The sequence below is a fragment of the Azolla caroliniana genome, unplaced genomic scaffold (assembly GCF_043228905.1).
Source record: "Azolla caroliniana isolate FFs.n. ecotype wild unplaced genomic scaffold, voAzoCaro1.0.p SCAF_1, whole genome shotgun sequence".
Classification (NCBI taxonomy): Eukaryota; Viridiplantae; Streptophyta; class Polypodiopsida; order Salviniales; family Salviniaceae; genus Azolla; species Azolla caroliniana.
This window is the reverse complement of record NW_028230436.1, coordinates 23611277-23683365: the sequence shown is the minus strand read 5'-3', so window position 1 is coordinate 23683365 and position 72089 is coordinate 23611277. Positions and strand designations below refer to the sequence as shown.

At 42.4% G+C, this 72089-nt stretch overlaps 1 protein-coding gene across 2 annotated transcripts; it reads left to right on the top strand.

The window, feature by feature from the left end:
* The first annotated feature begins 12380 nt into the window (after positions 1-12380).
* LOC147869194 (uncharacterized) lies at positions 12381-39391 on the top strand. 2 transcript variants are annotated; one of them, XM_087327235.1, is made up of 10 exons: positions 12381-13480; positions 16612-17211; positions 17290-17377; positions 17744-17806; positions 17899-18059; positions 24493-24568; positions 26346-26405; positions 27226-27336; positions 38097-38306; positions 38419-39391. In XM_087327235.1, exons 1-10 carry the CDS (start codon positions 12957-12959, stop codon positions 38653-38655), a joined length of 2130 nt encoding a protein of 709 aa, XP_087183361.1. In that variant the 5' UTR covers positions 12381-12956; the 3' UTR covers positions 38656-39391. The 2 variants fall into 2 exon arrangements, with proteins under 2 accessions (XP_087183361.1, XP_087183352.1); XM_087327226.1 differs by having other exon boundaries at positions 16531-17211.
* Positions 39392-72089: the final 32698 nt, after the last annotated feature.

Genomic DNA, 72089 nt, shown 5'->3' with positions numbered 1-72089 from the left:
GCCTGCCCTCTATTGGGGCTATAAAAGTTGGGAAAAACTATATAACCCTTCTTTCTTTTTACTTTCTTTTTCTAGTTGAAAAGGAATCTAACCTGGCTAGACCGAATAGTTGAATTGTTGGTTAAGAACATAGAGGTGGGACAAAAGCCCAATTAAACGTAAAGTGTTTTTTTCTTCTCCAAAATCAACAAAACTCCTTAACAAAGCATGGTTGGGCAAGCTAACTTCATATGCTCACCTCACAAAGTGTGGTTGTGAGGCTTTTGTGCACATTTGAAAAGAACACAATCAACTTGAGCCAAAGTCCTGTAAATGTATTTTCCTAGTATATGGTGATTGATAGAGTGATGATAGAAAGAAAAGATAAAGAAGATATATAAATCTAAAACTATAATGAATAATCACGATGGAAGGAAGAGAGAAAGAAGATACATAAATCCAAGTCTACAAAGATATATGGATAACAACACAACCACACTACATGAATAGGCAAGAAAAACACCACAAGAAGTAAACTCTACCCTCACCTCCTTATTCTTCTTCCTTTATATAAAAGTCTTCTCAACTAGATAACTTTCCCTTGCTTTCTTTTTTACACTTTTTTTAGAAGTTTTTCATCTCCTATTTTTAGCTATGACACAATGATCTTCTAATCATCATATCTCCCTCATCCCAGCTCCAAATTTAGAGCTTGAAAACGCTACGGATAGCTCTATTCATAAGCTTTCTAACCCATATTTGAACATGATATTTGGCGTCCAAACGAATGAGTTATGGTCGTTCGTTTCAGACAGTGTTTTGGTGGCCCATATTTTTCTTCTTTTCCTTTTCTCCATCTTTCTTGCTTTTAGTTTGACTTATCCTCCAAACCTTAGCTCGTGTTCTTGACCTCCGGATGTGAATGCTCCATACCTTATATTTTTATAGTGTCCAATACCTTGAATTCTAAAATCACTTTCACATTTAGCCCTCCCCCTTGCTTCTTGGTGAACCATTTATGGTGAACCCTAAGTTACCAATAAAACAAAAGATTCTCCTTCGCCTTATTCATGGCTATAGACAAAGAAGGAGAGAAAAAAAGAAACAAATTATGTGAGTAAAACCCCTGTTAATCAATAGGAAAAACCTCACACTCCTACACGCACACACACATTGACAATTGTCATCACCATCTTTCTCCTTGTCAACACAAAGAAAGAGGTTACAACAATTAGTATATCTTCATCAACTTTCCAAACACAAGTAGGTCCATGCGATACATAACTCTTGATAGAAGTAAGCATGTCAACATATGAATAAATCTTTTGAGCGAGCAAACCTTTTGCACAAACACCTTCAAAGCTTTGAGACTTGTCGGAGTTGTCACCTTTTGAATTACTTTGATCTTTGATTCCACGTGAATTCCTTCTTGGCACATGACATTCTCCACACTACCTTGTTTTGTATGTTTGAACATTTCATCTATAATCTCATCTTGAAAAGGAAGCAAAAATAGATCTCGTTTGGTTGAATCATTCAAGGGTTGGAAGTTGATGTCTTTCTCCTTTGGAACCACAACAATAGGTGAGACAAACTTCAAATCCTCCAACTTGATGTGGTGCTTGATGCCTTCTACTCTTATCTGTGAATAGTAATTTATGAATAACTTTGGAAACTTAAAAAGAAGAGAATTAAACCTTAGATGTTCTTCTTCTTGGACATCGTTTGAAATCATCTTCTTTTTCCCCTTTAGGGTGATAATACTTTTCTCTTCAATGACTTCTTCTTCCTCCTTCAACACCATGTGGAATGATTTGTTTTCCCTATCCCCTGAAGATTCATCAATTGTTATGCTTTTCTCTTCTTGCTTGCCATTGTCAATAGATGATCCCTTCTCCTTTATACATTTGATTAGTTTTGGTGGATCCTTTGATGATAATAAATTCATGATACTCCAATCATGCATTACAAGTAATTCTCTTGGCTCTGATCAAATTGTTGTTGAAGAGTTGATGCCCACATAACTTTGTTGCTACTCAATGCAAATCCAAAACACAAATCTTGCACGAACACCTTCATACACTGCAACTTGGCACTTACCAATGCTTCCTTACACGCATTGATCTCCAAAAGCCAATCTCCAGCTATCACTTCCAGGTTACCTTCTTCATCTTGCAACTCCCTTGTGGGTACTTCACCATCAACAACTTTTTCTGTCATATCTTCCATTTCATCTTGCACATATTCATCATCAACCACCATATCGCTTGTTGTATCAATAATGTCCTCAACATGATGTACATTGGCATCACCATCCATAGCATCGCTTCTCTCAACAATATCCTTGGATTCGTCTTTCACATCATCATTCTTTATATCACGGTTGTCCTCATGAACTATATGGGGGAACTCCACATTCATCACCTCTTCTTCTTTGTCTCTGGAATCACCTTCATAGACATCATTATAACTCCAAAAATTAGAATAATGATATGAGGGAACATGTTGAATCAGACATTGCAAGTATACTGGTTGTTGGCTCATGACCGATCCACAATTATTATAGCTTGGATTTATGGTATATGACGTCGATACTCCATATGCTTCACCAAATAACAACTTCTTCAATTGTCGATCATAACTTTGACATACTCGAAGCAAATCATGGAAAGACCTTGGGTACTTCATATGCACTTCATATTGAAAATATGGATCTAGCCCTGCTTTGAATCTTTGCATCTTGAAGTATACATCTTCAACGCCTCCAACAAGTCGAATCTAAGTGGACCATATATCCAAAAACATCTTCTCATACTCGAGGTAGCACATTGATGAAACCATACGCAATTGGAAAAGTTCTCTTCGTAGATCTGTCGCATCGCGAACTCCATATCTTGCCATTAGTTTGACGATGAATCGATAGATCCAACCATCAATGAGTGGACAACCGTTCTTCCCATTATACAAAAAGGATCGGCCCTCCCTGGAGCGCCAAAAATGATAGAGTGATGATAGAAAGAAAAGATAAAGAAGATATATAAATCTAAAACTACAAAGATCTATTGATAATGAATAATCATGATGGAAGGAAGAGAGAAAGAAAATACATAAATCCAAGTCTACAAAGATATATGGATAACAACACAACCACACTACATGAATAGGCAAGAAAAACACCACAAGAAGTAAACTCCGCCCTCACCACCTTATTCTTCTTCCTTTATATAAAGGTCTTCTCGACTACATAACTTTCCCTTGCTTTCTTTTTTACGTTTTTTTTAGAAGTTTTTCATCTCCTATTTTTAGCTATGACACAACGATCTTCTAATCATCATATCTCCCTCATCCAAGCTCCACATTTAGAGCTTTAAAAAGGTACAGATAGCTCTATTCATAAGCTTTCTAACCCATATTTGAACATGATATTTGGCGTACAAACGAATGAGTTATGATCGTTCGTTTCAGACTGTGTTTTGGTGGCCCACTTTTTTCTTCTTTCCTTTTCTCCATCTTTCTTGCTTTTAGTTTGACTTATCCTCCAAACCTTAGCTCGTGTTCTTGACCTCCGGATGTGAATGCTCCATACCCTATATTTTTGTAGTGTCCAATACCTTGAATTCTAAAATCACTTTCACAGTGATGATTGTGAAAAGAAAAAATTGTACATAACAATGACATTAACTTTTGAAAAAATCACATGCATAAACAATCTATAAAGACCAAGGAGGTTCATAGGATTGTATTCCGAGAATAAATACCTTTTGGTCATCAAAATGAGCCCACTATACAATAACAAATACATGTTATAAATGTATTTGCAAATGTAGAAAGTGATGTTGGAAATGATCAGCCAACCAAATGTGCAAGTAAAGTTAGAAAAACTAACTATTATTATTGATTTGGAAGGTTCAAAATAATCATTTGTAGGCTCAACAATCAACAAAAATGATCATTGGTTAGGAGATCGTCTAGAGTTGCTAGAAAGCATGGGAAATGACGTGGTTGGTTATGTCATGGTGACAAATTGTGGTGAACCGTCTTGCTTCAAAAAAGCAATGGTTAGTAGGTACATGGAAAACCCTTAAAGCAGTGGGAAGCGATGTCATGTAAATGCACGTGTATGTGTTACTTGAGTAGGACCGCAAAGGGATCTTGGATCAAGGAGGAGGAGAATGTAGAGGGGGGCTCGAACACTCGTGATGACTTGATCCAAGTGGTGACTCGAACGCAAGAGGCAACTTGAATACAAGAGGGGCGAAGATTCTGTGTGTGTGACTTCCTTTCTCTTGTCTCCTAGCTCTCTCTTCGACAAGGTACTTAGGAGTGATTAACACATGGGGTTGGGCTTAATACACTTTATCAATGCACAAGATTAAGACCAAAATGGCCTCATATTATGACGTAGACGCTAATTTATACAATAAATCCCCTTTATCAAGTAGGGGTTACAAAATAATTATAGTGATTAAATAAAATAGTGAGAAGTGATACAATGAATGATTACAAGAGAAATAACTACAATATAGGTTAGTTGCAAGGATTCAAGCTACATGGGCTTCAATGTGGCCTTGCCTACCATCACCGACTATGTCGCCTTAGTTGTTGAGGTAGTGTCCTTGTGCCACTTTAAGCCTCCTTCCTTGCTCGACGACCTATCTCTACCTTCCTTTCTCTTTCACATCACCTCTTCGAGTGAGATGAACCCAAACACTCTCAACCCCAAACCCTAAACCCTCAAGTAGGAAAAAAGAAGAAGAAGAAAAGGAAATAAACCTAAAGTCTCATGAAAATGATAAAGAAGACATAGATGATTTTTTTACATCCACTTTGGAAAGCCAAAGACATTTGTCATTACCTTTATGAGTGTAGACTATGTTGGTCATGCATATTTCAAAAAGTCTACTTCTGGGTATTCATTTACCTCACACGAGGAGCAACCTATTGGATCTCCACGATATAGAAGTGTGGTACATTCTCCACCATAGAGGTGGAGTGTAAAGAATCGGATATGATTATTGTGAAGCGGAAGAGATGTGAGTTATGTGTGTGTATGAGAGAGAGAGTGAGAGATTGTGAGAGAGACAAGGAGTAAGACACAGAGAATACGCAAGGTAAAAGTATATTAACAAAGGAGAAAGACTTGACACAATACATGGTGGGAGGAGGGTGCTTTATATAGTCACCCTCTCTCTTCATTAACTACAAGGCTCATGGAGCATGGGGAATGTGAAAGCTCATAAGTTATGTGTCATAGAATATGATTCTATGACTCATACTAAATGCTAGAATACAAAGAGGTGACTTAATGGTGACTCTTGACCGTTGGAGTGTCTATTCACTCTCAAGGTGAGTTCACACACTAGACCAAGTTGAGCTTGATTCTCAACACGTCCCCTCAAGCTCAAGTCGGGTCAGTTTCAGATGGTATCCGAAATCCGCTTCGACTCGTGTTCCGAAGTCCACGTTGACTCGTGTCGACTTGCTTTATGCGGAGTTGTGGAATCTGTGCTCCAGCTTGCGTTGTGCGTAGTTGCGAAGTCTATGCTTCGGTTTGCGTCTTTCTTCGCGGCTTTGCGCGGTAGATCGGCTCTTCGAAGCTTCGTTGCGTGGTTGCGTAATCCATGCGTTCTTGCGTAGTGTGCGCGGCTTGCGGAATCCACGCGTTATTGCGTAATGTGCGTGATTTGCGGTATCCACGCGTTATTGCGTAATGTCTTCAGTACTCCCCCTCAAGCTTGGCAGGTCAGGGATCGTCAATCCGAGATCGGTCATGAATTGCCACAGCTTGTCGGCTCCTAAGGCTTTAGTGAAGATGTCGGTCGTTTGAAGATTTGTGCTAATGTGTTGTAGGTCGACATCGCCAACTAGAATGCGCTCTCGGATGAAGTGATAGTGCACTTCGATGTGCTTTGTCCGTGCGTGGAACACCGGATTCCGAGCCAGATAGATATTGCTCATGTTCTCGCAGTAAAGGGAAGTCAGATCCTTGATGGGTATGCCCAGATCCTTCAAAATCCTCTTGAGCCATACAGCTTCACACGCAGCTACAGCTGTGCCCCTGTATTCCACCTCCGTACTCGAAAGAGCGACGGTAGGCTGCTTCTTACTACTCCAGGATATTGCTCCACTGCCGAGGGAGAAAACAAATCCGGAGGTTGATCTTCTATCGGCTTTGTAGCCGGCCCAATCGGCGTCAGTGTACCCCTCGAGTCGTATTGGCATCGCGGTCTTGTAGAGGATGTCGCAATCCATTGTGCCGCTCACTTATCGTAGAACTAGCTTAGCACAATCCAAGTGAGTATCATGCGGTGTTTGCATGAATTGTCTAAGGAGACCGACCGGATAACTAAGATCGGGTCGTGTGATCGTGAGGTAGATGAGACTCCCGATGAGTTGCTGATACTGAGTCGGCTCACACGCTTTGGTGCCGGAGTTCGCATCGAGGTTGAGATTGCAATCGAGTGGGGTTGCCGCGGATTGCACTCAACCATACCGAACTTGTATAACAAGTTGAGGATGTAGTGCCATTGAGAAATCATGATTCTGGCCGGAGTCCGAATTACCTCGATGTCGAGGAAGTAGTGGAGCTCCTTCATGTCCGTCATCTCGAACTTGTCGGAAAGGAGGGATTTGACTTTATTGATTTCGATGAGATGCTCACCTCCAATGACTAGGTCATCCACATATAAGATGATGACGATAGGACTTGCGGAATCGCTTCGTATGTAGAGGGAGTTGTCTGATTTTGACATACGGAAGCCGATTTGATGAAGATATTGCGTTATCTTCGAACGCCAAACACGCGGTGCTTGCTTGAGGCCGTAGAGTGGCTTCATGAGTCAGCATACAGCTTTCGGATGGGTGCTCGAGTTGAAGCCGGGTGCTTGTATCATGTACACCTCCTCTTCTAATTCGCCTTGTAGAAAGGCGTTCTTGACGTCCATTTGATGGAGGTGCCACCCTTTCGCCATGGCAAGCGCAATTACGGTCCGCACCGTCGTCATCTTTGCCACCGGGGCAAAGGTCTCCTCGTAGTCAACTTCGTGAGTTTGGGCGTAACCTTTCACTATGAGTCGCGCTTTGTAGTGGTTGACAGAACCGTCGGCGTTGTACTTCACTTTGTAAATCCATCTGCATCCGATCGCCTTCTTATGTGGTGAGGTGGGAACGAGATCCCACGTCTCGTTCTTGCGTAGTGCCTGCATCACCTCGTTCATGGCTTCGATCCATCGCGAATCCTTGGTTGCTTCGAAAAATGTTTCCGGTTCGCGTATTGTCGCCACCTTCATCATAAAGGCATAGTGATATGCCATGTAGTCATTGTAGCCGAATCGGCTGACCGGATTCTTTTCACGGGTGGAGTGGCAGAGTTTTTCATTTGCAGAGATGAGGGTTTTCTTAGCTCCGATTGGTACCTCGAAACCGCCGAACTCATTGTCAAGTGAGTGAGTCGACTCATCGTCGTCAACGCGATCGTCTGCGTATTCCGCCATTTTCGCCTTGCCTTTGTCCATCTTCGGGCTAGGCCGTGATGTGCTTTGATCGCTCAAAGGCTCTTGTGGTCCGCTCAGTCGGGTCGTGATCGGACTTTCTTCGATCATGCACGTAGGGTGATCTTCATCCTCGATCTCTTGTTCGGCGGATTCCAGGTCGAGTGGAGTCGGAGGCGAAGTTGTCTTTGGTGCATACCAAGATGCGGACTCGTCAAAAACGACGTCTCGACTTACTCAAGATTTTCTAGTTGCGGGGTTGTAGCACTTGCACCCCTTTTGCTCCATTGAGTATCCTACGAGGATACATTTCTCCGACTTCGGGTCAAGCTTTTGACACTTCTCGTCGGGGATGTGCACGTACGCTATCACGCCGAATATCCGGGTGTGCGATAAGTCCGGCTTCTTTCCGAAGTATTTTTCATGCGGAGTGACCTCGTGCACGCCGGATGTTGTGCACCGGTTCATTCGGTAGACGACCGTATTGGCAGCTTCGGCCCAATATGACTTGGGCATATGCTTCTCGTTCATCATGACCCGCGCTACTTCGAGGATGTGCCGATTTTTGTGCTCGGCTACTTCGTTTTGTTGCGGAGTGTGTCGGCAAGTGAATTCTCGCCGAATTCCTTCCTTCCGGAGATACGCCATGAAATCGTCCGAGAAGTACTCATTGCCTCCATCCGATCGAAGTCATCGTACATGTCGGCATGTGGCTTTCTCGACTTCATTCTTGAAATTTTGGAAGTGTTTGAACACTTCGCTCTTTTCCCGCATCGAGTAGATCCAACTGTGCCTAGAGAAGTCGTCGATGAAGAGCACGTAATATCAACATCCGCCGAATATAGCCGTCTGCGCCTGTCCCCATACGTTGAAATGGACTATGTCGAGTAGACCTTTGCTCACGTTCCGCTCTTTCGGGAATGGGTGTTGGTGTTGCTTGCCGAATTGGCACGCTTCACATACACCGTCAATCTCCTTCTCTTTGAATGTTGGGAGTCCGATGACAACTCCTTTCGATTTCATTGCTTTGAGTTTGTTGAGATTGATGTGGCCGATTCGCTTGTGCCATAGCTCTATGTCAGAGTCGACTTTCATGCCCTTTGCGAACATGGCCGATTTCATCTCGTGTGAGTCGAGAATGAACATTTGGCCCTCTCTTCGTCCGCATGCAATGAGTTGGCCCTCTTTTTCGATGAAGCAACCGCCTTGATTAAATCGAACTTGCATCCCTTGCTCTACAATTTGGCCGACGGAGACCAAATTCTTCGTAATGGTCGGTACATGCAAGACATTTTTAATGTAATTTTTCTTACCTTCTTTTTCGAACGGAACATTGCCGATGTGCCGAATCGGGTGCGTAGTGTCGTCTCCGGTTTCGACATAGTCGGGTCGGTCCGGCTTTCGAAGTTCTAGGAACCATTCTTGATGTGATGTCATATGGTTCGAGGCACCGGAATCGACGAACCATACGTCTTCCGGATCGGAGGCATTAGTTGAGGTAGAGGCCGACATAGAGTTTGCTTTATGTTTCATCATGAACATTCCGCCACGGTCGGAGTTGTGTGCGTACATTCCGCCACGATCTTCGTAGTCAGAGTTGTGCCCGTACATTCCGCTATACTCTTCGTAGTTGGAATTGTGCGCGTAATTCGTGAGTTGTCGGCTTGTGGAAGCCGATTCACACATCTTCTTTTAGCACTCTTCTTCGTGGTGGTCGAGCTTTCCGCAATATCCACATTCGGTTGTGTTTTGACGGCTCGGGCCGGAGTGGAAGCTCCCCCTTCTTGTGAAGGTTCCTCGTTGGCTTCCGTTTTGCGGCCGAAATTGGGAGTTGTCGTAGGTCGGCCCTCGTCCGCCTTGTCCTTGGCCGAATCGACCTCTCGCTCGTCCGCGTCCTCTTCCTCCGTTCGAGTGCGTGTAGAGCATGTGGCCTTCCGACTCATTGCTCCTTGTACGCACGTGGTTTTCTTCGACCAATAGCATTGATTGGAGCTCGAAGAAGGAGGGAGATTTCTCCCATGCTAGAACGGCGGTTCGCATCGCGCCGAACCGTGGTGCGAGGCCGCCGAGGCATATTTGCACCATCTCATCATCATCATCGATATTTACGCTTATTGAGCCAAGCGAGTCGCAAAGCTCCTTGATCTTCAAGGTGTATGTCGTGATAGACATGTCCCGTTGTTGGATGTTGTTCAACTCTTGACGAAGTGGAAGCTTCCTTGCGGTCGTGTTGGCAGCAAAAATCTTTCATAGATTTTCCCACGCTTCCTTCAGCGTCTCGACTTCTCGAATGTAACCGAGCATGTGGTCGTGAACACATGTCGCCAAGCAATACATTACTCGGCTTGCGGCTTGCTCCCATGTCGCGTATTCGGGAGCCGCTTCGACGGGTCGGTCTTCGTGCGCTCCTTTGATGTAGCTCCAGTAGCCTTATCTGACAAGGTATTGGTGCATCTTGTACTCCCAAGATGCGAAGTTGTTTTGATCCAACTTCTCAGTAGGGAGAGTGCTCCCCGTTTGAGTATTCATTATGTCGATTCTTCTTCTTCTTCTTCTTCTTCTTCTTCTTCTTCTCTCTTCAAATGCGAGCTATGTAGCAAAGCTATGATAACGATGAGCCGGTTCTTGGTCGTCGGCGTGGAGCACAATACACAATCACGATGAGGCGAATGGGCTAGATCGACCTGCCAAATCGCTCTGATACCATGTAAAGAATTGGACATAATTCTTGTGAAGCAGAAGAGATGTGAGTTGTGTGTGTGTATGAGAGAGAGAGAGTGTGTGTGAGAGAGACAAGGAGTAAGACACAGAGAATACGCAAGGTAAAAGTATATTAACAAAGGAGAAAGACTTGACACAATACACGGTGGGAGGAGGGTGCTTTATATAGTCACCCTCTCTCTTCATTAACTACAAGGCTCATGGAGCATGGGGAATGTGAAAGCTCATAAGTTATGTGTCATAGAATATGATTCTATGACTCATACTAAATGCTAGAATACAAAGAGGTGACTTAATGGTGACTCTTGACCGTTGGAGTGTCTATTCACTCTTAAGGTGAGTTCACACACTAGACCAAGTTGAGCTTGATTCTCAACATGGAGTATGTGGTTGCTACTGAGCATGAAAGGAGGCATTATGGATTTAATTTCTCATGGTAGATCTTGCCATTTAGACGTTTTCATTGTTATAGTTAGAGTGTTATGATGCTAACATAGAATCCTATCTTTCATGCAAAGATGAAGCCATACAATTGAAGTATCACTTGATTAACGATGTACTTGACAAAAATAACATCGACCTTGTCAAAGTGCATATACATGATGATGTTGCAGATATTCTGACAAAGGGTCTTTCAAAATTGTGCTTTCCTCATTGCTGACAAATGATTGGAGTTGGATAGATATATGTGTTTCAACTTTGTAGATACTTAGACATACTTAGTTGATCATTTCTCCTCTCACGACATAAGGCCTTTTTGGTAGGAGATTATTGAGGATAAAGGGTCATCGTGCCTTTTATTTCTACACAAGTGTGAATGCACCCTTAACACGCTTTAACTTACACACACACACACCTAAGTTTACATTGAAAGAGTATGAAAATTCCACATGCGTTTTCCTATGATGTTTCTTCAAATCAAGACACAAATGCCATATATGCTCCTACTTCTTGAGAATGTATCACTTCCCATCAAGATCATGCCATGGGAAGGGCTATTGAGTACATGGTTAAGGTTATAATAGGAAAACCCTCACCCCACATTTCTAGAAATGCATGGGAAGGAAACAAAAAAGATTCAAAAGACAGAGAAAGTAGAGTTTTTGGGTTTTTTATTGCTTCATGATGCATCGGTATATTCTTTTGTGAATGGGGTGTTTTTTTTTAAATGACAATCTGTCACAACTTATGAAAATTATGGAGGTTCACATTTGCACCAAACTACAATTATTAAATTTGCCAACTTGTGCATATCTTGTTGTGAACAAGTGGAGAGATTTATAGAGTGTCACACTTTGATATAATGAGTTGCATTTGCCCACATTCGAGTTTCTTTCCCATGTGTTGTTTCCTACAATCACAATGTGCACTTTCATTTTGCAACATTTATTTGTAAAATGATTGAACATAAAGAGTCACTACACAATTCCATACCTGTTGCGTAAAAATGCTTTAGTTTTGGTCGTTTTGGTCATAGATTAATTAACCTCTAAGGACGATAAATAATTGTATGATTCATGTATGTAGTATACATCTATTTTTCTCTCCTCCTCACATGTGTAACACATAACATGCACATATCTACATCTCTATCTATTTACGATGCACAAGATCTAATTATCTAAATATTTTCATTAAGGCTATACTTGATTTTGGTTATAATTGACGACGACAATAGTGAGGAGGAACCAAAAAGTTCACAAGCCATGGATTTTTATTTTATTATGGAGGTATAAAATGAATAGCTTGATTTGAGCATTGGGTGTGTTCAATCAGCGAAGTAATGTAGGTGGGTGGCCTTCGATCAAATCGATGAATCCTCCAGGGGTCAAGCGTGGTGATCGGGGTCAGTGAGATGGATTCGATGGTGCGGTGTGGCCATATGTGTGAGGCATGTATCATGAGATGCTAGATGAAATTTGGGTGGTGTTCAACTTGAATCTTGTCAAACGGAGCTCAAACCAATTTATGAAGCTCAAGCCTGAACCAAGCCGAGCCTCCAAACCGTTTAGGCTTGAACCGAGCCGTTGCCGACTCCTAGGAGTCATATGCATAATGAGAAGATGATGAAATCTCTCTCTCTCTCTCAATAAATAAATAAATAAATAAATAAATATCTTTTATACACTAAGAAATTTTGTATGTGCTGGACTCTCTTACCTATCGTCAGTGAGTCATGGGCTTTCTCCGCAGTCACATATGTACATACATTATCCCAGTTCCTATCGCTAAATCCAGGAACCTGCGTCATCAATGATCATCTACATCCAGACAGTACAGACAGAGAGACCCCTCTTTTGTGCCTTTATTTGCAGATATGGAGTTACTGAATTCCGTTTCTGCCCAAAAGAATTAGGGTTTCTGATCGCTTTCACAGAGGGCGAATACCGCAAAAGGCATCAAATCAAACCCTCCACTTCTTGTATTAAGAAGATAAACGTTTGGGAAAAGTTATTTTTAATTTCATACGGACAGGAAAAGCAATGAAATCAAGCTACCTATTTCTTTTACAGAGAAGGTAAATGCAGCAAATCATTTTTTTTTACTAGTTTACTGAGGGAAAAGAATAAAATCTAGCCACCACTTCTCGTATAAAGAAGAGAAAGATATGCCATAAAGCATTTTGCTAGTATACTTAGAGAAATGCCATCAATTCAATTCTTTTCTTTTGCTAATATGCATAGAGGAAAGACATCAAATCAAATCTAACCCATTTCTTGTATAGAGAAGAGAAAGGCATAACAATCAAAGCTATCAATCATATCAATGTCTAAATTCTTCAAAGGCCTGAAAATCAGGAAAGATGAAGAAACGTCTCTACATAGCCAAGATACACCCTCAGGTGGAAGCAATAGGTCAACAAGAGAACATGGAACTAATACCTTTACAAGGAGCCCGCCACAGCTGACTAGATCTCCGATAATCCGAAGAAATTATCTGCAAAATGATATGTCAACAATAACCCTCGGTGGAGGAAGAGATGATGGTCAACCTAGACATGAAGATAGCGGAGATAGTTCTATTACTGGAAGAGGAAGAGAGGAGGGTCAGCGTAGATATATAGAACAAGAGAATCAGCTTATTGGTGGAAGTGAGAGATCTTATGCTCTTCCGACTTCTTTACAAGCTTGCCCTCTTCCATCCCCTGTTTCAGTTCGAAGACATAATCCTCCTTACGATGAGAAGGATGGATTCAGAAAATCTTTGACCCAGAGTGTTGGAAGTGGCCATGGATTCTTGTTGCCTTCTTTGCCTACAAGTCTACAACAATCGAGTGGTGTCCAGACAGAGTAAGTACATCATTTCACTCTTAAGAGTGTCGGTTGAGTAAATAATGATTTTAATCTTAACCCTAAGCAAGACTATTTATTAAATGTATATGTTAAGCGATCGATCTGTGCGCAATCTTTCCAAGAAGGCTGTCTAATATAAGTAGCTAACATAATTTAACTTGATTAATGTCATATGAAACCAATGGAGAGGTTAGAAACATAATTCTCTCTTCAAATTCAAGTAATTGCCATAATATGGAACATAATTAAGCCTCAAAATTCAATCATATGTTCAACCTATATGTTAGGCAACCAACACCGCTTGTTCAATCTACATAAAGCAACCGATCTACTCCAAATAATTAACATAATTTTAACATACACCTGGAGAGTGCTTTCCTGCCATATAGGAATATGAATGCTTATTTAATAGAAGAAGTATACTTGGAGCAGCCCCCTGGGTTTGAGGTTTTAGGTCAGCAAGGTGTGATTTATAGGCTGAAGAAATCCTAATCTGTCTTGAAAGAAGCTCCCATGGCTTGATATGAGAAGATTGTCTCTTTATTTCTTTTTCTTTCTTGGATTTTAGTGATGTTCAGCTGACAGAAATCCATGCTTTTCATGACTAATGTTCTTCCATTTTCGAAGATAGTACAAAGTAAAGTAGGCTGATTGGGCCCCTCATTTATCTTACCCACGAAACCTGATCTGCCTTACAATGTGAGTGTTCTCAGTTAATTTATAAATGCTCCATCCCAAGTTCATTGATAGTCAGCCATTCGTGTTCTCCAGTACTTAACAAGCACAAATGACTATGGTCTTTTATTCAGAGGATTCATTGAGTTAATTGGTTGCTTGGATGTTGATTGGGCAGGAGATGTTGACCCAAGACTGTCTACATCTGGCTGTTACTTTCTACTTGGCTCAAGTTTGATTCTGTTGACGTCCAAGAAACAAATTTCAGTTTCCACTTCATTCATAGAAGCTGAATAGTGTGCCTATTTGATACATGTGGTGAAAACTTATCCAACCTAGAATTCCACAGGCCACTTCTATTTGAGTTATCATTGATAGCCAAAGTGCTCGTGCAGTAGCACCCAATTCCTCCTTTCGAGGTAGAACTAAACACATTGAAGTTCAGTACCATTTTGCTCTTGACCTTGTCACTACTGAGAACATCGGATTGGATTATTATTCTACTCGAGAAAACATGTCTGAACACTTTACCAAACCACGTCCTAGGGACATATTAATCAACTCCTTACTCATCTCAATGTAGGAGCTTTGTGCTGGGTTGACCGGAGGTGTTGGACAGTGACAACCCCATAAGTAATCTCTCCCGTTGACACTTGTCAAGCATGGTTGACAAGATCAGAATCAAAATTCTTCTTGGAAGAGGAAAAGGTGCATACACACAATCCTACATGTACCTAGGAATAACATTCATAGGGCCTCGGTTCTCCTTATGGGAGGATACTTGTGCTCAACTTTCTTGTGGATATGCAACCCTTGATGTTCTTGGAACACAATGTGCACATTCTCAGTTCCAAGAGCATTGCTATTTGATACACTTTTCGTCTATGGTATCTTCTTGGGGTTTTCCATGGATCTGGACCCTCTTTGTGCATGTTAAGATCCATATTTTCATTTTCCATCCATTTAAACTCCATGATGTCTTAGGACAGCAGGTACAGGGTATGAAATGCAGAGGGCAGAGGGGACAATATAGATTCCAGGAATTCCTACTTGGCAGAAAACGCAGAGGATCAGACATTGCAGAAAATGCAGAGGACAGACATTGCAGAAAATGCAGACAAACATTGCCATTGTTCAACTCAGAGGATCAGACATTGCAGAAAACGCAGACAGATATGGCCATTGTTCAACGCAGAGGCGAGAGAGAGAGAGCAGAGGATCAGGAGAGAGAGAGAGAGCCAACATCTTCAGGAGAGTGGGTGATCGTGGGATTCATTGTTTCACTCTCATTGTGCTAGCCACTGCCTCTGACAAACCATTGGGAGACTGCACTTTTCCTGGTGCAGATTCATACAGTGCATAGATTTCCCATTGCATATCTGTAGGGACATCGAGGGCTTCTAGTCGTTGCATAATCTGAGCACACAGCACAGTTTCAAAGGCTTTTTGAAAATTCACAAAGCAGCAATAAATCTGCATATGTGTTTCCAGTTCCAGAAAGTAGGGAACTGGAAACACATGCGTTGCTGGATTCTGGAATCACCAAAGGACATATCTGCATTGGGATTGTCCACTAGCATACACTGTCCAATAATTTATATGTCAGTACAATCTCATCCTACTTTACAGAATTTTTCACTGAAGTTCTTTTGGCATGGTTGTGGATTTTCAGCCATTGGCTATCTTTTTATGTTCTTTTTGATTGGCCAGATATTTGACTGTATGCTATATGGCAACTATATTCAGCTAGTAAGATATCGAAGAGCCTCTGTGTGTTTTTGATCATAAACTTCTTTTAGTTAAGGTTACCTTGTCCCTAGAATGTAATTATTTTCGTGAACTTTGCCTGATTTCAGTCTCCTACGTATTACTAATAAAAAGTGTGCTATATATGTTATCAGTGATCATGCATAAATACATTTTCACATTTAAACAAAGTTTGACATCTGAGATATCCTCTTGGGCATTTGCCCTTGATGTAATTGGAGTGACACAATGAAGATATGAAGTTGGTCATTTAGTGATAATGTTCAGATGCCAAGCAACCATATGGTGAACATTATAAAAAATACAGGCAGATGTGTGACTGGCTGTGTTTGCATTTGTAAAGAAATTGATCATTTCCATAAATGAACATTTAGTGATAATGTTCAGATGCCAAGCAACCATATGGTGAACATTATAAAAAATACAGGCAGATGTGTGACTGGCTGTGTTTGCATTTGTAAAGAAATTGATCATTTCCATAAATGCACATCTAAGTTGTTTTAAGGTTGTGTTAATTTGTAGTGCATTTTTCATTTGTGTGGATCATACATTGTATATTGTTTGCGCTGATATGGTCTGCTTTTTTTTTCAATGGATAAACATAGTCAATCTGATGGAAGTGTTGATGAAATGAGGCATGGGAGAAGCCTTGATATTCCTGCTAAAGTGCCATTTGTAAATGGCAGAGACGATGATGGAGACATTCGAAGTCGTAGGCATAGTCATGATAATAGGCCTGCCTATGAGTATCGAAGTGCATCCAATAGCAGATTACAAAGTCCAGAGCCAAGTCCAAGGCATAACACATCGAGAAACGAACATTTCTATTCAGAATTCAGATCTGATTTTCAGATCTCATCTGAATCACCTCATAGTGGGGGTTCTACATCATCTATGATACCTGCAGCATATCCTTTGCCCCAACCTCCTCTTTCACCTCGTATTTCTCTTTCAAACACTATTTCAGCCCCTGCAATCTCAGCATGGAGTCCTCTTCCTGCAATCAATGTATCGTTAAGCCCTTCTCTCTCACCACGTATTTCTGTTTCAAATACTGTTACAGCACCCCCTGCACCATCACCACGGAGTCCTCTAACAAGCAATGTATCATTAACCCCTCTCTCACCTCGTAAAATTAATTTATCTGCAACACCTCCTCTCTCACCACGAGGAACTATACCTCAAAGTCCAAGGAAGGTAGATTTGGACGTGACATATGGGAAATGGGTGAAAGGAAGCTTAATTGGAAGTGGGGCGTTTGGTAGAGTTTACAAAGGAATACACAGGTACTATTGTGGTTATGATATTTACTATATAAGTAATATGTGTAAATATTGAATGCTTTTTACTTTGTTTTCCTATAGCAAAACAGGAGAATTTTGTGCCATAAAAGAGGTGGAATTTGTCCGAGATGATCCCAAATCAAAAGACTCTGCCAAGCAACTCGCCCAGGTGTATTTCTTTTATTTATTATACCAGGCTGCAGCATTCTATTTTCCGACTGTTCGCACTAACTTTTAGTAATCATGGATTAGCTTCTCTATGAAATGGGCGCCCCTTTTTGCTATTTTTTTTTCATTCTTTCATCTACTCTTTGTATTAGATATCATGAATTCCAGTTGATTGCATATTTCTCTATAAATTGACAAGCACACGGTGATGTGTAGTATATGAACTTGGAAACTATTCCAATGTGGTGAAAATTTAATTGCCCATTTTTCTTATGTATTATTTGATATATGGCTTAGCATGCCAAAATCACATTTGTAATGTAAATGTAATATAAATGCTTAAAAATGTGGCATCTTTGTTCTGCAGGAAATAGCATTTTTGAGCTCATTTTCTCATCCAAACATAGTGCAATATAAAGGAAGTGAGCTGGTAATTTAGTTCTGTGTTTACTTTCAAGGAGTTCGATAGAAATTGTTTAATCATCCTAAGATGAGCACAAACCTAGTTTAACTGGGATGCAGGTGGGTGATAGCTTATACATTTACTTGGAGCTCATTTCGGGAGGATCACTATACAAATTATTAAGTGAGTTTAAGAAGCTTGAGGAGCCAGTAATTAAGCGCTACACAAGACAAATTCTTCTAGGTCTACAATTTTTGCATAGCAGGAAAACTGTACATAGGTATTCTTCCTTCTGATTAATGCTTATAATTACATTCTTATAGGGTAGACATAGTTATGGAATGGTTGGATCTTTGCAGTATAAGATTATGATGTGCTGCCATATATGGGCAATCCCGGCTCACATATTGTAGCACATCATTATCTTACGAGGTAGTGACATGCTATAGTCTCCTGCTCTTATAAGGTAGCGATGAGTTCCATCCTCCAGCAGTATAACATAAGGCACCCTAATATTACTGAGGTTGGCTGCAATCTGCCGGTACCCACATCTCTTACTAGCCCCCAACCACGCTTTTGTTATATTTCACGCTCTTACGAGTTAGTGATGGGTGCCACGCTGCAGCAGCATAACATTAGGTGCCCCAATAGTACTGAGATTGGCCGCAATCTGCTGGTACCCCAGGCTGTGTTACAGCCACTTGAAAAGAAACTGTAGTAATGTCGTATAAGAAACCTACAGCAATGAATGGGATCCCTGGAAGGCTGGGAGAAGGAATGCCTCTAGTAGCTTTCCTCCCACTCAAGGTCGCTCCTTCTTTGGGGTTTAGTGATGCCATCGTGGGATACATCTTGCCTTCAGTTATCCAACCATTCATCGGGACCCTATCCTGGTACAACCTATTTGTTTTCCAATGACATTGTGTGCAATTGCAGGAGCAATATATGCAGAATTAGCCCTGGTTATTATATTTCCTTTGCCGTCCCTGCACGTTTCTTAAAGCTGCCCCATGAGAAACAAGTCTCTCCTATTGGGTTGGCTGAAGTCATGATAATTACTTTGAACTCTTAATGATGCACACGAATCTCAGAATTCTCTTTCAATTACAGAAGTGCTTTGACAAGAAAGTTGTGGCCATTGAGAAATGGAATTAAATAGAGTTTCTTTATATTTTGACTAGGTAATTAGGGGAGGGAGATAATTATACTGAGTTTCTCCAAAAAATTGTACATAATGTGCCCTCACAATGCGGTCTATGCTAAGTGAGTGACATGTTTTTCTCACCATATATGTAGCTATTTTGGGTCAGTGGTTCAAATTCACTTTCACTGAATTATCAGGTTCAAGTCTAGATAATGGGTTAGATGCAACAAAAACACGAAACCTCGTTGAGCTAGAGCCAGAAATCTCTCTATCAGTGTGATCTTATCGCCAACCCTGACCAAATGGTGTGGACGAGCTGCTCTGGATGAATGGCTTGGGAATAGCGCCAAACCAAATTATCTATGGAAATTTGCTTCAGTTGAAGTATCATGAAAGGTCCCTCAGGCGGAAGCAGCTTAATGGGAATGAAAATGATCCTCTTAATGGGAATGAATGGGTAAGAGATAAAGCTAGAAGTTTGGCTGTCTAGTTCCTTAGCCTTCACTGAGACCATTATGCTCAGATGGATACAAAGGCTTATGGTTCCTGGCAAACTTTACACCCAAGGCCAAACCTCTCCTCAGATGTAGGAGCTCCTAGAAGTCACTTTAGGGATCACAAGGTTCCCACTACAAGAAATGGCAATTAAGCAATAGTACTGCATGAATACACAAGGACATGCACACATGCACATATGAACTTGTATCTAGATGTTTTCTGGGTCATGTTTCACCATTTCTTCTGGAATTCCATCCTGGCCATTGACTGCACACATGCACACACATGCAAGTAGTAATGAAATTTGTATATTTGGGGTCATGTCTTCCTCGTTTCTTCTGAGTGTTAAAATTTCATTTCAGCCACTATCCAGCAGGTTCTGTTTCAAAGTTTCAGCATTTTCTTCTTGCATCTATCCATTATATTATCTTCTTTAACATCATACATCAAACTGTAGAGGTCTCTATGATATATGGCTGCTCTTAGAATGTGAGCAAAATATGATTTGGTAGATTTTTGATATATGAATGTGGATACTGATGAAGAAAGAAAGAAAGAAAGAAAGAAAGAAATATTAATGTCTTTTAAGAGGCCAAAATGGCCTATAAGACCAAACAAGAGATTACATCTAAAGTGTTGTCTTGTCTTTGAGAACAACAAATAAAAATAAAAAAGCAAGTAATACTCCGTAAATATAAAAGTATATAAGATAAAAAGAGAGATGCGGGAATCTGGTTCTCGGCACATGTTAGATTCTCAAGTTAGATATATTGTATCTTTTGTCTTCGAATGATCTCTAGCATAGGTCGATCCAGAATGGAAACGTCTACGAAGCGAGGGAAGCACTTGTGATGGTGGGAGATAATTGTGGAAGAGAGATAAAGAAAAGATAGAGAGGAGAAAAGAAAGAAAGAAAGATATATTAACGTCTATTAAGAGGCCAAAATGGCCTATAAGACCAAACAAGAGATTACATCTTAAGTGTTGTCTTGTCTTTGAGAACAACAAATCAACAAATCAAAATATTATAACATTATGGGACATTACAAGCTTCTTAGACTCCAACTAAAAACTCAACTATATAGAACATTTTTTCTTTCTATGACTTTACACCAAAAAAGACTTCCCTTCTTCCCTCCTTCTACCAAGACTCTTCTCACTTCTTGTAGACTTTCTATTCTTCCTCCTTCCCCCCAATTACTAAGAATACCCTCCTATTTACCTCCTATTTATAGGTTTTTGGTTACATTATTCTTGTTTTTTTCTTTTCTTTTCTTTTAAATATCCTTGAGCCATGTGTGAAGGTTTAATACTAGATGGACCTAGCATACCATTGTGCCAATCCTCAAGAATGGAGACCCCATGATGCCAAGCAACTATAGGACAATCATGATTGGCCATTACTTGGCTAAACTATATGGCTCCATTCTAGAATCAGAAACGAGTACATGGGCAGAGTGGAATGGCTGCTGTTCAGTTGGACATGCAGGCTTTCGGAAGGGGTTCACAACTTTGGATCACATATTGACCCTCCGGGCCCTTATTGAGGAGGGTAGAGCCCATAATAAGAGGATTTATTGCTGCTTTGTGGATTTCCGAAAAGCGTTTGACACTGTGTCATGTGCATGGCTTATGCAGCGGCTAGAAGCCCTTGGCGTTCCTACAAATATGCAATGGGGAATCTATGCACTCTATGAATCCGTGTCAGGAAAAGTTCGGTCTTCCAAGGGTTTGTCAAAGGCAGTGGCTAGCACAATCTGAGTAAGGCAAGGATACCCATTTTCACCCACTCTCTTCGGTCTCTATATAGATGAGGTATCACATTACATAGCGAGATTTGGGGGTTCGGAAGCACGTCTCCCAGGTACAACTATACAAATATTACTATATGTTGATGATATTGTCCTGATTTCTGACTCTCCGGAGGGACTACAAAGACATCTAAATGCTTTAAAAACTTTTTTGTACGGACAAAGGTTTGTCAATCAACATGGATAAAACTAAAGTGATGGTGTTTAACACCACTCAAGCATGGGTAACAAGATCAGAACCGGAATTCTTCTTGGGAGAGGAAAAGTCGGAATACACATGCTCCTACACATACCTAGGAGTAACATTTACAGGGCCTAGGTTCTCCTTATAGGAGGCTGCTTGTGCTTGACTTTCTCGTGGGTATACAGCCCTTGGGGCTCTCGAGAGACAATGTGCACATTTACAGTTCCAAGAGCCACGAACTAAGCTGTGGTTATTTGATACACTTATCACACCAACTCTTCTCTATGGAGTAGAATCATGGGGATCGAGTCTTTACAAGGCAAATTAATGGAAAGATTTAGAGAAACCTTTAGTGTCAATGATTGCCGCATGATAAGGAGCAAAGCTTCGGTGCCCCACGATATAATCCGGGCAGAGATAAGAGCAGCACCTATAATCACCGAGGCATTGTTCCAATCGGTGACATTTATCCAACGTCTCTGGGAGCTCCCTAAACGAAGGTACCCAAGGTTGGCACTTATGTCATCAAGACAACTGGCTGAAAATGGATACATTCATTGTTGGTATGCTGAAATGCAGCAATGGTTCGAGTCACATGGCATGAGTATAAATGCACTACCCCCGTTCCAATATAGCTTGGACTGTCCCCATCTAAATATGATCAAAGTGGAAAAGAATAGAGTGATTCGAACTGATATTATTAACTTGGAAAACAAGATAACATGGATCAGCCCCAAAATACCACTTGGTACAAAGATGGCCCACTATAAGACACACTTCTTACACACGTTGGATGATGGATTCATCATCATGCCACCTTATATGGACATAAATCTATCCTATCGTTCCGTAGTGTGATGGGGTAGCTACAAACTTCATCACATCAGTTACAGATTGAGGTAGGCAAATAACACAACTACTTCTAGACGAGAGAATTTGACAATTGTGTCATCATGTCATGGATGAACAATTGGGGGTAAAGAGATGGGGAAGTTGATGATATAGGGAGATCGAGAAGTTGATGACAATGAGTAAAAATATCTATTCCATGACTGGTGTTGATCTCCTTGATGTTAACAAGGGAGATCAACCCTTTTTATACATGTAGTGATGCATGATAAGCATGCTCATGCCAAGTCTTACATACTAGAATATCAAGCATACTAATTCTTGCATGCCAAGTCTTACATACTCAGTCTTACATATTGGGTCTTACATACTGAGTCTTACATACTAGGTCTTACATACCGCTCTTTATACAAAGGTTTGAAGTCTAAAGTTTGTCTAGGAGAAATATATATACAAGGGCCTCAGGTTCACATTCAAGTCGATGTTCATGACACATCAAGGAGTGGAATTCGAAGAACACTATGTTTGTCATTGTAGTGTCTTTTATGAAATCAGAGGGAGATACCATTACCTCTTTAAACAAGGCTTTGGAACACTATGCAAGGTAATGGAATATGAGGACCAACGGTCCCTAGGACTTTTCTTGCTAGAGCTGAAGAGACATCTGGAAAAGTTGTTGTAGAATACAGGCACACAAGCTCATCCACAAAGAACAATCACAACTTTCTTTAGCCCCATCACTCCTACTAATGCTACAAGTCCATCAAGGGATACACAAATGGGCTCTCTACTAGGACATAACAAAGGGGTTACAATTGATCGGGCAATAGCAATTTGCCGTGCACGTAGGCCCGGCTCCATGGATCACGACCTCGACACCCTTGTCATCGACAGATAAATGCCATTATTTCCCGCCATCGCAGGTGCCTCCCTTGGTTTGGAGATATCTCCATTCTGAATCGACCTATGCTAGAGATCTTTGGAAGACAAAAGCTACAATATATCTAACTTGGAAATCTCACATGTGCTGAAAACTAGTTTCCCTCGTCTCTTTTTATCTTATATACTTTTATATTTACGGAGTATGATTTACTTATTTTTTTGATATGTTGTTCTCAAAGACGAGACAACACTTAAGATGTAATCTCTTGTTTGGTCTTATAGGCCATTTTGGCCCTTAAAAGACGTTAATATATCTTTCTTGAGTTCATGTGGGGCGTTTTTTTTTATATCACTATTTCTCCTCTGTCATCCCAAATTTGTCATACAAGACTTTTTTGGAAAGCTCTTGTTGTCAGCTTTTTTATGAATCTTTTTTTTTCAAATTTGGATATAGATGAAAAAGTTATGAAGTTTTTTCTCTACCTAAATCTTCATATCCACGCCGTGCTTTTTTCTTTTTTCTTTGCTTTTTCTACTTTTGAAAAATGCCTCTAACTTTATATCCCTTCAAGTTCCTTCCTCCGTTAATACTTGATCCTTTCATATTGCTCTTTTTTGTTAGACATCTTAGCAACTAACATATTTGCAACAGTCTTTCCTTATGAACAAAAACTGACTTCACAGATACCAATGGGTGGATTATACACGTCTTCTTGGAGCTCCTTGATGCACTGTCCTCAAATTTTTTTTACACATTTTTTGCATTGCTTTTGGAGCTTTGGTCATCTCAACCCAGGCTCACATTTTCGCTCGCCATGGTGATAGATTCTTCTTCTTTTCGTCAAAATTAGACTTGCACCTACTGTTGCAGCCTTACTTCCGTGTGGCTTTTCTTCACTAGACACACACCTACTATTGCAACCTTATTTGGCCTCATTTAGGTCGTGCTGCTGCCCACTCTGAATGGGTTGAAAGTTATACATCGAATAGCACATAAAACTACTGAAAATAAACTCTAAAGTGGTTATCATGCTGTGGTAGGCATATCAAAGAATGCATCAACCATTATGGATGGGAAAGTAGGTTATATTAGTCCGAGGTGGGAAAGTAGGATAGAAAATTCTCAAGATGGCACATAGCCAGACACAATGAATGGGATCTGATCCGGATTATCATCATTGTGATGAGATATTCACCATGCTTGTTATGCTTCTCTCTTCTGCATGCGTTGGTGTCCAGAAAATGATTGAAAATCTTTAAATTAGCATTGTAAGTAGGTTTGCTTGGTTATTCCTTGTTTAAACTTATTGCAAAGGTTTGTTTCTTTTGAAATGTCAATTTCCAGGGACATCAAGTGTGCTAACATCCTTGTGGATCAGGATGGAACAGTGAAGTTGACAGATTTTGGGTTGGCTAAATACGTGAGTTCAAATTATATGTTCCAAAACACCCAAACTGTGTAGATGATATAGAGACTTTATGCTATTATTATTTGTTTGTTTTTTTAATTACTAATCAAATTGTTTAGAGCTATTGTTTATAGCATTTTTGATGCATTTACTTACAGTCACAAGGCCTTTGAATGCAGCATGTATAATCTTTGGTAGCAAGGGGGATATAGTTGTATTGATTGTTTTTGCTTAGTGTTAAGCAATGTGATAGAAATCCACTGATTGTTTACACCCTTTAGTAATAAAGTCTCATGTGACACTCATAAACCTTTATATAGATGAGGTATGTAAGTAGGGAGTTCAGGGACATGCTTGTGAGGATAGCGATACTGACATGCTAATGACATGTGGACGCTTTAAAGTAATTTTTTGTACACAAAGATTTGTTGGTGAACATTGATAACTTAAAGTGGTGGTGTTTGACACTACTCAAGTATCATCAACAAGATTAGAATCAGACTTCTAGGGCGAGGAGGTGGCATAAACACATTGTCATCACCAGGCCCTCTTATATGGACATACATCTATCCTATATGTTGCATAGTGTGATAAAGCAGCTGCAAACTTCTTCACATTAGTTAGAGATTGAGGTAGGAAGATATGCATAAATACGTCTAGAAGAAAGATTTGCCAATTGTGTCATAAATGAAGTGGAACCTGAAGAAAACTATGTTATTGTTCTGTTTTTCATGAAATAAGAGGGAAATGCCATTACCTCTTTTAAGCAAGGCTTTGGCCCACTATGCAAGGCAATGGAATATGAATACCAACAGTGCTTGTGGCTTTTCTTGCTAGAACTTAAGACACAAGGAGAGTTTTGTTCAAGCACAAAAATCCAATCACTCATGTTAATAAACAAAGAACCATCACAACTTTCTTTAGCCCATCACTCCTACTCATGCTACACAAATGGGGCTCCGACCAGGACCTTGCAAAGGGGTTACAATAGATCGGGCAATAACAATTTGCCATGCACGTAGGCCTCACCCTAGTGGACCACGATATCATCACTTTTGTCATCAATAGATAAAGGCCATTATCTCCTGCCATAGTAGGTGCTTCCCTTGCTTTGGACATCTCTCCATTCTGGATTGATCTATCCTAGAGATCTTTTGAAGACAAAAAAAATCACCATATATCTGATTTGAGCATCTTACATGTGTAGATGAGGAGATTCTTTAGTTCTTATTCTATTTCTATTTTGGTTTGCTGTTCTCAAAGATGAGACAACATTTTAAGGTGTAATATCTTATTTAACCTTTTAAAAGACATTAATATATCGTTCGTTCTTCTTTCTTTCTGTATTAGACTAGCAGTTTCAATTGGAGGTTGGAATAAAGGTTCAGTGCAACTACATAAGCTTTTGCATGATTTCAGAGTTTGGAAGGAAAGGGAACATGTGTTTTAAACTATTTTTCTGGAAAGCCAGGGAGGAGTTCATTGCTAGAAGATCGTGGATTCATGTCATTCCATGCATTAGTGTAGGAACACATAAGTCATATAGTAAACACATTGGGAGGAAATTCCCACTTTTGATCAAGCTCCAAGTTCCATCAATTACAATATCCACAGGGAGGGTTCCATTTATGGTTTCCTCGAGTTTTACAATAAATGTTCAGTGCATGTTCTTAACTGAATAGGAAGATACACGCATGCAAAAAAATTGAGACTGAGTAGAAATATATACTCATGATGTATGACAATAGGTTTCTCATTATTAATGACTATATTTTCATTTTATCGGCAGATTAAAGAACAAGGAATTCCATTCTCTATGAAAGGAAGCCCATTATGGATGGCTCCAGAGGTAATTGTTCTGCTAAAGTACTCTCTTTGATATTTCTATATGCTTGGTTATGATGAAGGGATTGGTTTGGTTATTCTTTCACCATGAGAACTTAATACTTCTACGCCATTTTCGATATTTCGTTCAGTCTTAAAGATGCTTACTCTGACTTTGATAAAAAGATTATGAAGCCGTTTGAGTCTTTCTATATTTCAGGTTCAACATAATGTGAATTCAGAAAAAGGATGTTTTCAATTTGAGGACATGTATTAAAAGCATCCGCAGTGCATATTGAAGTTTGAACTTTGGATAGAAATCAAAATGCAGATGAAAATCAATCCCATTAGGAGAAAAGAGAACTGATTCTCACCAATGTTTGGCTGGGAAATTAGGAAACGGTATGCTAAACTATTAATATAAGAATTTTAGAAATCCTTCAACTTCCAAGTTATAATCAGAGAAATCATGCTGAGAATGAATGGATAGAAGAAGAAAAACATGGCTCTTAATAGGAAGGATAGAAGTGTCAAAAGTATTTTGCTACCATGCAATTTAATAGGGTTCTGAATTGCTCGATGCGGCTGTTTCATTAGCTGATTTTGAAATACAGTTTTTAACCTCCACTATTGGATGAATTGTTTTCTATAAAATTGGCCATTAAAAAGAATTGTGATTTGTGGAGCTAGTTCTAGCCATTTTAAAATAAAATGTTTGGTCTTTCAATCTAATTCATTGGTCTTTGTGTGCATTAGTACTTGCCAAATGATATATGAGTGTGTTTCACACCTTTTCATTGTGGACATATAACTCTCAATGTTGAATTCCATGGATTTATTTGCAGGTAATAATGCAGAGAAATACTGGCTATGAGTATGCTGTAGACATTTGGAGCCTTGGGTGCACAGTTATTGAAATGGCTACAGGGAAACCCCCGTGGTGTGAATTTGAACCAGTGAGTGTGTATACCTTAACAAAATTGTCTTCTTTTTAAAAAAATTACATGAAATGTATTTGAATAAGTGCTATGATGTGAAAAAAACCTCTATAAGTACTGCTGTGTAGAAGGAGCCAGAGGAATATTCCCAGAGTCACATTGGTGATATGATATATAAAACTCCACTATAAGTGGTAGGCGTAGAAGGAACCAGAGGGATGTATATTCTTATTGTTGAGAATCGAACTCAACTTCCCATAGAAATAGGTTCACACTAGCCCATGGACATACCAGGCTAGTTTTGTAAATAGCAGAAAGGGCACTTGCCCTAGCTTAGTTGGTATATAAACCAACTCATTGTAACTTAGTTATTGTTGGAAGTCTTATGTAATATACAGTTTGATTATCTCTGTCTTGAGCTCTCACTCACTCACTCTCTCTCTCTCTGTTGCTACATGTTGAGAATCAATCTCAACTTGTGTGAACATGTGCTTATGAAGATGTGTGAAAAAGTGTGTGAGCACACTTTATTGTAATCCGTATAGTTGTTGAGTGTTAGTGTGGTCAAAGAATATTAGATATTCTTATGACAAAATTGTACTCAAGTGAATATCTTGGTTAGATTCCACCAACACATTTAATAGGGCAGTCCCTTGAGGACTTGTATATAAAACTCCCTTTGGCCATTTAGTTTAAGTTGATGATCTTTAGTTAATTAATATAGCTCTCTTAAGTGCATAAGCTGTCATCCCCCTATTGTGTGTTTTCTTACTATTTAATGGTTATTCTCTTTGAGTTCTTCTCTTGCTTATACATTCACTCCCTCACACACACACACTACGCTTCTGAATACTAAACTCTACTAGAGCTAGATTCTTTACATTACACACATAAGTTGCTAAAGAACTTCATTCAGCCCTCAGAAATATCCCTCATTGGGTGTGATAAGAGTGCCATACAATGGCATACGACTTTTATAATCAGCAAAAATAATTTTAATCTTTCAAAGATAGTGGAGTCGTGGGTGAATGTATAAGCAAGAGAAGAACTCAGAGAGAAGAACTCAGAGAGTTATCATGAGTCTACATCAGGCCTGATAACAAGTGTTTCCCAACCTGATGATGTCTGGTTCGTGGACTCAAATGCCTCAAATCACATGACAAGTCATCAAGAATGGTTCATGAATTTGTGGGAAACCGAGAGACCCGGCGTGGTGGAGACCAGTGATGACTCCACACACATGATTGAGCACATCGGAGATGTGGCCCTTAACAATCACGACAACAAGGGCTACATGAAGGATGTACTGCATGTCCCAAAAATCACAAAGAATTTGGTCTCGGTTGGCCAACATGTCGAGCAAGGAATGCAAGTACGATTCAACCAGGAAGGTTGCTTCATCGAGGATAAGGGCCAACTTATCGCTCATGCAAGAAGAGAAGGTCGCATGTTTATTCATGATGCGACCGAGGTGAACATAGCAATGTATGCAAAGGGACTCAAGGTTGAGTCTGATATTGAGTTGTGGCACAAAAGGGTTGGCCATGTAAACCTCGGTAAACTCCGATCAATGCAAACAAAAGGCGCTGTGCATGGTTTGCCACAATTTACTTTGAAACATCCTGATAATGTATGTGAGGCGTGCCAACTAGGCAAGCAACATAGGCATCCATTCCTAAGCGAAAGAAATGTGAGTAAAGGCTTGTTGGACGTCATCCACTCAGATGTATGGGGCCCAGCTCAAACAACGACAATCGGTGGGTGTAGGTACTTCGTTACCTTCATTGACGACTATTCGCGGCATACTTGGATATGCCTGATGAAGTCGAAAAGTGAGGTCTTCTCCCACTTTCTCAAGTTAAAGAATCGTGTGGAAAATGAGACGGATCGCAAGATTCGATGCTTACGGTCTGATGGTGGCCAAGAATACTTCTCAACCGAGTTCAAAGCCTTTCTAGAAGAGAAGGGGATTCGCCGGGAATTCTCTTGCTGGTACACACCACAGCAAAACGGTGTTGCTGAGCGGTAGAATCGCACAATTCTTGAGATGGCCCGCACCATGCTGCATGAGAAGAACATGCCCAAGATCTATTGGGCAAAGGCAGCAGTTACGGCTGTGTATCTCATCAATAGGTGCACGATCGAGGGTGTCCATGACATCACCCCTCACGAGAAGTATTTTGGGACAAAGCCAAACCTTTCGCACTTGAAGGTTTTTGGCAGCATTGCATTTGTGCATGTCCCCGATGAGAAGCTGAGAAAGCTTGACCCAAAATCGGAGAAGATGATCCTCGTTAGTTACTCACTTGAGCAAAAGGGTTAGAAGTGTTTTAACCCCATCACTCGACAGTCACGAGTAAGCTGAGATGTGGTATTTGATGAGGTAACATCATGGTATGGCCCAACATCAGTGACCCCCACCGTGCTCGAAACAAGCAGATCTGGAGCAGATTCTCAGAGTGAAGAAGAAGAGATGCTAACGACCATTATGGGTGGAGAACCAACAGAGAGTTTGCCCACACTCCAGCTGACTGGACCTGAGGTGTCATCCAGCAATCAGAGTCTTGCACAGCATGAAGAAACCTCTGATGTGCTGTCACCTTGGTGTTACACCCGTAGAAAGAAGGAAAAGGGCAAGATGCCTGAGCAAGAGGCCAAGGACATGACATCCAGTGAAGACTCAGGTCATTCACCCCGATTGATCGACAACAAGTATGAAACGAAGAAGGCCCCGGAAGTGACCAAAGGAAAACTCCGTCAATCGAACAGACAAAAGAACCCGATAGTTAGGTTCAGGTACAATGAGTACATGGCCCACCACTATGTATTCATGATGAAGGTCGCAACAGACCAAGAACCCGAGACTTACAAAGAAGCTGCCCAAGATCCTCGGTGGATCGAGGCAATGACGGAGGAGATGCGCGCGTTGTTTGACAACGATACTTGGGATTTAGTCCCATCCTCTGAAATCAAGAAATAGCCAATTGGTTGCCGCTGGGTGTTCAAGATAAAGTATAATACAGATGGCATGGTCAATCGCTTCAAGGCTTGGCTAGTTGCCAAAGGGTATGCTCAAACCCATGGCATAGACTATGAGGAAACATTTGCCCCGGTGGCGAAAATGACTACCGTGAGGACGGTAATTGCACTCGCAGCAGCGAAAGGGTGGCACTTGCATCAAATGGATGTGAAGAACGCATTCCTCTAAGGTGAGCTCGAGGGGGAAGTTTACATGATGCAACCACCTGGCTTCGAATCAAACAAACATCCACATGCAGTTTGCCGATTGAAGAAGCCGCTCTATGGACTGAAGCAATCCCCAAGAGCATGGGATTCAAAGATCACATCATATCTTCATGACATTGGCTTCCGGATGTCAAAATCTGATAATTCGTTGTATGTTCAGAACAATCCCAAAAGCCCCATCTTCTTAATCTTGTATGTCGATGACCTTGTCATCGGTGGAGAAAGCCTCACCGAGATACAAAAGATTAAAAAGCTGCTTTTACAGAAGTTCGAGTTGAAGGATTTGAATGACTTACATTATTTTCTCGCCATCGAGGTCATTCAAACTCCAGAAGGGTTCCTAGTTTCACAACGACACTATGTGTTGAACTTGCTCTAAAAGTTCGGAATGACCGAGTGTAAGTCCATCTTGACACCCTTTGATCGAAATATGAACCTAACAACAGATTCTGGAAAATTCTGTGAGCCGACATAGTATCGCCAAATAATTAGGAGTCTTATTTACTTAACCATCACCTGACCAAACCTCAGCTATCCGGTCGGGGTTCTTAGCCAGTTCATGGAAACCCCCCACGACACTCACATGGATTGTGCTAAGCGAGTGTTACGTTATATTAGTGGAACACTTGATTACGGTATTTCTATAAACGTGGAGCACCACTTCGACTCGAAGGCTTCACGGATGCTGATTGGGCGGGCAATGCATCTGATAGGCGATCCACTTCGGGATTTATGTTTTCACTCGGTAGTGGAGCAATCTCTTGGAGCAGCAAGAAACAACCAACAGTCGCTCTATCGAGCACTGAGGCGGAGTATAGGGCCGCAACAGTAGCTGCTTGCGAAGCTGTATGGCTTAAAAGACTGCTGAAAGACTTCAACGAATTGGTGAACAAGCCAATACTAATCCATTGCGATAATCTCAGCAGCATCCAGCTTGCAAAGAATCCGGTGTTTCAAGCCCGGACTAAGCACATAGAGGTGCACTATCATTACATCCGTGAGCATATATTGGGCGGCGACATTGACCTCCAATACGTTGGCATCAACATGCAAGTGGTTGATATTTTCACGAAGGCGCTAGATCTCGACAAGCTACGACAATTCTCAGTGGATCTAGGCCTTAGACCACTCGATATGCTGAGCTTGGGGGAGAGTAAAAGTACAAAGACGAAGGAAAACATGGAGAATCAGCACCATACAAGAGGAAGAGTGAGACCGGCATTGGCAATGTAAGGCCGGCACATCTAATCCGACTTGACCCGGCAAGTTAGAGGAAGACTTTCCAAAGCCCAGAAGTTTTGAAGCTCGAAATTTTGGATTGGCAAGATCGACATTGCTAGATCAAGATCGAGTACATAGGAACAATGGGAAAACCACGGTCTAGTAGTCCTTAGCATATACATCCTTTGTGCATCCATCCTTTACCTCAAAGCGTAGATATGCATGATCAGCTGCCAAGCCAATAGGTCTTCCCGATATAGTGAACACTTTTATTTCAGGTATAAGAGATGGAGATCCCATTAGATAATCGACTGTGCTTGCACCCCCTTTTGGGTTCCAACATGTCAAAGCATCTGATCCAGGCCATTGTGACAAGCCATTATATATCACAAGTCCATGCGCGCTTCCCAAGGCTAGAAAGTGTTTTCCATATTCAGTTATAGCACTCATATCTTGAGCTTTTTTAGACCAACCTCTTCCACCATAACTTCTCCATAGACAGCCTCGTCGGTGTTAAATATAGTTGTTTGTGCATCCTTGGTTCATGCATTAAAATCTCCTAATAGTATTATATCCCCCATAGTAGCAAATCTTATGATATCATCATATAGTGATAGATATGGAGATTCACCTAGAGGTGCAAACCTTGAATAGGCAGGTGGAAAGTAGCAAATTGCAATATATAGCTCCCTAAGATCCCCTCTTTTTATGCATATCCACATGTAGCGTGCATCCACATCCTTATGTACAACATGCACTCTACCATGGAGCTCCTCTTTGTATAGCATAGCCACTCCTTCCGAACCTCTAGTGCTTCCTCGTGTCCGAGGTTGGGGGCGACATATTGACTCCCATCTGTATCCTTGGACCTCGGGGAGTTTGCTAGCCATACATTGGTGAGTCTCTGTATACATAGCAATATCTGTGTTTTTCAATGTATCTTCAAAATATCCGACATCTGTCCGTAGAGAGCTGTTGCAATTCCATATGGTCATGTGTAGGGTCTCATAGGCCATATATCGTCATGCGGTTCTCTTCTCTGTAATAATGACCTTGCCGTCTCTATATACAACCCATTTACCTTCCTTTCTTGCATCAAGCACTCGTGGCATGTTTTCTTTGCAGTGTGCCACTTGGGCTGGAGTGAGATCGTCATCTAAGTATATCTTTTCACCCTTGAGTGCCTTTCTTTTAGAGAGGAAAGCTTTTTTCTTGTCAATGTCCATGAAGCGGATGATAAGGGCTTTAGCTCTAGAGAGAGAGAGAGAGAGAGAGAGAGAGAGAGAGAGAGAGAGAGATTAACGTCTTTTAAGAGGCCAAAATGGCCTATAAGACCAAATAAGAGATTACATCTTAAGTTTTTTCTCATCTTTGAGAACAAATCAAAATAAAGTCGAAGTGGTGCTCCACGTTTATAGAAGATACCATAATCAAGTGTTCCACTAATATAATGTAACACTCGCTTAGCACAATCCATGTGAGTGTCGCGGGGGGTTTCCATAAACTGGCTAAGAACCCCGACCGGATAGCTGAGGTCTGGTCGGGTGATAGTTAAGTAGATAAGACTCCCAATTATTTGGCGATACTGTGTCGGCTCACAGAATTTTCCAGAATCTGCTGTTAGTTTCATATTTTGATCAAGGGGTGTTGAGATGGACGTACACTCGGTCATTCCAAAAATGTAGAGCAAGTTCCACACATAGTGTCGTTGTGAGACTAGGAACCCTTCTGGAGTTTGAATGACCTCGATGGCGAGAAAATAATGTAAGTCATTCAGATCCTTCATCTCGAACTTGTGCAAAAGCAGCTTTTTAATCTTTTGTGTCTTGGGGAGGCTTTCTTCACCGATGACAAGGTCATCGACATACAAGATTAAGAAGATGGGGCTTTTGGGATTGTTCTGAACATATGAGTTATCAGATTTTGACATTTGGAAGCCAATGTTGTGAAGATATGATGTGATCTTTGAATGCCGTGCTCTTGGGGATTGCTTCAGTCCATAGAGCGGCTTCTTCAATCGGCAAACTGCATGTGGATGTTTGTTTGATTCGAAGCCAGGTGGTTGCATCATGTAAACTTCCTCCTCGAGCTCACCTTGGAGGAATGCGTTCTTCACATCCATTTGATGCAAGTGTCATCCTTTCGCTGCTGCGAGAGCAATTACTTCCTCACAGTGGTCATTTTTGCCACCGGGGCAAATGTCTCCTCATAGTCTATGCCCTGGGTTTGAGCATACCCTTTGGCGACTAGCTGAGCTTTGAACCTATTGACCGTGCCATCCGTATTATGCTTTATCTTGAACACCCAGCGGCAACCAATTGGCTTTTTCTTGATTTCAGAAGATGGGACTAAATCCCAAGTATCGTTGTCAAACAACGCGCGCATCTCCTCCGTCATTGCCTCGATCCACCGAGGATCTTGGGCAGCTTCTTTGTAAGTCTCGGGTTCTTGGTCTGCTGCGACCTTCATCATGAATGCATAGTGGTGGGCCATGTACTCATTTTACCCGAACCTAACTATCGGTCTCTTTTGTCGGTTCGATTGACGGAGTTTTCCTTTGGTCACTTCCGGGGCCTTCTTCCTTTCATACTTGCTGTGGACTGATCGGGGTGAATGATCTGAGTCTTCACTGGATGTCATGTCCTTGGCCTCTTGCTCAGGCATCTTGCCCTTTTCCTTCTTTCTACGGGTGTAGCACAAAGGTGACAGCACATCAGAGGTTTCTTCATGCTATGCAAGACTTTGACTGCTGGATGACACCTTAGGTTCAGTCAACTGGAGTGTGGACAGACTCTTTGTTGGTTCTCCACCCATAATGGTCGTTAGCATCTCTTCTTCTTCACTCTGAGAATCTGCTCCAGATCTGCTTGTTTCGAGCACGGTGGGGGTCACTGATGTTGGGCCATACCATGATGTCACCTCATCAAATACCACATCTCGGCTTACTCGTGACTGTCGAGTGATGGGCTTAAAACACTTGTAACGCTTTTGCTCAAGTGAGTAACCAACGAGGATCATCTTCTCTGATTTTGGGTCAAGCTTTCTCAGCTTCTCATCGGGGACATGCACAAATGCAATGCTGCCAAAAACCTTCAAGTGCGAAAGGTCTGGCTTTGTCCCAAAATACTTGTCGTGAGGGGTGATGTCATGGACACCCTCGGTTGTGCACATATTGATGAGATACACAGCCGTAACTGCTGCCTTTGCCCAATAGATCTTGGGCATGTTCTTCTCATGCAGCATGGTGCGGGCCATCTCAAGAATTGTGCGATTCTTCCGCTCAGCAACACCGTTTTGGTGTGGTGTGTACTAGCAAGAGAATTCCCGGCGAATCCCCTTCTCTTCTAGAAAGGCCTTGAACTCGGTTGAGAAGTATTCTTGGCCACCATCAGACCGTAAGCATCGAATTTTGCGATTCGTCTAATTTTCCACGCAATTCTTTAACTTGAGAAAGTGGGAGAAGACCTCACTTTTCGACTTCATCGGGCATATCCAGGTATGCCGCGAATAGTCGTCAATGAAGGTAACGAAGTACCTACACGCACCGATTGTCGTTGTCTGAGCTGGGCCCCATACATCTGAGTGGATGACGTCCAGCAAGTCTTTACTCACATTTCTTTCGCTTAGGAATGGATGCCTATGTTACTTGCCTAGTTGGCACGCCTCACATACATTATTAGGATGTTTCGAAGTAAATTGTGGCAATCCGTGCACAGCCCCTTTTGTTTGTATTGATCGGAGTTTACCGAGGTTTACATGGCCAACCCTTTTGTGCCACAACTCAATATCAGACTCCGCCTTGAGTCCCTTGGCATACATTGCTGTGTTCACCTCCGTCGCATCAAGAATAAACATGCGACCTTCTCTGCTTGCATGAGCGATAAGTTGGCCTTTATCCTCGATGAAGCAACCTTCCTGGTTGAATCACACTTGCATTCCTTGTTCGACAATTTGGCCAACCGAGACCAAATTCTTTGTGATTGTCGGGACAAGCAATACATCCTTCATGTAGCCCCATTGCTGTGTTCACCTCCGTCGCATCAAGAATAAACATGCGACCTTCTCTTCTTGCATGAGCGATAAGTTGGCTTTTATCCTCGATGAAGCAACCTTCCTGGATGAATCACACTTGCATTCCTTGTTCGATAATTTGGCCAACCGAGACCAAATTCTTTGTGATTGTCGGGACATGCAATACATCCTTCATGTAGCCCTTGTTGTTGTGATTGTTAAGGGTCACATCTCCAATGTGCTCAATCATGTGTGTGGAGTCATCACCGGTCTCCACCACGCCGGGTCTCTCGGGTTCCCTCAAATTCATGAACCATTCTTGATGACTTGTCATGTGATTTGAGGCACCTGAGTCCACAAACCATACATCATCAGGTTGGGAAACACTTGTTATCATGCTATTCGCCCGGTGTCGCATAACAAACATCGGCGCTTTGTTTTCTAGGTCAGCCATCACAACATAGTTTGTTTGCTGCCTGGGTGAGGCACCTGAGTCATTCTTCTTCTTCCGACACTCAGCTTCAAAGTGGCCAGGCTTTCCACAATATCAGCACTCGGTTTGCTGGTTCTGCCTTGTTGATGCAGGCTGGTGGAAGCTCCCCTTTCTACCGGAATTCCCTCAGCTGTTTCGACCTTCTTGCTGCCTTGAATTAAACTGTTGTGGACCCCGTCCACCTCTTCCTTGGCCATTCCTCCCCCGATTTCCACGACCACGACTGTGACCTCGACTGAGATCATCATGTGTATATAGCATCTGCCCATCAGATGCTGTGCTTTTCGACCGTGTATGGTTCTCCTCAACCATTAGCATGGATTGCAAGTCGAAAAAGCTTGGGGGGTTCTCCCTTGTTGTTATGGCAGTTCGAAATGAGCCATATTTTTGTGCAAGGCCGCCAAGACAGATATGCACCATCTCGTCATCATTAACTGCGACATTGATGGAGCCAAGTGAATCGCATAAGTCTTTGATCCGGAGGGTATAGTCCGTCACGGACATATCCCCCTGCTGAATATTGTTCAACTCCTGCCGGAGTTGAAGTTTTCTCGCTGTGGTTGAAGCCGCGAAAATCTTCTTCAAGTTTTTCCATGCTTCTGTTGGGGCTTTCGCATCTCGAATATAGCTTAACATGTGATCTTGCACACATGTTGCCAAACAATACATTACCCTACTGGTGCCTTGCTGCCATGTGGGGTAGTTGGGACTTGTAGTATCAGGGGCTGTTTCCTAAGCTCTCTCGATATAACTCCAATACCCTTGCCCAACTAAGTACTGCTGCATCTTATTTTCCCAAGATGTGTAGTTGTGCCTGTCCAACTTCTCTGTTGGAAGTGCGCTACCCATCTGTGCATTCATTTTTCTGATTTAGCTTGATTCGTATGATCCTGTTAAGGCGAGCCTCTTGCTGTGCAAAACTGCAGCGACGATAGCAGGTTTTAAAACAGCGTGTCTAGCTGCTCACACAGTTTCAATGGTAGAGCTCAGTGAAGGATCTCTAACCCTCACGCTCTGATACCATGTAAAGAATCTAGCTCTAGTAGAGTTTAGTATTCAGAAGTGTAGTGTGTGTGTGTGTGTGAGGGAGTGAATGTATAAGCAAGAGAAGGAATTACAGAGAATAACCAGAAAAATAAGAAAACACACAGTAGGGGGATGACAGCTTATGCACTTAAGAGAGCTATATTAATTATCTAAAAACCATCGACTAAACTGAATGGCCAAAGGGGGTTTTATATACAAGTCCTCAAGGGACTGCCCTATTAAATGTGTTGGTGGAATCTAACCAAGATATCCACTTGAGGACGATTTTGTCATAAGAATATCTAATATTCTTTGACCACACTAACACTCGACAACTACACGGATTACAATAAAGTGTGCTCTCACACAGTCGACAACTACACGCATTACAATAAAGTGTGTGAGCACACTGTTTGATACATTGTCCTTTTCTTCACAAGCACATGTTCACACAAGTTGAGCTTGATTCTCAACACGTAAATTATTTATTATTTATATTGTTATGATGTCAAGATTAGTTTCAAACAGTTGATTTCATCTAATAGTTCGTCTTGGCCTTTCATAGATGTCACAACATCTCTCTTTATTAGTAGTTCTTCATCCACATAAATAATAACTCCCATATAAGTAGAAAACCACAATAAGAATTTAAAATCATTCTTTTACATCCTTTTTTACAGTTGTGATGCTAACAATCTTGCTGCATCAAGATTGTTGTCTAATGCACGTGCATTTATACATTTTTCTGACCATTTATTTTTTATGCAAAAAATATATCCAGGTAGTGGCGATGTTCAAGGTTACGAGAGGAGAGTTGCCACCTGCTCCTGTTGGTTTATCTTCTGAAGGACAATCTTTTGTTGAACTTTGTCTGGAGAAAGATCCCGCCAATCGCCCATCAGCATTGGAACTTCTGGAACATCCTTTTCTTCAAATTGAAAACAATCATGTTGAGGATGTAGTTCATGCTTTTGCTGCACTAGAGGCCTTAGTATGTACATATATACCCCATCATCCATTGTTAGGTGTCTTACAGAGGGTATTTTTGTGATAAACTTATTTGATCATTTAATGTTGATAATATTTTTCTTGTTTCTTTATAGGACATTGATATAGAACCTATTCCTTCTTCATCTGGTAAGCAACCATCTCTTAGTGCTCCATCATCACCGCGTTCATCTAATGAAGTTTTCAGCACATTGTACCCGACGAGATCGACCGGTTTTCTAACACCGCCACGCGGTATACCTGGAGGAAGCTCTTTATTAGATGGGTTTGATGATAGAGAAGATAGTCGAAGACCAAGGAAGTCAAATACTACTAGAATGCAGAAACGTTGAGAAAAAGAAACCATGGATGTTTGAATATTCTGGTTCATCATCGATCATCTTCTAAATGTTTGTTCAAGTTATTATTTTTGAACCGATCAGAATGAGTTTGATGAGCACTTCGAAAGGTATATACATACATAAATGCCCATGCCCTCTTCTGCCAGCTCATATATATGTATATTTTCAGATGAGTTCAAATTATGCAGCTAAAAGAAATGACAACAGAAAGGCATCATCATTATCACTCCAGGTAAAGCTTTTCTTCTAGTGCTGCCTATATGTATACATATATATGCCATTGTTTTGAGTGAGTAGCATATGATCAATTCAAGCATTGAAACCTGAAGGAAGATTTTCAGTAAATGGAAGTGCCCAAAAGTAGGGATTTCTGTATCGTCTTATCTAAAATGCTGTTGGGCACAGGAGTAACTGATTATTCAGCATATTCATTTGAAGCTGATGCGGATCCACGATCATGAATATATGGATTTTCCTTGGGAGAAATTCTTCACTTGTGTACAAAATATCGTATATCCTGTTCATATTCTTTTGCTCTTGCATTGCATTATTATATTTGTAATGAGTCAATTTATTGGATCTTCTTGTAAGGAAAACCTCATCTGATTTTTTACAAATTATATGGATTTTCCATCTACCATTCGTTGGCTCTTGTAATTAATAGCATTTGTTGGCTCATGTAAGAAAAACCCATATAATTAATACATGAATGGTATAATTTTCATTAGTAGGAAAAGCCCGTATGATATATATACCAATAAGTAAGATTCAGCTGCTTTTGGAATAGATGCTTGAAGCAGTAAGGCATATATATAATATACAGCTATCAAGAATTATGTTGGGATAGGATCTTGTTTTCCATGCCACATTAAAGGAAAAAACAAAATAACGGATGTGCAAAGCTTCATTAATGCATGCTTTGCAGTAGCCCTTCTTGGAAGTGATTTATCAAAGTTGAAATAAAGACAAGTTGATCTATTCATGAGGTAGAAGATGTCTGAGGTTGGTTTGCTCACTAGTATGAAAAGTAAAATCTAAAATAACATAACAGCTATCATTCTTTTTCATTCTTTGAGTTTCACCTCTATATTGACAACTCTTAATAACAAATAATGCATCAACTTAAATTGTGTACAATTGTAATGTATGAGGAGATCCAGCACATTTTCATGTTTCTGGTTCCCATTCAATTTTTTATTATTAATGTCGATGGAGCTCAAATTTGGAAGAAATTGTGAGCCAAGGAATATGAAATCAAGGTGTGGATGGAAAACAAAGTGATGAGATCTAACAACTATTGATGAATGCATCTTTCTTGTATGGAGAAGAAGAAGCTTTTGTATGCAATATAACGAATATAATGTGTGAAACATGAGCCGCCACATCTCTTCCGAGTTGTGATACTAAGTGTGCTGCAAAAAAGTCAGTCACAAAGGAATCTATCAATGGAAAATGGTGTTAGTCAGAGAGAAATCTATTGAACCTACCTTACAAACCATCTTATAAACCTTTTTTTTATATCAGATTATGCTTGGCTTTTCAATTATTTTGAATGCAATTATTCAAAAAACAAATGATAGAGAGAGATGATAGAAAGAAGAGAGAAGGAAGTTATATATATCCAAAACCACAAAGCTCTATTGATAATGAATAATCATGATGGAAGGAAAAGAGAGAAAGAAGATACATAAATCCAAGTCTACAAAGATATATGATAACAACACAACCACACTACATGAATAGGCAAGAAAAACACCACAAGAAAGAGACTCCTCACCACCTTACTCTTCTTGCTTTATATGAAGTTCTCCTAAACTAGATAAGTTTCCCTTGCTTTCTTTTTTACGTCTTTTTTAGAAAATTTCCATCTGACACAACGATCCAAATTTAGTGATTTAAAAAGTTATAGATAGTTGACTTCACGAGCTTTGTAACCCATATTTGAACATGATATTTGGCCTCCAAACGAATGAGTTATAAGTGTTCGTTTCAGACTGTGTTTTGGTACCTCATTTTTTTCTTCTTTTACTTTTCTCCATGTGTCTTACTTTTAGTTTGACTTATCCTTGAGACCTTGGTTCATGATCTTGCCCTCCGGATGTGAATGCTCCATACCTTATATTCTTGTAGTGTTCAATACTTTGAATTCTAAAAACACTTTCACATTTAGCCCTCCCCCTTGCTTCTTGGTGAACCATTTATGGTGAACCCTAAGCTACTAATAAAACCAAAAATTCTCCTTCGCCTTATTCATGGCTATAGACAAAGGAGAGAATAAATAAACCCCCGCTAGTCGGTAGGAAAAACCTCACACTCCTAGACACAAATCCACACACACATTGAACAATTGCCATTCCCATCTTTCTCCTTGTCAACACAAAGAAAGAGGTTACCATAATTACTATGTCTTTGTTAACTCTCCAAACACGAATAGGGTCATGCGATACATAGCTCTTGAGAGAAGTAAGTATGTCAACATATGAATACACCTTTTGAGCGAGCGAACCTTTTGCACAAACACCTTTAAAGCTTTGAGACTTGTCGGAGTTGTCACCTTTTGAATTTCTTTGACCTTTGATTCCATGTGAATTCCTTCTTGGTACATGACATTCTCCACACTACCTTGTTTTGTATGTTTGACCATTTCATCTATAATCTCATCTCGAAAAGGAAGAAAAAATAGATCTCGTTTGGTTGAATCATTCAAGGGTTGGAAGTTGATGTCTTTCTCCTTTGGAACCACAACAATAGGTGAGACAAACTTCAAATCCTCCAACTTGATGGGGTGCTTGATGCCTTCCACTCTTATCTATGAATACTCATTTATGAATAACTTTGGAAACTTAAAAAGAAGAGAAATAAACCTTAGATCCTCTTCTCCTTGGACATCGTTTGAAGTCATCTTCTTTTTCCCCTTTAGGGTGATAATACTTTTCTCTTCAATGACTTCTTCTTCCTCCTTTGACACCATGTGGAAGGATTTGTTTTCCCTATCCCATGAAGATTCATTAATTATTATGCTTTCCTCTTCTTACTTGCCATTGTCGATAGATGGTTCCTTCTCATTTATACATTTGATTAGTTGTGGTGAATCCTTTGATGGTGATAAGTTCATGATACTCCAATCCTGCATTACAAGTAATTCTCTTGGCTCTTGATCAAATTGTTGTTGAAGAGTTGATGCCCACATAACTTTGTTGCTACTAAATGCAAATCCAAAACACAAATCTTGCACGAACACCTTCATACACTGTAACTTGGCACTTACCAATGCTTCCTTACACACATTGATCTCCAAAAGCCAATATCCAGCTATCACTTCGAGGTTACCTTCTTCATCTTGCAACTCTGTTGTGGGTACTTCACCATCAACAACTTTTTTTGTCATATCTTCCATTTCATCTTGCACATATTCATCATCAACTACCATATCGCTTGTTGTATCAATAATGTCCTCAACATGATGTACATTGGCATCACCATCCATAACATCGCTTTAGTTGTGTATCATAGACTTGACACACTTGTAGAAGAGTTTGAAAATTGGTTGGGTCCTTCAAATTCGCCTCCATTGCAAAGTAAGGATTCAAGCCCGCCTTGAAGCGATCCATCTTGAACCACTCGTCCTCTACGCCTCCGCATAGATGGATCCATGTTGACCAAAGTTCTTTGAACACCCTTTCATACTCCGAATACTCCATCGATGTTGACATACGCAATGTGAAAAGTTCCTCTTGCACCTCCATAGCATTACAACGTCAGATGTACTTGCTTCGAAATTGTTGAACGACCAATTGGTAGTTGGATTGTTGGTTGGGAGATAGGGATTCATACCATTCCCAAGCCCTTGAGTAGAAAGTTGCCACCAACAAGGGAAGTTTCTTTATGTCATTCACCTTCCCAATTGAAACCACATGATGCTCAAAGGATGCCAAAAAAGCTCCTGCATCCCGAACACCATCACTTGCAAAGGCAAATTGAAAAGCCATATCCACGTAATACAATGATACAATCAATCTTCCGAAGATGTGGAAAAGATCGACACTCCATGGAGTGCCAAAAATGATAGAGAGATGATAGAAAGAAGAGAGAAGGAAGATATATATATCCAAAACCACAAAGATCTATTGATAACGAATAATCATGATGGAAGGAAGAGAGAAAGAAGATACATAAATCCAAGTCTACAAAGATATATGGATAACAACACAACCACACTACATGAATAGGAAAGAAAAACACCACAAGAAAGAGACTCCTCACCACTACCTTACTCTTCTTGCTTTATATGAAGTTCTCCTAAACTAGATAACTTTCCCTTGCTTTCTTTTTTACGCTTTTTTTAGAAAATTTCCATCTGACACAACGATCTTCTAATCATCACATCTCCCTCATCCGAGAGCCAAATTTAGTGATTTAAAAAGTTATAGATAGCTGACTTCACGAGCTTTCTAACCCATATTTGAACATGATATTTGGCGTCCAAATGAATGAGTTATTAGTGTTCGTTTTAGATTGTGTTTTGGTACCTCACTTTTTTCTTCTTTTACTTTTCTCCACGTGTCTTGCTTTTAGTTTGACTTATCCTTGAGACCTTGGTTCGTGATCTTGCCTTCCGGATGTGAATGCTCCATACCTTATATTCTTGTAGTGTTCAATACTTTGAATTCTAAAAACACTTTCATAGAATACATTCCCTCATAACCTTGTTCATTGTGTTCATTGGTGAGCAATGGAGTTACTCGTACCTTACTATTCCAACAAGGATTCACATCATAATAGTTCCTCGACTATTCATGGCCAACTAGAGTTAGTCATAACCTAAGTAGGGGTCTCTAGTTTGGCATAATGACCTCCAAACAAAGGCTTCAGAAAACTTGTCAACACATGGCCCAATCCTAGTGTTGCAAATCATAACTTTGTTGATAGGCTTAAGGTTAAGTATTTTACGAGCATAAATGTAGTCATAGTTGTGGGCTAATTCATATGGCATGAAGGGTAAGGATCGAGTTATCCCAATCCTACCATGGGAGGTAACTTTAGATGTTTTATCACTTGGCGACTAGATTCAACTCAACTTTAAGGTTTCCTCGACTCGATCTAAGGTTTCCTTAACTCGACTCTAAGGGTTCCCTGACTTTCCATGATTGTACGTTCCTCGAGCCTTGATCCGTAAAAGGGTTAATTCTCAAAAAATGTGATTACGCAAGGGAAATCCATCTTCTCACACAACATCGCATTAGCCCTTGTTCAAGTTCCCCATGGACCCTCTCGAATAGCATATGCATGCGCATGTAATGTGATACCATTGTCACTTCTTTCATCTTCTTCCAACTGCTTTTGGCATGGGTGCAACCATAGGCTCCGCGTTTTTATCCATCATTTTGTATTTTGTGGTAACTTTGGCCTCATTTGTCGTAACACATTGCTCATATTCATCAATGGTGGTGTACACAATGACAAAGTTTATCAGAATTACTTTCTTCTCAAAAAGGTTCATCTCAATCATACTCTCTATTTCTCCAAGAGTGTCATCAAATGAGACTATTTCCATGGACCCACTTATACTCCTTCACGCATTTTGTTTTCTCTTTATATTTTTTCTTACATTGTATTTATGATTTTTGTTTCCACTTTATTTTATGTATACTATTGATTTTTTAACATTTTCAATCCAAATTTGGGGTTTTCACAGTTGATATGGCCCAATGTGACCTCATTTAACGTTTACCGACATATTCTTTTTCAGCCTCAATGTCTTCTATCATGATAACGCTCGTCAAGACATGGGCCTCAATGTCAAATATGGATATATAATGGTTGCATTCACACTGTCCCATCTGACACACTAGATTTAGGCTATTTCTGTAAATAGTGGAAAGGGAAGTTGCCCTAAGTCGTCAGTATTTAAATTGACTTTGTAACCTAGTTTTAGTGATTCTTCATTTTGTACATTGTGCCATTGTAACTCTCCGAGAGAATAATATAATTACATACTCTTGTGCCTACCTTGTCGTCTCTCTCCTCCTTTGTTCCCTTGTTGATCTTGTCTTATGATTCAATTGTCTTGTGTTATCAATCTGTTTCTTTGTATTCTCTCAAGATTTTCATCTCAAAGAGTGTTGAGTTTGTTCTGCATCCTGACAATTGGTTCTAACATCTGGTATCAGAGCTTGGCATTTTGATTCTACTGTCATCGTCTTCTTGTCTTCATCAACATCTTCTCTTTGTACTTTTTGAAGATCTTTTTGTCAATTTCACTCTAGTATAACAGATTCTGAGATCTCAATTTTGCTAAATCTTTGGTCAGGCAATTACACAAGATCACTCTTCTGGAGGAGAAACACCTAGAAAATTGGCACTTCGCTGAGCTAAATCACTCTTGAAGTAAGGCAATCGACTGTACCTCGCCTTCATGGTTGTAGCAGCTTGAAGTGAGATCTTTCCGTCGATTCGATCATAAATCGTGCTTCATTGAGCTAGACAACAATCGGTCAGGCCTTCTGGTGCTACCCACTTGCTCATTGTAACCACTCCAAGAAAATTTGGTTCCAGGAGAAACTCCCTTCCGTGCTTCATTCGGCTAGACAACATTTGGAAAGACCAGTCTGATCTATCCCTCTCATTGTTGTAGTCACCCGAAGCAGGATTGGCCTGGATAATCAACACAACGACACATAATTTGTGATCGGCTCGTGAAATCGGCAATTGGTAGTTAACTGTGCCCAACTCGGCTAGGCGACATTCTGGAAGACCAGTTGACTCTATCCCTCCAATCATTGTAGACACTTCGAGAAAGTTTTGTACTCAACTGTCATCTGAAATCCAATTGTCCAACCAATCAAAGCTTTCCTGTCCAATTCGGGTAAGTCGATCGATTGTAGCCTACAAATAGAACCCACCAATAGTCGAAGTCGAATCGACTTGTGTCCAAATCCGACTAGAACAATATCGGGTGAGCCAGTCGGTTGTATCCCACCACTACTCGTAGTCGACCCCAGACAGAGCCTAGTCAGCTGACACAAAATGGCATCAACATCTGGCTCATCCGAGATGAGTCTAAGGAAGTTTGCCGGGTGGAACTCAACTTCTGGAAGAAACAAATGCAAGACCACCTAATTGTCAAAGGTTAGAAAGATAGAAATCGAATTCGAAAACCCTCCAAAAGGATCAATACAAGCCAAATGAGTGGACAAAGTTAGATCGAATCATCCACGCCACCATTTGGATGCACTTGTTGGAGTCAGTGTACTTCACAGTGCAATTGTGTTCGACTGCCTTCCAACAATGGAACTCACTCTCGGTCACCTATGAAAAGAACGTCACCACCACAAAGATATATTTAATTTTGCACCTTTACAATCTTTGAATGAAAGAATCTGACTCGATCCAAGCACACCTCAATGAGTATAGAAGTCTAAGCTCCCAAATTTCGGCTTAGGGGATGACAATCGAAGACGAATTAAGAGCAATGTTGCTCATGAGTAGTCTTCCTCCTTCCTAGGAAACTTGTGAAGATCCTTGACTAGCCACAACCATTTCTCACTAATACGTAGGTAGGTGCGGGTGCAAAGATTGAAATTGATAGTGCAAAGACATATAGAAAAACAGAAGGTATAGAGACACAAGTATTTAACGACCTTGAGTTCTTCTTCGTCTGATAGATGTTACTTCTGGGCTGGACTTAGTCGCTAACATAGAGTATTCCCTTCTGGAATACACATCCAAGAAGGTGGTCGGAGATATGGATGGTGATTCTTCAATCCAACACTTATCAATAGTGGGTTACTTTCTGGAGCACATACAACGTATCCGTCACTCAATTACACGTGTAAGATAATGAATTATGGCACAGACGGCAAGTACACAAGATGAATCACACAATAGACAATAGAATGGTCAATACCACCCTTGAGCGTTCGATTATCTGGTTCTACGTTGTCGTGAAGAAAACCGTCCCTTAGCGCAATCGGTGCATAGAGCGCGTGAACCGGCTCTTCACGTGTGCGCGCCCTTTAATGTATATAATAGGGAATTAGGTACATAGGCATATCCGGGGGTAGTTAGATTCGGTAGGTAGGAAGTAAATGAGGGAGACGGCTCCCTTCCTTAAGCTATAAAAGAGAGGGAGACACGGGGAGAGAGGGGATCGCGCATTGAGGAGGACGAAGTGCTGTCGGACCGTAACCAAACGCTTCCCCTCTGTTTGTTCTCTATTGCTCTTCTCTGCAGGTTTTCGGGAGGCTCGCGCTGCTTCGAGGAACGCCCGTGTGCTTCCGGCAGCACCTCCATCCTATCCCCTTTCGTGCGCAGACGAACAGGCATCGACATCTGTTCGCCGGCCTGTTCGGTTGTAACCGCTCGCGTGCTCTGTTGTGTATTTGTTATTCGTTAATATACAAACTTTCGTGTCTCTCTGCCTCTGTGTCCATTCGTGCTTCCTGCGTTGACGGGCCGTGTCCCTGTGTTTCTTTGCTCATACGTAACCGGTCGTCTCTCTCCTTCTCTTTCCCCTCCTATCACCTGCTCTTCGGTTCAAGACCCCAGTGGTCCCGCCTCGTTTCTCCACGCACGCGTGTAGTAACGCGACATCTTTGGTGAACCCGACGTGAATTTTGGCGGTAGAGGAGCAGAAGATGAGGGGGTCGGATCTTGCAGAGGCCATGGCTTCGGCCGTGGACCGGATAGTGAGCGCGCGCGAGGGCACCGGCGCCCTTGACAGGGCTATTGAGGCGATCGTCGGTATGATTGGCCGGTTCAGTGGAAAGGATGCCACGAGTTATTTGGCGTCCTACCGGGCGGAAATGTTGATGAGGGATATTCCGGAAGGGAGGCGTCTTGCCGGATTCCCTCGAGTGGCGATGCCGGGCATCCACGCGGAGGTGCTCGAGGTCCGGGCGGAGAGCCGGACCTGGGAGGAGTTCGAAGGACGGCTCCTGGAGAAATACGGGATGGATGACGCACTTCAACTTTCGAAGCGGGGCTTCATGGAGTGGGTGGAGTCCCCCAACAAAGGAAGAAATGCGTCGGTACTCCTCCGGGAGTTTGACGAACGCTTTGCGCGCCTTTTGGCGCTCGATCGGACCGTTCTGGGCACAAGTCGTGTCCTACTGTTTGTCAAATCGGTTGACACACTATATCGGGGGCAAGTTGGCTCCTTACTGGAAACCGAAGACGAGCTGACGACCGACTGGGCCACGGTAAAGAGAGTCTGCGACCGTTTTGACAAACGGTGGGAGTGCGCTGATACAGAGGCGACCGGGGCGGGACCTGTCGCAGCAAGGAAGCTCGAACCGATACCGCAGGCGCGAAGGGAAGAGACCCGGGAGTGGCTCGAAACCGGTTCGTCTTCGACCGACGTGATCAGAGGCTCGTCCGGGGGGACAACTCTGGAGGAGTTGACATGAGCAGTGAAGGATCTCCAGATCGCCCAGGCTCGGAGGGAAGGCGGCGATCAGGCTCGTGACCGACGGCCTCCGGCAGGAAGTAGGTGCATGTGGTGCGACGAGGTCGGCCACATCCGAAAAGACTGCGGGGACTTTATGGAGGCTTTGAGAAGCCGAGTAGTGTACCTGTGGGAAGGTCGGGTGCACGCCAGCGATACCCGGAGGGCCCTGAACCGAAACGACGGGCGAGGAGGAATGAAAAGGCTGATGGAAGAGGCGGCAGCCCGGCACGCGGAGACCGTCCACTACTCAGCGTCAGCCGGTATTCGGGTCGGAGGCAGTGAGGCCCGGAAGGAGAGCAAAGCCAGGTTTTGGCCGACGGTGCTAGAAGGCCTTGCCGGTGCCCGACTAAAGAGAGACGAGGCGAACCGCGCGGAGAAGCGGGTCCAGGAGGTAACCGGGTGGAGTGACCCGGTTGAAGAAAAGACGGGTTTCGTCGAAGCAGCTTGCCAGAACTATGAGGCTCTGGTTGAAGACAAACGGGTAAGTAAAACCGGAGGGGCCGGACGCTCACAGAGATACAAAACCTGATTCGGGCCGAAACGGAGCGAGGCCGGTGAGTCCAGTGCCCGGGATAACCACAAGAAGGGCGGATACCGTTTGGGCACGGAGATCGAAAGGACCACGGACCTACGAAAGGTCCTGGAAGAACGAATCCTCGACAACAAAGTGGAACTGTTGTTGCGGGAGGTGCTCGGAATCGCCAAGAAGGAGTTCCACGACTCCATCGTAGACTTGGTGAAGAGGAAGAGGCTATCGACGGAGGCAGAACCGGAAAGGCTGGTGGAGGTGCGGACGGCGCACATAGAGGACATGGCGCTGGAAGACGAGTGGGCGGAGAGCCACTATTCGAGGCCACACTGGGCCCGAGTGACCACGGAAACCCCGATGAAGATCGGAGATGTTCAGGAACCGGTGGTGGCGCTGGTGGACCATGGTTCGGAAATAAACCAGATGTCCATGGACTTCTACAAGAAGGGGAAATGGCCGATCAACACCAAGCACGGGTGGAAGATACGGGCAGCGATGCGCGCCACCGAGGAACTACACGGGGCCTGCCCAAACGTGCAAGTCAAGATCGGTGACGTCGAGATAGATCGACACTTCTTTGTGCAGGAGACATCCTCGCACCCGGTCATACTGGGAGAACCGTACATCACGGCAGCACGGATGGAGACCAAGGTGCTGGACAACGGGTCGGCTTACGCGAGGGTCAAGAGTCAAGACGAGCGTCATTCGGTCCAGTTCCTGACGGTGCGACCGAACCACGAGCGAAACCGCGAGTCCCTCGGTGGCGAGAACCGAGAGGATTTTTAGAGAGGGCTGTCAAGGCGTGGGGCCGCGACAGTTCGGACACTCCGGGAAAACCCCACAAATGTACGATAGAGGCGAAACCGAAGAAACCTTGTACCATAAGTAGGAAGTTTTGTTTCTCCGACAACGGAGGGTGTACGATAGTCAGCGTCGTAGGCCAAGAAAAGACAAGGGCTGAAGAGCAACTTTGGGCGTGCGGAGTTCTCGGGCCCAGCGAGGAAATCAACGGAGCCGTGGAGGCGGTCTCCTTCGACGATACCTTGGGAATACTGCGAGAGGTGGTCGGAGAGGGCCTTAAAGAGGACCGGACGATACCGGTTTGTTCAGAAAAGATGTACGAAGTCATCGCGGACTTCAGTCGAGGGCTCGAGTCGGATCGGACGGCACGTGTTAACACGAACGAAGTACAGACTGTGGACCGGAAGGTAATGCCAGTCGCGGCACCCTTACCGGAGGGCAGCGAGTTGCGAATCAAGGGGGTCGCATCGGACCCCAGTTTACGAGATCCGGCCTGCATAGGGCACGCCTTCACCGACGGAACGCTACGGGAGCTCAAAATCGGTGGGGGCGGGTTCCTACTGCCGGCGGAAGAAGACCGGTTTCGGAGAATGCTCGGAAGGCACGGGAAAGCCTTCGCATTCTCGCCGGAGGAGATCGGGTGCGTAGACCCGACAGTCGTGAAGCCGATGGTGATATTCACGGTACCGCATGTGCCATGGAATCTCAAGCCAATTTCGGTACCGAGAGCTCACATCCCGGAGCTGATGGAGCTATTGAGGCAGAAGGTCGATATGGGCATCCTCGAACCGTCGAGTGCCCCGTACTCGAACCGGTGGTTTACCGTACCGAAGAAGAACGGGACGTTGCGCTTCATTCAAGACCTGTAACCGGTCAACAGAGTGACCATTCAGAATGCAGGAATCAGACCAACGATAGACGAGTTCGCGGAGGCCTTCGCCGGAAGGTCGATCTACTCGGTCGGTGATCTGTACTCGGGGTACGACTAGTTCCAACTAGCCGTAGAGAGCAGAGACATTACGACGATGCGGACTCCTCTCGGCCTAGTGCGGATGTGTACCCTGCCACAAGGAGGGACGAACTCGGTGGCCCACATGGTGAATGCGATGACAAGGTGCTGAGGGACTGTATCCCGGACATCACCATGCCATTCTTGGACGACATCCCGATCAAGGGATGTCCGGTGGAGGAAAAGGACGAAACGATCGAACCGGACGGATGCTGGAAATTCGTGGCGACACACATTGACGACTGCGAGAGGGTGCTGCAGAGGCTAGAGGACGCGAGGCTCACCTTCTCTGGGGAGAAATTGGCCTTCGGGCAATCAGAGATCATGGTCGTCGGACATCTATGCGGACCGTATGGCCGGAAACCGTCTCCGGCTAAGGTGGAGGCCATCTCCGCAATGAAGCCTGATTGTAACTCGGTCACGAAGGTACGGAGGTTCTTGGGAGCATGCGCGTTCTACCACATATGGATCCTGCATTACGCCCACGTTGCCGAGCCGCTATACGGGTTGCTGAAAAAAGGGCGAAAATTCGAGAGGCGAGACGAGCATACGGAGTCGGTCCGAAAGATGAAGGAGGCTCTTGCTGCAGCTCCGGCACTCCGAAAGGCTGTCTACGAGAAAGGCACTCTCGTCTACATAACGGTAGATAGGAGTCCGACCGGGATCGGATGGGTTGTCAACCAAGAAGATGAGGACGACATTCGGTTCGCAATCCGGTTCGGTGCGAAGGTCCTTAGCGAGCGACAACGAGGATACGCCCAGGTTAAACGCGAAATCTGGGGTATCGTTTCGGCGGTGAAGGCCGATAAAGACTATCTGATCGGGACAGAGGTAATTATCGAGACGGACTGCCTGCCGATTCTCGACATGATTTCCGGATGCGCAACCCCAGACCTGACAATGCTCAGGTGGATAGCATACATCAAGTCCCTGGATCCGGAAATACGACACATTTCCGGGAAAGACAATGCCATGGCCGACATGCTTTCGAGGGCGCGATTCAACGACGAGGGCGGCATGGTTTCGGAGGACAAGGAAGTCGGCGTGGAATTCTTCGAGGCGGCTTATGTAACAACCGAGGGGGGGAGCACCCCAACGCTTAACGATTTTAACGAAAGCAAGTACGATGGGGAGTGGCTACAGATTGGAGCATTCTTAAGGACGATGACGCCGGACGCGTCATGGACAAAGGACGAGGCCAACCGGATCCGGAAGAAAGCGTACCGATTCTTTCTCTGGGATGGATACTTATGGAAGCACCTGAAGAAGAGAAACGACATCCCGCTCCGAGTAGTGGCGATGAAGGAGGAACAGGAGGAGTTGTTGAAGGCCTACCACGACAGCCCCTGGGCTGGACACCGTGGGACGTGGGCCACGTTTGTCTTGTTGCCACACAATTTGATGCATTATCCATACATACTTGCACAACATTTGTTGGGCCAATTTCAAGAATGACAGATTTTAGAATATTGTGAAATGCACATAAGAGATCAAAACCAGCCTAGTTATCTTGTTACTTCTTACTCAATTTATAGTTTATACAAAGGTACCCATTTGGGTTGGCTTAGCTAAAAAGGGTGTGGAAAGTGAGAAGGATACAAGAACAATTAGGAGGCTTAAGATTGGCGTTGAACCAAATTGTTCTAAATAATTCCATTTCCCTCTATTTATAGTACGATCAGGAGTACTCCTGAAGTTTCTAGGATGTTCCAAAGTAATCTGGAATATACATGAATTTCCTATAGTGAAATAATAAATGGAAATAATATCATTCTTATTACAATGCATAGTTTAATGTAAGGCTTCAACCATGTAACACACGATCATGGGTTCAAATCATTTTGGAGCCATACCATGCCATATCATGACATTATCCCCCCCCTTAAATGACGAGGGTTACGAGTCAACTTTGATTCAGGACCTGGTTTGTCTGGATATTGACAATGGAAGTCTTCAAGAAGAGCTCGAGCATTGGCCACATTCTCTACTGATTCCCAAGTACACTCGCTTAGACTATAGCCTAGCCAATTGACCAAATAGTAGAGCTTGTTGCGAACAATCTTGGAATCAAGGATGACAGCAACCTCATACTTAGGTCTATCTTCAAGTTCGATCAGGGGTGGAGGTGGTGTAATACGATTGGGAATAGTGTTGTCTTGATACGATTCTAAAAGAGAACTATGAAATACCGGATGTATCCGTAGTTGCGGAGGTAGATCAAGGCGAAAAATGACATCATTAATTTTTCCGTTAATACGAAAAGGTCCTAACCATCAATAATCCAATTTGTCACATGGTCGAGGAGTTTTTATGTGTCGTCATAATAGCCATACTCGATCTCCAATATCAAAACAGGATGGAAATCAGTGCCGATCCACATAATCCTTTTGTGTTTGTTGGGCTTGATGTAGGTGGGTAGATAGTTCAACTTGAATCTTTCGTAACCGCTTCAAATGATTCTTTGCACTAAGATTTGTGGGTAATATTCCTCGCCTGTCGTCAATTCCACTAGGGGTGGTGGAGGGGCCTGGCGTCCTGGGATTTGTGAAGGATAATCGGGCTCGAGGAGGGAGACATGAAAAACATCATGAATCCGGAAGTGGGATGGAAGGGCCAGCTGGAAGGGGACAAGATTAATGCACTCAACTATACGGAATGGTCCCAACTTCTTGTAATCAAGTTTCGCACATGGACGGTGTTGAGAATCAAGCTCAACATAGTGCAACGTGTGAACACACCTTTTGAGAATCTATGATTACTCAAAGGTCAAGAGTCACGCCACTACTCTCTACACAAGCAAGACCAGCAAGAGCCGGATAAAGAAGGCCGGTGAGAGTCTCTCACCAGATGAAGAGATAAATTTGTAAATAGAAGAAAAGATTGTTACATGCATAGGGCAAGATTTGAACCTTGTACCTCCACGTAGACAAACCCCAACTTTACCATTGTAGTAACTTATCCTAAGTGTTTTAAATATAGATTTAATATGTATAAGACTTTTATTTACGCCTACCTTTATTAAAAGGTAAGCCATGCATTTTTAGAATGCGTGAATACTTTATTTATAAGAAAAATGTACACCAATAAAAAATTACTCGTGCACATCTAGCGAGCATGAGCACTATATTTAGGAAATAAAAGCATAGTGTAAAAAGCAACTCATGCACATTTAGTGTGCATGAACACTTTAGAAAAAGCATGAAGCTATGCTTAGCCTCTTCCATCCTTATATAAGGAGGAGAGAAAGATGTATGGTGTTGTTGATTATTTTTACAAGGATTGATCAATCTAATATATTCGTGGGATTCATGAGTTTATCATCAAAATTCTCTTTCTTACAATCTAAATATTGATTAAATACACTAAAAACGTGAGATTCACAAGCTTTATTTCTTACTTCTCTTTCTACCTATTCATAACTAGCCTTATATTGTATTCTTCTTTCTCCTAGTCCAAAACCTCAGTGGTTCCCACCCGACTCACACAACGATCCAGAGCCGAAAGGCACGACACAAGTGGTGAACCCGACGTGAAACCGGGTGGCAGAGATGGAAAATCAACCGGGGGATAACAACATGATGGCGATGTTTGAGCGGATGCTACAAGAACAATGCGCGATGTCGAAGATTGCGGTGATAGTAGAGTGGCTCGTGCAACGGAACGGACAATTCAACGGGAAAGACGTGTCGCGATATTTGCGAGATTACAAGGCGGAAATGCTACGGTGTGGGATTTCAGAAGGACTGCAAGTGACATCCTTCAACCGGGTGGCAACCGACGGGCTTCAAGGGAGTATCCACGGGATACGACAGCAAAATCTGACGTGGGAGGCATTTGAAGAGGCGCTAAAGACCATGTTCGCCATCAAGGACTCCTCCAAGGCAACGAGGAGAGGATTCGAAGATTGGATGGAAACGTTGGACAAGGGGATGAAGGTCCTCGATGTGTTTTCGACATTCGAAAGTCGGTTTGGGAGGTTGTCCGCGAGAGATCAAGCTATCCTCGCACCGGATAAAGTGATCATGTTCCTACGAGTTGTGGACGTCTGGGACCGGAAAGACCTTGGAGTGCTTCTGGAGAACATGACCACCAAGAGTGGACTCACCGATACATGGGATAACGTGTGAAACCGATTGCGTGGAAACACTGGACAAGGGGATGAAGGTCCTCGATGTGTTTTCAACATTCGAAAGTTGGTTCGAGAGGTTGTCCGTGAGAGATCAAGCTATCCTCGCACCGGATAAAGTGATCATGTTCCTACGAGCTGTGGACGTTTGGGACCGGAAAGACCTTAGAGTGCTTCTGGAGAACACGACCACCAAGAGTGGACTCACCGATACATGGGATAACGTGTGAGATATCGTCACATGATATACAAAGAGGGGGCAATGGCTTGTTAACGAAGAAAAGAGGGTTTCGGAACCGATTCTGAAACCGAGATCCAGATTGGAAGACCATAAACCACGGGCTCGGGAGACTACGACCGAGAAGGGAATCGACGCAACCACGGTGGAGCAGTTGTTGAAGGAGATGGAGAATCTAAAAATCGTGATGGTGAAGAAGTCAGATGACCATCCCACAAGTTCCAAGTACATCGAACAACAAACGGACTTGAAAAAAGTGTTCGAGGAGAGAATCCTCGATAGTCGGGTGGAATTTTCGCTTCGGGAATTACTCAGAATAGTGAAGAAGGAGTTCCATGATCTTCTTGTGGGTCTCGTGAAGAGAAAAAGACAAAGTATGGAGGGGAATGCTCCAAGGGTAAACGCGAACACGGTTTTAATGAATGACACCGAAGTGGAGGACGAAATTCCAAACTCCCACCACACAAGGCCACACTGGGCACGTGCAACTACAGAGACTCCGGTCCGAATCGGCAACATCAAAGAGCCCGTGCTAGCATTGATTGATCACGGATCGGAGATCAATTTGATGTCCAAGGAGTTCTATCGGAAGGGGAAGTGGCCTATAAACACTAACCATGGATGGAAGATCCGAGCAGCCACTAAAGCAATGGAAGATCTATTTGCGGCTTGTCCGGATGTGACGGTGAAGATCAGGGATGTCGAGATCGACCAAAATTTCTTCGTACAAGACGAGGTCTCACATTCCGTGATCCTCGGGCAACCCTTTATCACGGCTTCACGGATGGAGACAAAGGTGCTCGATAGCGGTGCGGCTTTCGCACGAATTCGGAGCCAAAGCGGAGGGAAATCCTTCCAATTCCTAACTGTGTTGGCAAATGATGAAAGGAACAAGAGAGAGCTCTTGTCCCAAACAAGGGTGGATTTTTAGAGCGGACTGTTGCGGAGTGGGGAAGTGATAGTCTGAGAAGCCCTAATACCCCACACAAGAAGAAAACTCTTGGAGCAAAACAAGTACGAATAGGTCTGGATGGGGCATCTACGTACACAGTCGTAACCGGAGGAAAGAAGAAAGAATACCGAAAAGTAGAGGATAAGTTGCGGTCAGCATCAATAATAAAAGAATATGAAGAAATCGTGGGGGTATTCAAAGAAGTCTTCTATGGGAGCACACTACAACGGCTTGAAGAGCTTGTGGAGGATAAAAGCCAAGGAGACCGGGTAGTCCCGGTGGAATTGGTCGAGATGTACGAGATGAGATCATTGCGAAAATGGGTCCGGATGCACTCCACAAAGAAGAAGCAATGGTAAGTACGAAATACAAGACCGTGGAGAAGAAAGTGAAACCGGTCGTGGGACCGTTACCCGCCGATAGCAAGCAAAAGAGGAAAGAAGTCTCGGGAGATTCGACACTTTGGAAGTCCATGGATATCGGACATGCCTTCACGGATGAGACCCAGAAGAAACTTTGGATCGGTGGAGGTGGTTTCATTTTACAAAATGAAGAAGAACGATTCCGTGGGATGTTGGAACAATATGGGAAAGCATTTGCATTCACATCAAAGGAGATAGGGTGCGTTGATCTGAAGATAGTGGAGCCGATGTGATCTTCACGATTGACCATGTGTCGTGGAACCTGAAGCCGATTCCGGTGCCGAGGGCGCATATTCCCAAAATCATCGACTTGCTCAAGGAGAAGGTGGTGATGGGGATTCTAGAGCCATCAAACGCTCCGTACTCAAATTGATGGTTTACGGTTCCGAAGAAGAATGGGTCACTCCGATTTATCCAAGACTTGCAACCGGTGAACAAGGTCACGATCTAGAACTCCGGAGTCGGTTTGATAGTGGACGAATTTGCGGAAGCATTTGCCGGTCGTGTGATATACTCCATCGAAGACCTATACTCGGGGTATGACCAATTCCAACTAGCCGTGGAGAGCCGAGACATCACTACCATGCGGACACCGATAGGATTAGTTCGAATGTGCACACTACCACAAGGAGCAACAAACTTGGTTGCACATATGATGAACGCGATGAACAAGGTGCTTTGAGATTGCATTCCGGAGATAACGATGCCGTTCCTAGATGACATTCCGATGAAAGGATGTGCGATAGAAGAAAAAGATGAAACTATGGATGATCGAGGATGCCGAAAGTTCGTAGTCGACCATATTCGTGATTGCGAGAAAGTGCTTCGAAAGTTAGAAGTTGTGCACCTAACACTTTCCGAGAAGAAATCAGCATTCGGGCAAGAAGAGATATTGGTAGTTGGACATCTATGTGGGCCCTACGGCCGAAACCGTCACCAACCAAGATCGACGCGATTCAAGCTATGAAAGAAGTATGTGAGTCACAATCCAAAGTTTGAAAGTTTCTTGGAGCTTGTGCATTTTATCACATATGGATTCCGCACTATGCACATATTGCGGACCCACTCTATCACTTATTGCGGAAGGGGAAGAAGTTCGAATGGAAACCGGAACACACCAAAACCATGAAGAAGCTCAAGAAAACACTACGAAGGGCTGAAGCACTTAAGAAGCCGAGCTATGAGCAACCGATCATAGTAACGGTTGATACAAGTCCAATCGGGATCGGATGGGTCATCAATCAAGCCAACTCGGATGGTTTGCGATATCCGATCCAATTCGGAGCAAAGGTTCTCAACGAAAGGCAACGCGGATATGCACAAGTCAAAAGAGAATTATGGGGAGTAGTGTTAGCAATCAAATCGGATTGAGATTATTTGATCGGAGCCGAAGTAGTGATCGAAACGGATTGTCTTCCGATACTTGGGATGATGCGGTGTTGCACGATACCAGATGTGGCTATGCTAAGATGGATTGCATATGTTAAGTCGCTTAAGTCGGACGTACGACACATCTCCGGAAAAGACAACACGGTAGCCGATATGCTATCAAGGGCTTGGTTCGGAGACAACATAACCGAATCCGATAATGAAGAAGTTTTTGAAGACTACTTTGCTTCGGAGCACATATGTCGAGTAAACGTAATCCGAGAATTCCGAGAAGAAGAATACGAGGGAGAAAGCTTGATGATCGGGAAGGTGCTACAAGAGATTGAGGAATCATCAGACGATAAAGAGAAGAGAGCCGAGATCCGAAGGAAGAAGAGGCAAGTCCAAAAGTGCTTCTTGAAAAATGGATTAATATGGAGGGAGCCAAAAAGATCAGATGGCATACCACTTCGGGTAGTCGGGACGAAAGAGCAACGAAACCGGATAATGTCCGAGTTTCACGAATCCGATTGGGCTGGACATCGAGGAACATGGGCAACTTTTGTGAAAATCAAACAAAAATATTGGTGGAAGAATATGTACAAAGATATAGCGGAGTTCACGGAAAGCTGTGAGAAGTGTCAAATCTACTCCGGAGTTCGACACCGAGATGAGTTACATCCGACATTCTCATCGACAATCAACTTCAAATGGATGTTCGACATTGTAGCCATGCCAACCGGGATCGGACAAAAGAAGTACTTGGTGTGAGCTCGGGAAGATCTCACAAACCAAGTAGAAGGTCGGGCGCTACGAAGGAAAACGTGTTCTGCGGTATGCCAATTTCTTTTGGAGGAGGTCTTTTGTAGGTACGGGTGCATAGGACAAGCGATTGCAGATCGGGGAGAACTCGACTCTGATAAAGCTAGGGAATTCTTCACCAAACATGGAGTTCGGTTAACACTAGCAACGGCATACAATCCGGAGGCCAACGGGAAAATCGAACGAGGACATAGTCCGATCGTCAAAGCACTTGCCAAAACATGTGACGGAAGGGTGAAGGATTGGCTACAGATGCTCCTGTATGCATTATGGGCGGATCGTACGACGCATAGTTCTGTGACCGGTTTTATGCCAGCCGAACTCATGACCGGACAAGCACCGGTAATGGGGACGGAAACCGCAATTGCGACATGGGCAATGCTACCGTAGAAGGAAGAGATGAGTCGGGAAGAACTACTAGCGGTCCGGATACGACAACTAGAAGGAAGACCGGAAGACATAGCTGAAGCAACACACCGACGACAGGAAGCGTGATTCCGGAACAAAAGCTGGTTTGACACAAAGCACCGACTACGACCACGGAAGATTGAAGAAGGAGATTAGGTGATTGTCTATGATAGTGGTTTGGATCATCAACATACAACGATACGGAAGTTCACGAAAAGGTGGTTCGGGCCATACAAGGTTCGGAAAGTTTTCGACAATGGAACTTACCGACTATGCCAGTTGGATTGAACGATACTACGAGTGCCTATAGTGGGGAAACTGGTAAAGATCTTCAAGAAGCGGATTGACGACGAACCTTATGTAAGCTTAGACAAAACCGATAACAAGGAGCAATCGGACAAAGCTCGTGGTGATGTAGAAAGCGAAGAAAGTGATCTACAATTGATAGTTGATATAACGGAGGAATTGGGAAGTGCTACGAATGAAGACGAACAACAGACATCGGGAACTTCGACACATACCGAAGGATGTGTGGATTTGGAGGGGGCGAGTGTCATGATATGGCAAGACTCGAACCCATGACCTTATGCTACATGGATCGAGCTCTTACCATTAGACTATGAATTGTAATTTGTAAGATATTATTTTCATTTATGTTTTATCATAGAAAATTGATGTATATTCCAGATCTCTCTAGAACATTCTAGAAGCTTTAGGATTATTCCTAAAAACACTATAAAAGGAGGCACAAGGCATTGTTTTGAACCAAATTGATTCAACGCCAGTCTTAAGCCTCTTCGCCACTTTGTACTTATCTTTCACATAATATATTAGTTGTTGTCATCATCTTTCTCTCTCTCTCATTCTCGCTATCTCTCTCTCTCTCCTCTTCTTTCTTCCTCTCTCGGGAATCTTACGCAGTCCCGTCCTCTTAGTACTAATAGTACTTCTCTTCTCTAGTACTAATTCTCTCTCTGTTTAGTACCATTCCTGACAGTTTGAACCAATTTGCCTTCCTCAAGTCTACTTGTCGTTTTCCCTCCTCCTCCTATCCTTTTTCTATACTATGGCTACTGTTAGCGCCCAAGAATATCAATCCGTTTTCTCTGAGCTACAGTGTCTAAAAGAAAAGTTTGTTGCCCTCGAACAAGAAAACCAACGGTTGATAGGGGATCTGCAACAAATCGCTCTAGAAAAACAACAAATGCGACAACAACATGGGGAGTTAGCGTTATGGGTACAACAACTCGAAGCAGCGTTGCAATAACAAGGATCAAGTCCCCAAGGATTTCATAAAGAGCCCAAGATTGGACTTCCTATGAAATTTGATGGAACGCGATCGCAATTCCGGGGATTCCTTAATCAGGTACGCTTAGTCATCCAGATGCATCCTTCCCGATATCTCACTGATGCATCTCGAGTCGGCCTAATAGGCACGTTACTTAGCGGCTCAGCCTTGGCATGGTTCGCTCCGCTTCTAGAAAAACAATCGCCCTTGCTTAATAACTTTGAAGATTTTATTAGTGAGTTTAAAGCATGCTTTGGAGATACCGACAGCATCGGGGCGATGATCAACAAAATCCGAAGATTGCGTCAAGGCGATTGTCTAGCCTCTGCCTACGCGGCGAATTTCCGTCTACTTGCCTCAGATATCCCCTGGGATGATCAGGCCCTCATGGAATAGTTTCACTACGGCTTGCGCAACGATGTCAAAGACTTGCTTTTAACCTTCCCCGAAGAACCAAAGTCTCTTACGGGAGGCAATCAGTCGAGCGGTCCGATGCGACAACCGCCTTTTCGAATGGCGTTCGGAACGTCAATTACAAATACCACACTCTCGGCCGGAACCCACATACGCCTTAGTCACGGCTAAACCATTTGCATGCGACGTACCTCAAGCCAATATTCCGACACCGATGGAGATCGACACCATGCGTCGACGCGGCCCGTTATCGGAAGAAGAAAAGCAACGACGACGTGCCAATTGATTATGTCTTTATTGCGGTGGACCAAGGCATATCGCCATCAATTGTCCCCATAGACCAAGAAGACAGGTAAATCAAATCGTCGCCTGTACTAAACCCAAGTCAATTCTTCCCTTCGGAGTGTCTGATAGTATTAATAGTACTAATAGAGTGTCAAATAGTATTCATAGTACTAATAGCCCAAGTATCTCAAACAAATTTTAAATCCTTAGTCAATTAGATGAAGAGTTAAACGATTGAGTCCAGCCAAAATAGGAGCCATTTGGTTGGACAGCAACCCTAGATCTGTAGAGCCCATTAGTGGTTCCATTCCTTCCAAGCAAGTTAGCAATCTGTTCCTAGCCCAAGTCATTGTTAGTACTAAAAGTACGCCCCTAGTACCTGTCCTAGCACTTTTAGATTGTTAATCGGCTAATTACTAACTACTACCGATACAGAAGAGTGAGCGTCGCTACCCAACGTTCTAACAAGTAATTGTGTTTTACGAACGGAATTATACTATATTAATCGGTAATTACCGTGATCGTTACTTAGTTATAAATTAGGAAGCTTGCACTTAACAACATAGACAATAGGAAGAACACAGAATCCGTACAGGATATTCCTAACTTAAACTTATATTACTAAATAAAACGACCTTTCTTACAATGCCTTCGGTTCCCTTTTATAGGTATACCGAAGGTCTTTTCTCATCAAGAACTATTCCTACTTACTATCAAGAATTACAAAATTATCTAACTAACTTAGTTCTCTTCGTTTACTGCTGAGTCATTGATCCGAACAGTCGATCCGAACCGACTCCGTTTTCGACGTTTTCCCACTTGTTCGGTAAAACTGACTGTCCGGGTCCGGGTAACACTTGGCACGTCCGTGGGCCAGGACCTTGTCCAGCGAACCCACGCCTATTCCTGTAGCTCTTCATCCGAATCGTTCAGAATATCAAAAATCGAAGGCTCTTTTGGCCTTGGATGTATTCCACCTATATCTTCCTCTTCATCTTCATCTTCATCTGTGTCACAGTCGTCATTCGGAGTAGGTTTTGAATGTTGTGATTCGGTTGGCTGCTCTGGTTCACTTCTTCCGGGAGCTTGAAGACCAGGAGTCTTGCTGGTTCTTTCGGCTTCGATTTTATCCAACTGGACGGAAGTGCCTATATCATTTTTGTCGAATTCTTGCATAATACGTTGAATTTCTTCTCTGTAAAATGCCGCAATTTCGTCCATATCTTTCATGATATCCTCTTGGATATTGTCAATATCCTTTTGTGCCATTTTAAAAAAACCTGCACCTTGGACCTGACGGTTATTTTTGTCGGCACGCAATAACTGTAATTCCGTCGCTTGTGCCGTCCATAACTTCCATCCTTGCGCAAGGGATTCATCGATCATTTTCTTTGCTAGGTTTCGATGTTTCCCTATGATGTGCTGCACTTTGTCCCTAGTGATGCTTGCGACGTATTGGGCGGTTTGCAACTCTTTCCGTAAATCTGTAATAGTGGTTCGGTTCTCACTTTCAGCTTGCATTAGTTTGGATTCGACTACATATATATCCAGCCGTCTTTGTTCCGATATCTTCCGAATTTCGTCCAGTTGTTGTTCGAATGCCGATTTCTCTTTGCTCCATTCCTCCTGCTGTTCCGTAATTCTTCTGTTGACTTCTTCAAGATTCCGCTCTTTTTCTGTCAATTGACTTTCCTGTGACACTATATACCTTTCGAATTCTTCAATTTGTTCGGTATATGTATGATTGGCCGTCTTAGCTTCTTCTAGATTTTGTTGTAATTCGTTTATTAATTGATTTTTTTCTTTGAGAACTTTGTATTGACCATTCTGAATGGTTTCTATTTGTTTTTCTAATTCTGTAGTTCGAAATACAGCATTGTTGGCCCTTGTTGTTTCTGCTTGATGTGCTTTCTCAGCGTCCTCCAATTTCTGCTGCCATTCTGACTCCGACACCATAAGCCGTGCCTGTGTTTCCCATTTGTTCAGACTTTCTTTTAGTTCTTTATTTTCTGCCTGTATGTTACAAAACTAATGTTTCAGCACCTCCGCCGATGCTGATACACTTTTGTATCTTTCAGCCATATCATTGGCTGCTCTGCGTGCCGTTTCATATTCTTTATGAATTTCGACCAGTGCTTCATGTAATGGTGGCATTTCAATAGCCTCCCCTCTATTCTGTGCACTTCTTTTCCGGCCGATTTTCTCTATCTCTGCTTTTTCTTGAGGTTCCAACACTCCTCGTAAGGCTTTCTGTATCATTATTCGGTCATTATGTTCTTGAGCCAGCCGTTCTGATACTTCTGTCATTCTTTTAGCCAACCATTCAACCAGTTCGTATGAAGTTCCGAACTGTAAAATGGCAGCTAATTCATGTGCTGCTGGTGGAATATCCAAGTACCCATGTGCTTCCCGAATTGCTACTTTTGAAGATTGTCCTTGTTGAGGTTGTGTCGAAACACTCTCATTCCCTGGTTTTATTACTTCTGCCACTACAGGCGTATTCGAATTTTCCTTTGTGCGTTGCCTTTTCGGTGCTGACCCCTCACTGTTTTCTGGTTGGAATTGCCGATTAGCCTTTTGTTTAATCCTTGTCCTTTGTCGCAACTTCTCTGCTTGTTGTCGATTTTCTGTCAGCTGTTGCTTGTTTATCAAATTGTCAACTGTTTCTTGTTCGGCTGTTGGTTGCCTGTTTTCGGAATTCTCTGGTCTTGGTGGTTCCGACTGAGGCATATTTGTTTGTATATTATCGGCATGTGCCGATTCTTCCTCTATCCATTCTTCATGTACTACCTGTCGGTGTCTTCGCGGTGCTTGTACTATCGGTGGTCTTCTTGACTGAACAGGAGTTTCCGATTCTTGAATCGGAAACAATACCGATATCCAACGACCAAAAATTTGCTTCATCGGTTTTCCTGTTTTTACCCCTTGTAGCTGCTCTCTCAGAGCTTCCCCCAACAATAGTGGCCAGTTGAAATCCTCTTTTTCGTATGCGGCTATGATAAACCCAGCCCTTTTTTTCGGCATACAATAAAAACGAAGACTGACAAATCCCACCTCTAATAAAAATCTAGCCACTTCATGGAAAAACTCATCCCTACCTCCATAAGTCTGATATGCTTTTGCTGAGGGTGAGTATTCCCCGAAATACGATTGGAGTGCTTCTGATGAAGGTTTTTTAACTGCCTCAAAGCCTCCTCTTGGCATCTGTAATGCATTTCGTATTTTCTTTGTGGTGATTTTGGTGATGTCTATTTGTTGTACCAATTCTTCCGCCTGCGGATGAGGTTCCGCTTCTGCTACTTTGATGAAACCTTGTAAGTTTCTCTCATGAAGCCACAATCGCAGTTCTTCAGACACAGGAATCGGCATGACTTCTGTGTTTGCTTGTTCTGAATCACTTGTTGATGACGGTTGGAGATCTGCACAGCTTCTGTAGCGATGAAAATCAGAAAAACAGAGTTTGGGCGAACTAGGGCACGAAGGCTCAGACTGTTTCGATATCTGCACTCGTTTCTGTTGTTTTGGCGACACAGACGATACAGAAATATGCTTTAAAGATATTAACTTATGCATGATGACTTAAAGAATAGTAATTGCTATTAATGTAGGAATTAATTAGTATTCACTCTTCGTGTAGTGGTTGTACTACTTACTAATAATCATGCAATTACTCTTTCTATTTATAGTCGATTCAGACTGTTATGGCAAGATTGTATTTCTGCATTTGACAAGAACTATTGAGTGAGTTAGTTAGTTTTTTTTTTTTTTTTTTTTTTTACTCTTCCGTTTGAATAAACGGATTTACCGGCATATCTCCCAAATACGGTTTAAGCCGGAATCCATTTACCCATTTCGGTAAAAACTCTCCGGTTAATGATCCCAGCTGATACGTACCATTTTTACTATTAATTATCCATACTGGACCTGTCCATCTATACCGGAGTTTCCCAGGCATAAGTCCCATTCTCGTCTGGAATACCAATACCGGTTTCCCAATTTCGAATTGCTCTTCCGATTTCCTTCGATGTCGATTTACGAATGCCTTGATTTGTCTCTGCTTGTGTTCTAGTGCTGACATTGATTGAATCCGTTCTTCTTCTAATACTAATAAAGCCTCTTTGCGAACCTGCTCCGACGCCCTTTTCGACATTTTTCTAAACATAGCCGTAAATGCTCAAAATGATCAGCTTTCCGACTATATACTGCAAAATCATCTAAAAACACCTGCATGAAAGCTGGAATATATTCCCCGAATATTTCCTGTATTACCCGCTGAAATGTAGCTGGAGCTGTTTTTAAACCGAACATCATTACTACTGCCACAAAGACACCCCATTCTGTGACGAAAGCTGTCTTTTCCTGATCTTCCGGATTCATCTGTACTTGGTTGTACCCACTGAACCCATCCAAGAAACTATAAATTTCATGTCCCGCTACTGCATCTAATATCCCATCTGTGAATGGCAACGGAAACGCATCCGTAATTGTCGTTGCATTCAATTTTCTGTAATCCACACATACGCGAATTTTCCCATTCTTTTTCGGGACTACTACTATCGGACTCAACCATGTTGATTTTTTGACGGGTCGAATAAATCCTACTTTTAAGAGTTTATCGATTTCTTCTTTTACTTTGATAGCATAATTCGGATTCAACCTGTACCTGCGTTGTTGTACTGGCTTTGCATCTTTATGCAAATTGATTTGATGTTGACAAAAAGCGGGATCCAGACCTTTCATATCGTCAAACGACCATGCAAAAACATCTTTATATTGTAATAGTAATGTTGTTAATGTCCGTTTATCATTTTCCGCCAAGTCTCTAGCAATCAAGACTGTTTTTCTTTCAGCATCCTCTACTCCTGCCAAATCGATCTCCTCCAATGCTGAGGCTTGCACTCTCTGAGATACCTTCATTTCCTTATCTGTAGCTTCTTGTTGCATTCGTATTTCTTTCATTGTTTGCTCATCTATTGGCACTTCTTCGTGTGAGTCTACATATGGTGTTAATGCTTGCAAAATATCTACCTCAAATAGAGGGATGATTTTCTGATTATCATCGAAATACTGACTTTCTTCTTCCTCGTCCAAACCTTCCATCATATTAACTGCTTCTGCATGTACAGGTAAACTCTGTTTGCTTGTTGTCACTTTGTTGTGCGTTGGAATCCTGACCTTAGTTTTTCCTTTCCTAAATGTTAGCACATTTTGTTTCCAATTTTGTTTAATATTAGCTGTCTTTAACCATGGTCTCCCCAATAACAAGGGGTATGCTCCCTGTGTTTCTAACTGCAAAATTACTGCCGAAATCTGAAAACTGTGTCCCCCGATTATTACATCCAGTTGTCGAAGCAAACCAATCGGTCGTACCGTACTTGTATCTGCCATTCGTAACCAAAACGGACATGCTTCCCATTCCGTGATTCCCAGTTTTTCACATGTAGTTTTGTTAATCACATTAACACCCGAGCCTCCATCTATAATCACATTTCCGATTTCTTGCCCGTAAAGTATTACCTTAATCGACGGATTCTGTTCATCCATGATCGAAGGGTTATTACTTGGCTGATTGTAGTGTACTGCTATTTGTTCGGAACCTTTATATGCAATTAATGCTGCCACTTTTTCTGTAAACCTTGGTACTAACTTAAGTAAGCCCGTAAGTGGTAATGACACTTGGCAATCAGCCAACAGTTTCCAAGTTTCTTCCTGTTCCTTATTCCCCAATGATTGTTGTACAGCGATGTTCTGGTCAATGTTATTGTCTTGTAACATTCGATTCACATTACTTTGATTTGCTTCGTCCACCCATTCTTTTGCCGCCTTCCGAACTTCTTCCTGAATTTCCCACTCTGATTGTCTGCTTTTGCTGCGTGTCGTTACTTGCTGAACTTCCGGTATTACCATATTAACTGCTGTACCCTTTCCTTTAACCGGACATTGATTAGCATAATGGCCTAGTTGTCGACAAATATAACAAGTGGGTACAAATGTTGCACTGGTCTCTCCATGTGCAAATTGGCCGTTATTAAATTGTTGCTCTTCATTACCACTCGGGTTTTGTTGGTATTGACGTGTAGCTTTTGGTTTGTAAAATCTCTTGTTTTTATACCGATTCTGCCTAAATTGTTCAGTATTATCATTTGGTTGTGCTACATTTTGTGTTATCCCGAACTCCTGATTTGGCGGAAAATTATTCTGTTGAAACATTTGATTATTTTGTGGAACGGTTTGAGTATTATGTTGAAAGGTCATATTACCCGGTTGAAATGTCGGGTTTGGTTGAAATGTAGAATTCGGTTGCACATTCGGACAATTCTGTTGAAACCCTTGAAATGGTGGGTTACCTTGTTGGAAACTTTGATTATTTTGTTGAAAATATTGATTCGGATTCTGTACGAATGGTGGGTTGGATTGAGCAAAACCTGGTTGAAATGCTTGAGTCACCTGAGTGGGTTGCATATTTTGTTGTGAAAAGATCTGATTTGGCTGTAGAACCGGATTTTGTTGTACATTTTGCTGATTTTGTGAAAAATTATTATTTTGATAACCATTGAACAGATTATTGTTATTTTGGTAACCATTGTCAGTAAAAATTTGTCGTACTGACGCCGTAGTCTTATTAAGCAGATTATATTCACATTGTTCTACTGAATGTAACTTTGAATGACATATTGTACAATGTGTTCTTAACGTACATTCAATTGCCGAATGCCCCGTATTTAAACAAGTGGTGCATTGAACTGCTTGTCGAAATTGTAACTCCTCTATTGTCGGTAATGTACGGTGTAATGCCGACATGTCCATACTCTGAACATTGACTGGTGGTCGACCCATTTCTATTGCTTTATCAATTACTTGTTCGATAGTCTGATTTCGAAAATCGAACACTTTCAATGTCGTCCTTAATGGTTCTTTTACAGCTTCCAAAAAGACTTCTTTTAATTCATTATCCGGAATCGGCCTTGAAATCTGAAGCTGTAAGTTCTGAAATCGTATCACAAACTGAGATACTGTTTCATTTTTTTCTTGATATAACGCATAAAATTGCGCAATCAAATCCTTTTGCGGAATTTGTTGATGAAATAATTGTAAAAATTTACTAGTTAACACTTCAAAGGATGGAAATCCTTGAAGACCGTTCTGCGCAAACCAATTGGCAGAATATCCGTCTAATGATAAGACGAACTCAGCGATTTTTGACTTATCTTCGGCATCTGCCGACAATCGCTGAGCTCCATGGTTAATCTCCCATGTCGTTAAGAAATCCCTAACATGTGCTTCCGCATCTGTTCCTTCCCGGAACTTAGAATAAGTATAAGGCATATCGTCCCAAATGTCGTAAAACGATACCTCTTCTGTCTGTTTTTCGTCTGAAGGTAATTGATCGGATAAGTCAGGAAGTTTCGACCACTTTGTGCTTGATTCCGGCTGTTCTTGCGCAATGAACGCTTCCTGCACTGCCTTCGTAACTGACCTTGTACAAGGGCGCTTACAAGTGACCGGTGTCTCCTCTTTATACGACATCCATTCGATTTGTTCTCTGCTTAATTGCAGATGTAACCGGGCGTGCCAAAATTCTTCTGTGTTAATCGGCTAATTACTAACTACTACCGATACAGAAGAGTGAACGTCGCTACCCAACGTTCTAACAAGTAATTGTGTTTTACGAACGGAATTATACTATATTAATCGGTAATTACCGTGATCGTTACTTAGTTATAAATTAGGAAGCTTGCACTTAACAACATAGACAATAGGAAGAACACAGAATCCGTACAGGATATTCCTAACTTAAACTTATATTACTAAATAAAACGACCTTTCTAACAATGCCTTCGGTTCCCTTTTATAGGTATACCGAAGGTCTTTTCTCATCAAGAACTATTCCTACTTACTATCAAGAATTACAAAATTATCTAACTAACTTAGTTCTCTTCGTTTACTACTGAGTCATTGATCCGAACAGTCGATCCGAACCGACTCCGTTTTCGACGCTTTCCCACTTGTTCGGTAAAACTGACTGTCCGGGTCCGGGTAACATAGATTCCGGAGCTAATTCTTGTTTCATGGATAGAAATTTTGCCCAAGCTTCTCAGATATCCTTAAGAAAACTTCCTTGTCCCGCATCTGTAGTAGTCATTGATGGTCGTCCCATTGCTTCCGGGAATATTGTAGAAGAATCAGAACCCATTCAAGTTGTCCTAGGTAGTTTTGTGTGTGTAGTATCATCTAATATAATTAGTAGTCCAGAGCATCCCATTGTCCTAGGATTACCTTGGTTTGAATTACATAATCCAACCATAGATTGGAGAACAAGAGAAGTCTGATATCGACAACCCCAAGAATCTACTCACCGAGTTTCGACCATTTCACTCCATCAATTACGTGAAGAAGGACATGAGGCAATGTTCCTATTTGCAATATCAGTACATCCTTCCAACACTATTAAGAAGGAATCCTCAGTACAACTTCCGGCAAAATATCATCCTTATGCCGATGTATTTGACAAGGTAAAGGCCGGTACCCTTCCTCATCACCGTCCCTATGACTGTCCCATCGATTTACAACCAAGAACCAAGCCACCATGGGGACCAATTTACAACTTGTCACCCACCAAGTTAGAAGTCCTTCGAGCCTACATAGAGGAGAACTTGGCAAGAGGGTTCATCCGTCATTCGAAATCTCCGGCCGGTGCACCCATCTTCTTTGTCAAGAAGAAAGATGGCTCACTTCGTCTCATCGTTGATTACCGCGGATTGAATAAGGTCACCATCCGGAATAGGTATGCACTTACTCTTATATCAAGTCTTTTAGAGCGAGTTAATGGTGCCAAGTTTTTTACCAAAAATCGATCTACGAGGAGCGTATAACCTCGTGCGGATCCGACCGAGAGATGAATGGAAGGCCGCCTTTCGCACGCGGTATGGGCATTTCGAGTATACTGTTATGTCGTTCGGCCTAACCAATGCACCCGCAGTCTTCCAACACATGGCAAATGATATATTCAGAGACCTCTTGGATATCTGTTTGATCATCTATCTAGATGATCTATTGATTTATTCGAAGACCCAGGAAGAGCACGATTCTCATGTACTATTAGTACTAAAGCGACTCCGCGAGAATGGTCTTTATGCCAAGCTAGAAAAATGTAGCTTTGACTGCAAGCAAGTGGAATTTCTAGGCTACGTCATCTCCTCAAAGGGCATCGCCATGGATCCAGCTAAAGTCCAAGCTGTACTAGATTGGCAAATTCCACGGTGGTACGAGATGTACAATGTTTTCTAGGTTTTGCTAACTTCTACCGTGAGTTTATATAGGATTACTCGAAGATTATTTTACCTCTCACACAACTTACGAAGAAAGGACAAGAATTTCGTTGGTCCAATGAAGCAGATATGGCTTTTCGGCATCTTAAGAAAGCCTTTAAATCAGCAGCGATTCTAGCTCATGTGGATACAAGCAAACCATTCATCATGGAGGCCGACGCATTAGATTTCGCCCTTGGTAGCATCCTTTCTCAACAAGGAGATAAAGAAGAGTTACATACAGTGGCTTTCCATTCGCGCAAATTCGATGTCGCGGAAATCAACTACGAAATACATGACAAGGAGTTATTAGCCATCGTGGATTCATTTGTGCAATAGCGGCATTTCTTAGAGGGCTCTCCACATCAGGTCATTGTCTTTAGTGATCATGAAAATCTTGCTTATTTCCAAAACGCTCGTGTACTAAATCGACAGCAAGCTCGGTGGGCTCAATTCCTCACGCATTTCGACTTCAAAATCACATATCGACCGGGGAAGCAGCAAGGAAAAGCAGATGCACTATCACGGCGTTCATATCTTGCACCTCGTCCTGGTGATCCAACATTTGATAATCAAAAGCAAGTAATCTTGGGACCAACACGATTGCACACAACGCAGATTTTTCACACCCCGATGGATTCACGGATTACCGATGACATACGTGCAAACTTGAAGACGGATAGTTTTTCTCAAGACATCCTGGCGCACATTGATACTTCTCGGGCATCCTGTTCTCAGTCTGAACAACCAGGTATTGACTACCGACAATTCTAATATCATGATGGTTTGTTATTCTTTAAAAAGCGCGTATATGTCCCTGATTGCTCCTATTGTCTTCAAATCGTCCAGAATTGTCATGACACCCATACGGCAGGACATTTGGGTAGTACTAAGACGTTGGATCTAGTGCAACAATCTTTTTGGTGGCCCCACATGCGTCGTTTTGTCAACGACTACGTTCGTACCTGTGATGCTTTTTGTCGAGCAAAGATGCTACAACACCATCCATATGGCTTGTTGGAACCCTTACCGATTCCAAGTAAGCCATGGCAATCTATTTGTCTTGATTTTATCACCGATCTGCCAGTCTCGAAGGGGTTCAATGCTATCTTAACCGTCATCGATCGATATACGAAGATGGCACATTTTGTGTCGTGTACTAAGGCCATCCCTAGCGAGGAAACCACCGCCCTCGTCATGCGTGAGGTATTTCGGCATCACGGCCTCCCAGACAGTATCATCAGTGACCGAGGACCTCAATTCGTCTCCAAATTTTGGCAACATCTCTTCAAGATGCTCAAGGTCTCTTGCAACCTCTCCTCCGGCTACCATCCCCAGACTGATGGGCAGACGGAACGAATAAACCAAACACTAGAACAATATCTCTTATGTTTCCTGAGTTATTGTTGAGAATCAAGCTCAACTTGGTCTAGTGTGTGAACTCACCTTGAGAGTGAAGAGACACTCCAACGGTCAAGAGTCACCATTATGTCACCACTTTGTATTCTAACATTTAGTATGAGTCATAGAATCATATTCTATGACACATAACTTATGAGCTTTCACATTCCCCATGCTCCATGAGCTTTGAGCTTTCACATTCCCCATGCTCCATGAGCTTTGTAATGAAGAGAGAGGGTGACTACATAAAGCACCCTCCTCCCACCTTGTATAGAGTTGTGTCTTTCTCCTTTGTTAATACAATCTACCTTGCGTATACTCCTTGTTTCTCTCTCTCTCTCTCTCTCTCATACACACACAGTTCACACCTATTCCGCTTCACAAGAATCCATCTCTTGATTCTTTACATGGTATCAGAGCAATTTGGTAGCTCGATCTAGCCCATTCGCCTCATCATGATCGTGTGTTGTGCTCTACGCCGACGACCAAGAACCGGCTCATCGCTATCATAGCTTCGCTACATAGCTCGCATTCGAAGAGAGAAGAAGAAGAAGAAGAAGAATCGACATAATGAATACTCAAATGGGGAGCGCTCTCCCTACCGAG

Excerpts from the sequence above, each read along its gene's own strand:
- LOC147869194 (XM_087327226.1), top strand. The coding sequence starts at position 12,957 with ATGTCTAAATTCTTCAAAGGCCTGAAAATCAGGAAAGATGAAGAAACG. Across the intron at positions 13,481-16,530 it reads TCGAGTGGTGTCCAGACAGA|TCAATCTGATGGAAGTGTTG; the intron begins GTAAGTACATCA and ends GGATAAACATAG. Across the intron at positions 24,569-26,345 it reads ATTTTGGGTTGGCTAAATAC|ATTAAAGAACAAGGAATTCC; the intron begins GTGAGTTCAAAT and ends TTTTATCGGCAG.